Below are 72089 nucleotides of genomic sequence, written 5' to 3'. Positions count from 1 at the left end.
ACCTGATTTACCCAAGTTTTTGTGACCACTAGTACATGCACATTTTGTGATTTCTTTGTGGACTTGAGCAGAGAGCACATCAAATTTGGTGTCAAACTTGGCCAATCAACAACAGACCCTTGAAATGCTTCTGAAAATGTATGATGATCACACAATAAGCCAGGTGAGGTGTTTTGAGTGGTATTTGCATTTTAAAAGGGCCAGAAAGTTACTGTCTAACACCGAAGTAGGGTTGTCTGCAATTAGGTGGGTTTTCTTTGCACCAGACCTACTCCCCCGGATTTGGCTCCCTGTGGCTTCTTTTTTGTTCCTTAAAACATTTTCACTTTCTGGTTGTAATTACTGTACAATGGAGAATTGCACAAAGTATACAATCACTGGCAGAAGTAACCTTTCTGTTTTTTTGTATATCACAATTTTCCACTCAGGACTAGAAGGCCCTTCTGTCTTTTCACATCTCATATGTTTATAGCGCAGTGTTTTGAGTACCAGTAGGAGGCCAAGGCATGTATTTAGGCAAATTAGGATCCTACATATATCTTGAAAATGATGAGATGATCTAAAACACATTCACTCTGCAAACTCTGATTGGACTTCACTGGCTGGCTAATCAAGTTGCCTTGCATAAACTACCAACAATTACCTGCAGAAGATCTTTGCGTTTATATTTACAAACAGGTTGAAATACTATATTGTATGTTTTACTGTTCAAGTCAAGCTTTTCCTTTTTTAACCTACTTTTAGTCACGTAAACTTACTTAAATGCTGCAGATTTCATTTCTGGAGCCATTGATTGATATCAGTGTCAAACTCTAAAATTAACACAATGAGTGATGACGGTTTTGCCCTTCAACTTCACAGTGCCATTTGTCATTTTGTGAGTGGCTCTACCTGGCACCATGTCAGCATGTCCACATGCTGTAACACTCACAACACAGTGTCATTGAGAAAACATGGCACGAGACCTCGTTTTTTTGTCCACATCCATCCATCACAACTCCTTCGGCACTGATTAAGTCAGCAGTGCAGCCTCTGCACAGACTGCTGGTTGCTTGTAGAATAAAGACTGCATTCACCTCAGTTGACCACGAACAAAGTGCACTGTCATCAAAATAATGATCCCAACACACACACACACACACACACACACACACTCATTTCCCTTCACTGTCGACAAGATGTTAATGTAAGTTCCAATTTCCAGTTTGTGTTTGGCATAAAATTGCAACATGAGGCAATTGATGAATGAAGGGTTTATGCGGGCAGTGGCCTACTTGAATGTTAGCGTGTGACTGATGGCTGCATCCATCACTTCAATGTCATTATTCAAAAGACATCAAGTAACTATCGAGAAAAGTGGGTCAAAAGACAGAGAAGTTGGTGAGTGGACTGCTTCGACATCAGGGCGGGTTGCATCAGGGCATTTGAAGTTTAGATGTTGCTCTCCGCCCCGTGACAAATCACAGCAGCACTGGAGTTAATGTCAATGCAGTAACTAAATTAACATTATATAGGCGAACCCACGAGCAGAGACAGCAAAGGTGCAATTTACCGCAGGGTCCAGAAAGTTAACACATAATCCTGAATCGGAGGAATACCTGATGAGGACATGTTAATATGTATGAGGGTTGCTGCCACTTTTTATATCCCCATGAAATGGTGCAGCAGATGGTAATAAAATTCACACGCCTACATGTTAATGTTTCGTGCTGTGTGTGTGTGTTCATGGGTGTGTGTGTTCATGCGTGTGTGAGAGAAGCCAACACTGTTGTGAAAATGAGGAAATGTCTTGACAACAGTGGCAAACAAGCAAATACAGTAATGACCTGAAAAATGGTTTTACTTTTTATAATCCTTTTGTGGCTGATTTGAAATTATACCGCAGTTGGCTGAGGTGCAACAACAGCTACACAAAGATCTTAGCTATGCAAACTAACTCTGGAGTTAATGACTACATTTACATGCACACAATAAACCATGTTACTGGGAGAAATCAGGTTAAGGCAAGAAATCAGAAAATTCATTTACATGCGCTGCAGTAACCTCAGTCCCATCAAGCTTCCCATCCCTGAACCTTTTTTTTTTTTAAAACTGGGATTGGAATATTTTGAGTGAATTTGTGAAATATGACTCTGCAGCCTGAGTATTTTTGGTTTGAGTGTTTATCCTGACAACACACTGAAAGGACTGACTCTGTAGAGAGAGCACACAGAGAAACTGTACTTGAATTGTACAAAAAGCTTTGTTGATTTCAGTTTTAGTTGGACTTAATAATTGTGAATGACAGACGACTGTAATAGGCATGGTTTATCTTTTCAGCCTGCCTCTATAATTGCTGTCATAGCAAAACTTTCCCTGTTAGAAATCAACATTAATCAGATGTGTCTTTGTGTAAACTCTGTTTACAAATCTGCCTAATTTTAAATGTCGACATGGAAAGTAAAGTCAATATTTTTAACAGTTAAATACTTTGTTTTGTTTTGTTGATCATACAAAATTGGTGACTACATTTGTTCACTTGATTTTGAGAATTTCTGATTAAAATTTGTTATATAAGTAAAAACGTCAATATATTATTTCAAAATGAAAATATTTAATTGTTTGCCTCGCCTGTCTTTGCTTGATCTGACAGCAATCCCCCAACCACATCCCTCGTGCTGTATCCTACATCGAAATGCTTCAAGATGAGATTGTTGGTGAAAATGAAGATGATTTGCATCCACATTGTAATATTATATCATATTGCAAAAACATATTTATGTACTTCTCATTTAATTTGCATCAATAAGGGGGATAAACACATGAACTAAAACAAAATTTAAAGTGCTCTGATATTTCTGAGTGTGCCAACTATTTTATACCTGCGGTGTTCCTAGTTGCTACAGTGCTGAAGTCAAATCCATAGTTTTGGTGGGTAAAGTCATAAAAGCCACACATTCACCTTTGAAATAAAACCAAATACAGCAAAACATTTATATTTGTCCAGCCTAAGTGAGCACCTGCACCAGAATTAAAATTACATTTTAATATGTTGAGTTGTTAACTTCATGGGCTGATTACAGTGACAAAGATGCCATCAGAAAATAGTCAAGGCACCATAGTGACATACAGACAATGGCTTTTTCAAAAAAGAAACTAGACTATAGCCACCATGATTGCTACCAACATGTAGAATGTGACAAAGTGCTGTAAAATATAGATATAGATGTTTCTTACTCCTCATGGCTAATATGGATGTCCGTGCGAAGGGATGGAAGCCACGGAAACACAGGAAAAGCAGGTTAGAATCACACAGACATAACATTGCAGCCCTGACGTCCGTGCTGCTGAGAGTGGGCAAATTTAAAAGTTACTGCAGTATTATCAAAAGTTTGGCAAAAGGCAATGAGAAGGAGACCAAAGCCATAAAGCAGGGAAGAGAAAAGCATTTGATAAGAAAAGAACAGGGAAGATTCAAGGAGAGAGAGATGCAGAGACTTAACAGGGCAGCGGGGAAGGGAACAGTGATTGGACGTGCTCTTACAAGGCAAGAGAGCCTCCACAAATACAGTGAATGTGCTGTTATAAGGCAGAAAGCAGTGTGTGTACTTTTATTATTCACCGTTTGGGGACATAAATCTGTTTACACTGTCACACTGTGAGGCTGTCCTTCCTTCTGGGGGAAAAAAGTAAGTCCCTGTAACCTAAATCAATAAACTTTAGGGTGAAGACTTGGTATAAGGTAAAAGTGAGGTTGGGTTGAGTTAAGGTTAGAGTTAGGCAAGTAGGGATTATGAATATAGTTAGAGTCTCCACAAAATAAATGTCAGTCACTGTAAAAAAAAAAAAGAAAGAAAGAAAAGATGACTATGTGAGTGTGTGTTTGTTTTTGTGTCCTAGTGGGGACATTAACATTAATGCACACTGACCCAAGGGGACTCGTGTCATTGAGAGGACAAAAATTGAGATCTCCACATATGGAGTCTGCTTTTTGAGGGTTAAAACTTGGTTTACAGTGCATTAGAGAAATATGACTCTGCACCTTAAAGACTTTGGTTTAGGTAAGGGTTAGTGTAAAGGGTTATGAAGTTGTGATTGTTAAGGATTGGTTAATGCATTATCTCAATGAGTGTCCCCACAAGGATAATGAAAAACGTTTTTTTGTGTGTGCAGAGAATAAATATATTTGTTTAATTGACAACCTGCTCCCTCAAAGTGGACAATTCAATTTAGTGGGTGTAGCTTCTGTTGGGCAGCTTTCAAGCAGACTTCTGTCCGCACAGTTTTACTGAAGGTAAACCGAAAAACAAGATCAAGTGTGAGTGAGACCGTATTCATCAGCAGAGATTGCTTTCTCTGGTCTGGGCTGCACTTTGATCATGGTTACAGGAGTGAATATGTATATAGTGAATATTAATATGAATATTTACACATATAAGTTTTTGAATTTTTGGAGTGTTAGTTTTGTGCTGGTTAATTGGAGATAATTACACCGAACAGAGAAGGTCTTAATTTTTAATACTATCTCCATTCATGCACATCTTTGTCTTTTCCTACAGAGCACGATTCCAACCTGATTCACCTTAACATCGGCCGTGTCTGTTCTTCATGAACATGTCTGTGATTTTGTAGCACTTAGCAGCACTATCCTCCAGGGCTTCTCTCCCTTTAATGTACTCCATTTTGGCTCCAGCTTTCGTCTTTCTCTCATTGTCTCTCTCACCCGCACGGTCCATTTTTGGTTCTCCACACCAATCATCCATGCTCATTTCAGACACTGACCGAATGTGTGACTAATCGCGTGTGATGGCAGGCAGAGATCATATCATCAGGTTAAACAAAGGTGGGAGCTGGGTGGTGAAGGTCTGCAGATTTGGGTGACTGTAGCTGCTCCATGTCATTTTGCATTCTCAACGCTAGCCCAAAACTCCTGAGCAAGTCAGGCACGGGGAATTCTCCAGACACAGCACTTTAAACCGCACATGTAATGCTACAAATGTGTTTAGTTCAAACTGCATGTTATTGAACACTATTAATAGTATAAAAGTCAATATTTTTGCAACATTGTTTTCATGAAATTGAACTGTCATCCTTTGTGGTTTGATCAAGTTGGTAGTTTTTCAACTTTTAATCCATTATTTTTAGGTAACTCTCCTAAATATATCTATTGCTTTTAAGTGATGTTATTAAATTCTTCCTAAAATTATTATTTTTTGTAAATAATATCAGCTACTTCACAACCTTTCATTGTACTCCCTGGCAATTACACAAGTATAATTTCACCTGGTTCAAATACTGACTCATTTAGGTGATATTCCATATATTACTGTGAACTATAATTTTCTTTTCTTAGCCTGGTCAATTTTATGTTTCTTTAGCAAAAACAACAACAACAGTGCAAGGTGAAACTATTTATTGTGAATACTTTTAATAAGTCAAAATGTTTTTTTTTTTTTTTTTTTTTTTTTTTTTAAATTTCTAGTGTGGTTCTTATGGTTTAAGGAAAGAAACATGGTCTCCTCCTTGCTGATGAATCCTCTATTTATCTTAAGAGAGAGAGAGAGGCAGCGCTACAGGTGGGTTGACATCAAACAATAACCAATTATTGTGAAAGAATAACATGCACCTCTGTTCACTGCTCGAGTACCAACTACTTTTTTACTTTCTCTTGCAGATTTACCCACACGTCCTCATAAAAAAATTAAAAAATAGGTCCATTTCTACTGACTCACAAAACGACATGTATGAATGTTTTGACTGCCCTCAATGGGACTAACACGTCCTCACTAAATAAGAATAGGTAATTTGCCAAAATGAGACGTCAGGCCAACTGGACTTTCATCGCTATGGTAACAATAATAAACACATGGTTAATGACGTTGTGACACGCTCGTAGTTTGGTCGCACCAAAACTACTTGGTTAGGTTTTAGGAAAGATCATGGGTTGGATTAAAATAAGTACGTTAGTTATGTAAATTACATTACAAGTTAACCTTTAAACGTAAGTTAAAGAAAGTCAATGTTGACTTTTATCTCCTGCGGGTGAAAGTCTGATGTTCGATCTATCCAACCAAGCCCGACCTCCTTCCTGCGAACTTTGTCATGCTTTACACTCTGCGGCCACTTGAGAGGTCGCAATAAATGTAAATATGGGTCGTTTTAAGTTACTTCTGTAGACAATTTATAACATCATGCTTTTGGGGAGCATAGTCTAAGATTTACAGAGGACTTTCGTAGCCTTTAAGGAAAATTACAGGCCCATATCAGATCTGATATGGAGCGCTATAGTTTTCACGACAGAATCACTAAAACAATACTATACAGGTACCAGTACAGGTCCGGTAATGTTAGCAGATCAAAATAAGATTTAGTTCAAATAATCCGTGGAATTAAAATAATGAAGAATAATATCATTAAAAGCTATCCCTTCCAAAAACATTCAACAATTTTATATGATCACCATCAAGGGCTGAATGTGCTTAATTCACCAGCGAAATAAAGACAAAACTGAGATATGGTTTGGTGCAAGAGGCTGAAATGGACTCAGCTTGAGTTTTTATCTTTGGGAGCTAAAAATCAAGTTGGAAGTCCTGCAGATACATTCAATTTAAAATTTAGTAACTGCAACATCCAATCAATAACCAATTCTGCTTAGCAGAAAACAGCAGAAATCAGGGGATTCATGTTCTGCCTTAACTCGAAAAATACTTGTATTTCCAGGGCGCACAATAAGAGAGTTTTTCAGGACATCCTGTACACTTTATAAGACTATCTATTAAGAATTTTTGAGAAAAAGTTGGAAAAAAGTTTTACACTGCCTTTAACTGAATTATAGCTTCTCACTATCATCCCCTTTGGACTTTGCCTTGTTTTTGTGCTATAAATAATTTTTCCATACTTAAGACTGGGTTTAAATTTTTGATGTCAGTGTTAAAGTTCAATTTTAAAAAAACATTGAGTTATTGCATTGTTTTTGTTTGCTATAAATCACACATTCGCTACAATAATGCGAACCACTTTTAAATTATACTGTGCAGTTTGTTTCCATTGTTAGAGGAGACCATTGTTGTCAGCATAATAACATTATGTATGTGTGGTAGTGTAGTTATTTGTCTTAAGTAAAGCAAATTGCCCTTCTTCTCTACATGCTTCCTTTTGATATAATCCATTTCAATAAACATGAAGACTTAAATCAGCCTCAAGCTTTCTTTTCAGTTATTATTGCTTTGCATTTATCATTCTCATACACTGCACTGCAGGTGTGTTTACTGTCAGTCCAGCAGCCAGTGCATGAGCTGGAGGCCTCTTCTTGGTAAAGAAGGTCTTCAAGAGGATTATCACTTTACAATTTTACATTTCTCACATGTATTTTGTCGACGTCAAACATTAGTACAAGTTATTTAATCCAAACTGATCGCCAGGAGCCACGAACAATGTAGGCAGTACTAAACTAGCTATAACTCTAAGTAAGACTTCTTCCCTTTACATACAATACATTTTACGAATGGAAATGTTTACAGTAACTACTGCCAACTCTTAGATTCAATTAAACAAATAGGAACGCTATTATCAATAGTTTTATAATAAAAATGGCTCACATGACTTCCTATGAAAGGTGAAATAAGTCCTCCGACCCACACAACCATATATATCATTATAGAACATCCAATGCAACCCACAGGAGTGTTTCCTGAAATAACTGGTTAAATTCGGACACGCAAAACCACTAGAGGTCGCTTAATAAGCTGCGTGCAAAAAAGAGCTATAGGGCCTTGTTTTTTAGATAACAGTCTGAACAGATCACCCTCCTACAGACAAGCCTGCTGAGAAATATCACCCGTTATTACCACAACTCCTCAGTTTATTTTGGCTGTAAGCATCTTTTTAACATTTTGTCTGATTATTGTTTTGGTGTCAGAGCCCACAACTGCACTGTTTTGGTTCACCCACATCGCTATAATGAAGTTTTTTTTGCCACAGCAGGCAGTCAATGAAAAGGCTGTAAAATCCCACTTTTCACTTCCCACTTAGCACCTTCTCAGCAGTTAGCTGTTATAAAATCACATATTTTCTTGTGGGGTAGGCAGAGGCAAAAGAAAGTAGACAGTGTTCATCAGCTGGACACAAACATGACTCTAAATGAATGCTAATCCTACTTTGTATCTTCTGTCACTGTCAACAAGGTCGCTGTATCAACTTAAAAGGAGTTTCATGGCTAAACTTCATCTATTGCAGGTTTAGAATGAAAGATGGCATTAGATACGGAAGGTCCCTCATTTGGGAGTTTTTGACTAGCCATAAAAAAAAAAAAAATCAAATAGTTAATGAGACTTGTCTCGTCCTATTGACCTTGATTTTATAGATGTCTGGTAGTAATGCATTACTACCTCCAGCAGGTGGGAGTAATGCACCTACAAGCTGTTTGCCAACCACCGTTAAACAAGAAAAAGAAAGGGAAGAAGAACATGTTATTGCCAAGCGTTGGTAAAACATGTGTGGCACTGTGGGATTAGATGCTACAGTACAACCTCAAGAAACATGCAAAGACGACAAACAGACGTCAACAAGTTCGGTGGAACTCCTGCAAAAAAATAAACTAACATGTGGTACAGTGGGAACTGCCAAGTACAGCAAGCATAGTGTCCTCAGGTTCTTAGTCAAATCGAGTCAGATCCACCACTTGCTCCTCCCCAGCTCTCCAAATATAGTCACCTTTGGCTCCAAAAAAAACTAAGATGCATGGAGAGGGCCGAAAAGCCAGACTGGAGGCTTCAAAACGGCAGTTCACAAACCAGTGAGTGACGTCACAGTCGGCTGCCACTCAGTTTGATTTTATATGTGAAGAGCAAACAACAGTCCTCATCTCAAGACATGCTTCTCAACAGCTTTGTCAAAGGGTTTTAAAGTTTAATGGCATTTGTTGAGTCAGAGTTTACATTGTGAGTGAGTGTCCTCAAATAATAGTCCAATACTTCCCAGCAAATATCGAACAGAATTTTATCTCGAAATACCGCTGCCTACTAGATAACACACAAAGCAACACAAATACCAACGTTATTCAGTTGGCAGGTTGACTCTGCTCTGGTAGCACAAAGACAATCTATTTTCCTTTAGACTACACACGAGCTAGCAGTGACCCTGCATCTCTGAGCAATTGTGTACTTTTCAGTTTTATTGTCAATGGCTTTGTGACCTCCAAGTAATCACTCTGAAAAACAATCGCTCGTTCTGTCAGTCAAAGGAGAAAAATAAATTTTGTGGTGATGCTCCGACCGCTGATCAAACCAGGGACTCAGGAGGACTCTACTGTATTATTTCCAAGGCACTTCAACCATTTACATTATACCAATCATTCCAGGTTATTGCACACTCAGAGACATAAAGTCATCATGAGATTTCATTCGCCAGCGCTGTATGGACTATGGCGTTGCCGAGCCAGTGAGCCTTCAAAATCACAATACATTAATTAGTGGTGAGAGTTTGACATCAATCACATTAAAAGCGTGCTCCTCCCTTCCCACAGAACACAAGTCACATGAAGAGCTGACTTCTGCAGTCATTATAATTGTACGGTAGCTGCATTTATGATCTGTTTATACATAACAGATGCAAATTGCAAGACTCAAACATAATTGTATGCTTTAGCATTCTTTATCCTAAAAGTCACTTTTAGACAAAATGCACTTTGTATCCCCAACATTTGATGAGGCTTCAAAGTGCATTATGAAAAATATAGTGCTTAACAACATGAGGGACTGTAATGGCCAATTTAATTTAATCTGTACAAACTACACAGAGAATCGTTCGACATTGATCTGTGGAGAAGATTCTGCATTATTTTTCTGGTCTGTGCTATAGCGCAGCTCCTTTGTCTCCTCCTTTGCTGCACATGGTTTATAATCACTGCCATCAGGTTGTTATCTCTGCCTTTGTTGCTAGCTGTGAGCCAGAACAGAGATGGGATTTTATTTTAGTTTAAATGAATTATTTGCAGCTATTTATTTCCTATCCCTGCAGGCTATTGTTTCATAATAAATTGAAAAGGACAGTCTTGATATCTATTTGCCTGGCAAATAAATATTCATTCAAGACACCAGAAAGAAACAAGATGTTGTTCAACGTGAAAAGAGCTTTTTGTGGCCTTTAGGCAACCAAGACATGAACAATTTTTACACTGGATATTAATCATGTGTACCTTTGTATTCAGCTTTCAGAACACAGAACTAATGTATGAGTGACATCTGTTGCGGTTTAATTAGGTAAAATGCACAACGGCAAATTATATTTCTTTGAAAGGGCCAAAAACGAAAAGAAGTACAGGTTCTTTTTCTGAATCCCATTCAATTACAATAAAAATTTAAACAAGGCCTATTCTTTGAATCACAATTACTGAAGGTAAGAAACCAGACAAATCTGGACCAATGGGACTGAGAGACAAGATAATCTGAAACGAGTCTCTATTTCTGCCGATGCACCTACCTGCAGGCACCAACGGTCACAAGAAACAAAGCTGTTGTAGCTGGTAAGAGATGGTTTATACCCCAAAAAGAACAACAGATCACACAACCCAGTGTAATGTCAAAGCGTGTAATACACCTGTCAGTCCACTAGAGGGTACCGTGTCAGTCACATTTTGCCTCGCCTAGGCATGAACAAAAACCCTGTGTGTTTAAGAAAAAAAAAAAATCATTGTTCAGGTTGAGAAAAGTAATTTTATGTAAGTAACATTATTTACGTCACATAAGTTACTTAGTGTATGTTGCTCAAGTTGTTACGCTATAAGTAACTTAAGTTACTTGAGAGAAGTCCTAATCCACTTTTACTTTTTCACAGACTCGATGACCGGTCTTCCAGTCCAATGTTTGTTCCATCCAACCACACGGCCTCCTTGCAATGTGGACATTATAAGTCTTTGTTCCCCTGGGAATAAGAAAGGGTCGGTCATACATGCGTATACTTTTCACGCCAAGGCAAGGCAAAATGTGATGCTGACACAGTATCCTCTAGTGGACTGACAGGTGCATATTACATACTTTGACATGAAACCGGGCTGGACCACAAGATAAATTCAATGGCTCATGAGGTGATTATTGAGGCAAAAAAACAAAAAGCAAAAAAATAACTTCTAAACACAACTATCTATTTTGTACTTTCTCTTTCATTTTTTGCTGTTTCCAACCGCTTCAACCCCCTTACGCCCCCAAAACAGTTTTTCAAATTAAACCAAAGTCAGGGTCTTGGGGGAAATCACTGTGTGGGGGAGCTGCTTACATTTTCCAATCAGTACATCTGAAACACGACAAGAGGTGACAAAACCTCAAGATCTGTAAACACAGGTGCCAAATCAGCACTTCCCCCTTAATGGGAAATCTGTTGACTGTCAGTAAAGTAGAAGTATGAAGTAACTGGAAATACTCAGCACAAGAACCTCAAAATAGCACTTATGTACAGCTGTTGAGCAAATGTATTCAAATATTTCCACCACTGCAGTCAGATGTGTTGCTCTAAAGTGTCTTTTGGTCAATGGACTACATAATTAAAAAAAAAGATCAAAACTTGCAAGATATGAAACCCAAATGATAACAGCTCTGATCGGCTCTGTGATGTGAGATTCAGATACCTTCCATACCAAAACTGAAGCTGTCAATAGAGCTGCATTTATTTTTTTTAATTTTTTTTTTAATCCTCCTTGAGTTGCGCTCTTTTTCGTATTTTCACAAACTTTTACACTCCACCACTTCTGATATTGATCGTCCACGGCTATAAGAAATATTTGGATGCTTTCTCTTTTTAATCTGCAGATACAACGTGAGCTTATGTTTGTGTTTGTCTGTGTGTGTGTGTGTGTGTGTGTGTGTGTGTGTGTGTGTGCGTGTGTATGTGTGCGTGTGCGTGTGTGTGCGTGTGCGTGTGTGTGTGTATACACAAAACATTTCTTTAATTTAGCTTAGTGAAGCATGGGGACTCGCGTTTTGTGCCGGTGTTCATTTCATACTCCCATTTGTACTGCACATTTGGAATGTAGATGAGCTCCACTGCTGTTATTTTAGCCGGAGCTGTTTGGCTTTGTCCTAATGAGGGATCAGTAAATGGGTTTCTATTATAGGAGATATGCTGCTCAGAGGCAAGACAGAAAAATGGTGACAAAGACCAGGATGGTAACCTTAATGAGCTCAAGCTGGAGATTTTTCAATTTCGATATGCAGCTACAAAATCTTGTCATTAGGTGCGATAACGTGCAGAGTCCTGTGATAAGTGGGCTGTTTAGTTTTCCTTCAAGGCAGCAGTTTTGCTGTAATATCCAACCACTGCCTCACAGTTCTTAGACTTACACACAAAAATCGGTGCTGAGCTGCCGAGTGTCATTTTCCTCCGTGCAAATATTTGTTCTAACGCCCAGCAGGAATTTCACTCTATTTTGAGACGCTGCAAAGTGAGGCTGCATCCACCTCCTTCTCGTGATACTCACTCTCTCTCACACACACACACACACACACACACACACACACACACACACACACACACACACACACACACACACACAGGCACACAGGCACACATGGGTTATGGTGGACGCACGCATACACACATGCAGCGCTGCTCTCAGATGTCCTCACTCCAGAGCTTCCGGGGATGCAGTTGAGAGGGATCGATGACGGTGTCTGCACCTCCTGACCTGCGCTCTGTACCTCTGCCGTCCACTCCCCCGCCCCCCGCCCCTCCTCATCCTCCTCCAGTCTCAAACAGCCAAGAGGCAAAAACACACACACACACACACACACACACACACACACACCGCTATGAAACGAGATACGCCGCTCTGAAGAATATCTGCGGCTCCCTGCACTCCATGCCATGAAAGGTCCTTGAAATGTGCTTATATGTTTCCGAGAGTACATTCTTTAAACAAAAGGGTTGAGAGTGAGGTGGAGGTTTAGCTGTAAGTGCTGCTGAACTTTGTCGGGTTTCTGGCTACGTGGGATATGCGGGGTGCGCTGTCATGTCAGTGCAGCTCAAGAGTGCTTTGTCAAGGTTAACAAGTTGAGTTAATTTTATTGCATAGAAGCAAAGTCGCAAGACAAACCCAATTAAAACACAGTGGCAAAAAAAAACAAAAACAAAAAAACACTCACGCACACACAAAGGGGGAAACAGAGTGAAAATTGTGCAGGTGACATTAAAAACCCAAAGAGCTCATGAAAGTATCTCACTTCAAAACAAAGAACCCCCCCAAAAACAATACTAAATGACACTTTGATCCTCTTCTATTTATATCCACACTTAAATTCAACAGTTTAATGGGAAGTTTGTTCATCTTAATGATTAAAGCTGTGAAATTAGGCTCCTTTTGATCAGAGAGTTACTGTAAACAGGCCATCCTATGCTGTTGTTATGATTAAAAAAAAAAATCTTTTCATGTGAAATTCTGGACTTAATCTCTCAAATCCTTAATTCAGTTGAGCTTCCAGTATTCAGCTCAAGAACAGAAAGAGCCCTCATATGTAATTCTATGGTTTAAAATGACATTCTTAATCCCTGATGATAGTTGATCGTGGTTTCTCATTTAATTTCTGCGAATGCCACATCGGCAGTCTCACACCGCCTCCAGGCTGGCTCTGATCTGTGGGCTGGTCACTAGTAAATAAACATCAGCAGCCATAAGTGACAGCTGGCAGTCAAAGAGGCCTTCTGTGAGGCCGATTTAACGCCTAGACGCTTTAATTTCAGACTGAAAATTGTTCCTTTAGAAGTATAAAGATGAGTTAGTGTGTGCCCTTGAGGAATCAGTGATCTCAGGTCAGTCATTAACAACACTGATACAGAAGTAGATGTTTTTCATTTTTTAATAAAAGGTGACTGAGAACCAGAACTTCGTGCGGGAACATTGACCTTGGCTCACCAGCTGCTTTAAACGCACTCATCAGCATGCAACATAATTCAGATCAGTATGTAGACGCTTTGTATTTATGCATTTGGATGTTAATTCATGCGCTGATGCGTGTTAAACGCTGCCCTGCGGTGAACTTGGCGATTAAAGTTCTGCCAGTGCAGAGCGGGTACAGTGAAGCTGATGCGGATCCAGGCTCTGTTGCTCAGACTATCATGACTCACACACTCTCGTCTACTACAAAATATCTTTATGTGCTACTAATCTGATTTGTTTGCAGCCTGAGTCGTCCAGTTTAGGGAACTTAAACTCTTGGCTGAAGTTAACATGACTGAGTTGAGGAGTTGAGGTCAATTCTCGACCTCACCTGTCACGTCTGTTTTGCTTACTTCTGTGGTTTTGTACTGCTAAATATATAAATAAAATGATTCATAAAGAATTTTTATTTTAATGGTTAATGAATATCTATAAAAGTTGTTATTCAGCTAGCATTTTGTTTAAACATTTCTTTAACACTAATGTTTTAATTTGGTTGTCGAAGTGGTGCAAAGGCCTTATTATATTTATTATCTTAGAATTGCATGCGCTTGCAGTACACTCAGGACTATGTATTCTTTGTCATTGTAAAGTGTATTGGGACCAACACAAATGACAGAATAAAAATCTAGGTTAAAATAGAAAATACAAAAATTTAAAAATTAACAGTATATACAAATAAAATAGAATAAAATAAAACAACAACAGTGCAATGGTCGGCAGTTTAGTGCAAATAACTATTTTGTAGGGAAAATTTGGCCAGAGGTGAACTAAGTCTTATTGCAGTGGCCAGGAACAATCGCCTGTATCGGTCCTCGTGACAGCGGAGCTGGATGAGTCTATTGGAGAAAGTGCTCCGCTGTCCCTGCAGCAGGTGGTGGAGAGGGTGGTCAGGATTATCCAATATGGATAAGGGTTTGTTCAGCGTCCTCCTCTCCACCACCTTTTCCAGACTGTCCAGTTTGCAGCCAATTATGGAGCCGGACTTCTTTACCAGTTTGTTAAGTCTGTTGGTGTAACCGGCTCCAATGCTGCTCCCCGAGCAAACTACAGCGAAGTACAGTGCACTGGCCACAACAGACTGTATGTATGTACTGTATGTATGTACTGTATGTTTAACTATATATTGAAAGTTGAAACCACGAATGCTGCAAAAAAAAAGTCAATAATTTGATGAGATTTATCCTTCTATGAAATTGTACAAATTTAACTAAATCCCAGTCACTGCAGTTGGGAATATCTACCGATTTATAAATTATCTCCATGAGCAGGTGTTTTTAAATGTGACATCTGTTTGACTTTATTCTTGCCTGCTCTCACCCTGCGCAAAAAAAACTAATTTTAAAATTAATCCCAAATCCTAATCCTCAACTACCAACTCAGCTGGGTGAAGTGAGGACCAGCCGAAATGACCCCACTCCCCCCCAAAAAAGTCCAACCAAGCTCAAAATGACACTCGCAAGCAAAACAAGACTGGTCCACAAACACACTCTCTCTTTCCTGATCTCCTTTCCAGGCGGGGGATTGGACACACTTCATCCACTGGACAGCATAATCTCACACCCGCTGTCTCCAGTGCTCTAAAAAGTTGGTACATGACAGAGTGTGTGGTGCAAGAGTTGTCATGATAAACACACAGTTGCATCATGAGACTAACGAGGACCTCCAGCACCTACGCAGGTAACAGTGACAGAGAGGGTGGGATTTTTCATATAATGAGTGGTGTGTTGCAGACAAGAGGAAAAATACTGCACAGATTTTTGCAGACTTTTTAACTAACCTCTGGAAAATGAAGCAGGAGTGTTTTCCACACATTCGCTTCCTCCTCAACCAAATTTTCAAGAGGCTTGAGGGTGAGGCGCCGAGGCTCAGATTAACAGATAAATAGACAGACAGATAGGCTCAGAGACGGAGAATACAGAGAAGAAGAGCACATGAAAAGAGCGAGGACTTGAAATTCAAGTAAGAGGCTTAGTTTTAGTCAAAGGACTCTTTTTAGTGTCCTTCGGTTCTTTATGAAAGCTGACAGGCCAGATTATCCCGACAGCATGCGGGTCAGAGTGAATGTCATGTCACGTCTGTCTTTGAGCACAAAAAACAAACAATTCCTCACATCAATAACATGCTTCGCTGAGGTAGAAGTCACTGCCAGAGAGAAAATGCTACATGACGTCGTGGTGAAAAGGTGTCATGCCTTGTGCTCTGAGACAAGGAGTGTGTATTGTGGAGGAAAAACAGGTGCTTTGTCAGAATGAAACCCAAACTAAAAGTGTTCACGGCTTGTTAATGTCTCTGCGAGGTTGTACACAGGCACACCAATGCTTTGAGCTAAATGCTAATGTCGATGATGATATGATAATCCGTAACATATTCATGTTTTGCATGTTTAATTTTTTGCGGATCGTATCTGGAATGACTAAAACCATTAGAAAAAAAGAAAGAAAAAAAAACACGTGCCTATTTCAATGTATACCGTTCTCTCTGTATCCATAACATCTCTATTGTAGATAGCGAAACATATTTTTTTTAAATGCTAAATGCCAGGATGGAAATGTAAATATCAACATTCCAACATATTAGTTTAGATCACTGGAAGCTGACCTTTGCATTGCTGCTGCGTGTGATTCTCCCATCAAATACCTTCAACACAACATAACAAATAGCACTGCAACATCAGGCCAACAATAAACCAGGACAGGAATACATACACAGCATCTTCTCAAATATGCTGTACTGTACAACTCAGCAGTCATACAGACAACATATTCTGTATATTTTACCACCGCAGGTTCTTTTCGTAGAGTAACGTACATGCAAAACACAGTCTTACTAACACATATTAAGAGCAGCTCTAATGGTGTTTTACTCTGAGGGTACCGAGAGGATGACCTCACGGTTAGCAGGAGAAAAAAAAAATGCAAAAAGTTGTAAATGCAAACATTGTCCTTCAAGCAAGTGCACACTTTCACATAGCTTTGGGGGAGTGGGGGGGCTGGAGGGGGGGGGGCAATATCACCCTCTACGCCTATACAGGAAAAAATCTGCATAAATTATCTATGCTGGGAAAAAAGTACATTGGTTGTGTTGTTTTCTTATATGATTGTGGCTCTTAAATAAGTTGCATACTGCGATGAAGAAATTTGTTTTGTCTATGAAAGGTATAAAATAATAATCATGTGAGAAAACACACACTAAGAATAGACTTCACACAAACACACTGCCAGCAGCCCTGCTTCATAGAAAAGCCAGATCTACACAATAAACGCTGATGATAAAACTGCAACCACTGACACTGTTATTCAATCACAAAGCAGGTGATGATCTGATAGCAAGCGAACACAAAGTAAACACAAACATGATACAGCACCAGCTCTGCACTGGCTGTTCTGAAAGCCAGATTTACAAAATATCTTGACGATAAGAGCATCGAGAGTTAGTACTTTAGAGTTAGAGGCAAAGCAACAACACTTGCATCATATACATACTTTACTTTCTTATGTCTGTATTCTACTCATTTCATTTGTCTTTACACAACCTTTGGATTCTAAGATCTGCTATTAGCCACTTTCTGAAACCAAAAGATGATCAGAATGTGGAATTAAGCAACAACAACAACAACAACAAAAAACCTTCTCATTTTTTTATTTGTATTTATTGTTACGGACATGCAGATCCTTTACCGTCTACCAGGGGGTGCTGCAGTACTCTGTGCACGCTACTTCCCACCACACAAACAGAAAAGTTATGATGAAAGATGACACCCGAAAATACACCCTTCCCTCACATCATGTACATAATGACCGGGAGAGGGGAGCCTCCTATCTGAAAATACAACTGAACAGCTACATGCTCTCCCTTACTGTACTACTGATGTTAAGGTGACATTATAAATATAAAACGTAGTAAAACATAACGACACTAAAATGTATTCTATATCAGACAAATAAAAAGTTACTTCAAGTCTTTTTTGGGTCTACTTTAGCATTGATCTCATTATTTCATGTGGCACATTAGCACGCTGAGATTTGCTAATCAGTAGCAAACGTACAAAGTAGAAGTGAAGTTAAAGGGACCATGATTGGTTGTTTTGATACTTTCTTGTCAAGCACTGAGCAAATTTAAATTTGGCACTACATGAAAAGTTATACAAATCATCATGAGGGGAATGTGAAAGTGTTTATCATATTTCATGGCAATCCACTGAATAGTTGTCGAGACATTTCACCAAAAAACAAATATGGATCACTGCATTCATTAGGATTTATCCTCGGGGGATAGTGAATGTGTGTACAAAATGTGCGAGACGCAGCACATCTCTGGGTGTGAGCTGGCCGGCCTGAAGGAGCGGTGCACCCAGCGGTGCCCCGGGACGTCCCTGAGGGCCATCACGATCCGTCACACCCACACAGCAGCCTGCTCTCCCTGCTGCCCTCAGGGAGGAGGTACAGAGTCTCAAGGCAAGCAGCAGCCCACTGAGGAACAGTTTTTCTCCCCCAGGCCATAAAACTACTAAATAAATAACACACACACACACACACACACACACACACACTCAGACATGAACCAACTCTCTCTCGTACACACACACACACACAAGTTCAATCCCATCCCTCTGGCCTTGAATGCATATGTTTTTTGTTTTTAAGTTCTTTATATATATCTATTTACTTTTTCGTTTGGCAGTGGAGCATCACAGCCAAATCATTTCACACGGTTGTACTTGAATAACAGAGTGACAATAAATATCTTAAATCTTGAAAGTTTGTGTCAATCTTTGTAGTGGGATGTTTTCAATATTCAGATAAGATCATCTTGACCTGCTGGTGACACGAGATGAAAAGTCAGGGGAGACATGAAATCAATATCATACGATGGAGATCACAGTTGTCTGCACCGAATCTCACTGCAATCCATAAAAGCTGTCAGAATATGTGACTCAAAGCAAAACAAGTCAATCTCATGGTGGCTCTCGAAAGAAAGTCAGCGGGGAGTCAGAGGGCTTCATCCTGCAGGCAGCATGAACGTCTGTGCAAAATTTTAGGACAAACGTTGTACAACTGTGCCTTTGAAATGTGTTTTGCTTTGTTCTGTAACTCTAACTACTTTATTTTAATAATTGTCTTTTCTCTGTTTTATGCAGTTTTATTTCTATTTGAATTTTTGTTATTTTCCAAATGTTTTTATATTACTTTGAATTCATTTTTATGTGAAGCACTGCATGTAATTTTCTTGCTGTAAAGCACTTCTTGCATTTCTTGTATGAAAGGTGCTCCATAAACAGAATTCTCCAAAAAGCCTCCGGCTCCATCGAGTACCACTCAATTAATCTCAAAACATTTTTCCATGAGTTATTTCAGTTTTTTTAGCAAATAAAGTCACTCCATTTTATTAGTTTTCTGGCTGTCCATGTGAAAATAATCCAGTCATTAGGTAGAAAATAAGCTTAAAAAAACTGTGTTTTTGGGGGCGTGTCTGTTTGATTGACAGCCATGTGGAAGAGTCAGGTTACGGCTATCAATGGGTGGGATGTAGTATTGCCGGCTTTCCAATCAGATTGAGTGAGATGCACAGCTCCCTCCCTCCCTCCCTCCCTCCCAGCTCGTCCAAATATGGTCCCTACTGGCTTCAAACTGCTCGTAACTAGCTAGGTGGCGTCAGCAAAAATCCGAACTTGAGGTTTCACAACGGCCGGGACGTCACTGTTGGTTGCTGCTTGTATACAAATGAGAGTTTATTATTTGTATTATTATAATCAAAGAGTTTCTGTGATATTTCAGTCTGGAATATCTCAGTCAGTCCATGGAGCCGAAGGCTTTTTGGAGCATTCTGTTTATGAAGCACCTTTCATACAGGAAATGCAGCTCAGAGTGCGTTACAGTAAGAAAATTACATGCAGTGCTTCACATAAAAATTAATTCAAAGTAACCAACACTGCCATAGAGACATGCTGCTATCATGCCGACACAACACTCACTCCCCTCTGCTAACAACTTCATCACAAGAGCATCAAAGCATTATCAAAATCATTCAAGGACAAGTAATGACACTGAGAGGAGAAAGTGGTTTATCTGTCTTTTCTGACCAAAGGAATCAAGATAAGTCTGACCTTGTAGCTACAAAACATCATAAATTGTTTTGGCGTAATGTGAGGGTCTCCTGCAGAGGAACGTTTGGCAATTGAATTTCCCATCTGAAGCAAGTTAATAACGAGGCCTGGTCTGATGGGAGCTGAAGGTCACGCTGTGTTTCACAAAACTGCCACCTGCACAATTTGAAAAAGTTTGGAGGTGCTCCGGAGAGCCGGCAAACAGGTTTTATTTAGAGACAGTGCAACAGGTTTCTGAGTGTGTACACAGCTTTGCCCACAGCGAGGGATGGATATATAGGCAATTGTTTGGATTAGACACGATGTGATGTATTCAAATAGCACCACTCAGGCAAAATCCTCATGATGTTTTCTTTTCACGTGTTAATGCGCCACTGACCGAGGAATCATTACAGATTCACTAAAGCTCTGCAAAGTGATGCCCGTCCACAAAAATAAATTATGAGCCATTATGATGCACGAGGAGCATCGAGGGGCCGTCGGACTGAGCACTAGTAACATTCATCCCATGTAATAATAATCACATGAGGACTCTGTTCTTCCACATGACGAAGGTGACTTGAATTGTCCATCCAATAATTCCTCTGAGCCTCTTTCTGTGTCTCGGGGCGGTCGTCTGTCTCAGCCCTGCTTCTGAGAGCCCACTGTGTCGATCAATAATGCAGCCCAGCATGGGAAGTGCAAGTTCATTAGTGTTTCACAGTTGTAGCTGCGAAAAGTAATGATTCAAAAACGATTCAAAGCAAAAAAAGATCAGCACATTTTTATGAACTGTGACAAGGAGCTGGCTAAACAGTTACACATAACACATGTTTTAGAAAATATATTAAAGGACTATTAAAGTGTTTTTTAATCTTATTTACAAAGCCAACCAATTTTCAAGCAGTTGAACTCGATGTATTTGTGCTTTTATCTCCCTCAAGACAGCCACTCGATTCTATTCTTTTCACCTGGGTATAAAAATCAACTCACAGAGACTTGTAACTTGCTTCAGATCGATAATCCATCACAGTGAGCGTCATATAGTGTGTGCTTTTGTTTTGTCCAGGTTAAGTCAGCGCTGAGTGCTTATATAGTGCCTACTGCTTTATTGCAAAATAAAAAGCACACATGATGTTCACGGTCACAGATTATTGATCTCAGTTAAGACTCAGGTGGATCTTCAAGTAGAAAACAAAAACAGTAAAATGAAAACATCCTAATTATAACTTAAGAAATGATCTATATGAATGAGATAATTCTCTAAAAAAAAAAAACTCAAATCTATAAGCCCTAGACTTTAATCACTCAAAATTTGAATTGTTAGCTGAACTTTCTCCCAGTATGATATTAAAAATCGGCAGAAAAGACTAATAATAATTGACTAATGATAATATAAATAACAATAGGGCTTTCGCATCATTTGGTGCTCGGGCCCCAATAACACGGCAGTCTGTGGGATAAATTTCAACTTCAATATGAGTTAAACCTTAGCCGGGTTACCGTGAGATATGAGAGGCTTTAGATTTAAATTCTTTCACTGCTCTTAACAACAACAACAACAACAACAACAACAATAACAACAACAACAACAAAACCCACTATACCTGCCCAGACAAACAGTGAGTCTGTAGCTAGTAAATATAGGGGAGCTTTGGCAAAACAGTATGACAGGATTAGTGCCCAGAATCATGACAAATTAATGTTAATGTTGTTTTCCAACTGCTATATGCATAAATATTCAGCTTTTTCAAGTTTGCCATCTCAACATAAAAGGGTGATAATGCGCTAGTGTTCACAGCTTGTTCCTGCTGGCTTCCAAGAGCCAAAAGAAATCTGTTAAATAGAGATATTCTTTTTCAGTGTATTGTTAGACTATAGGAAAAAAAACATATCTTTCCACTGTATATTTCACTTGAAGCTATAGTGTGGGACTTTTACATGTAAATGATCGTCCATTACATTCAAGCCATTGCTAAACGAGTTCACACGATGCTGATTAAGTCTATCACCACCAGATAAGTCTCTCAGTATTTCACAGTATAGAGTTATAAATCTGGTGTCTGGTGAGACATTCCCACACAGAACAGATGAATGCTTACAGGGCAGCAGAGTCGGCTGACTTCTTGTTTAGCCATTTACGTACTTGAGTGAATATAAAAACATTATAAAATGGGGCTCCTTTAGAAATGTTATTGGACAGAATGGATCAAATTCAAATGGTGAAACAAATCATTTTGCACAAGATGTGACATTCAAAACAATTTATCCACCATTTTAAACCTGCAACAGTGACACATCGACAGGGTTTTTGTAATTTGTAACTGTCTGTCACTAGAAATAGGGGGCACAAAGGTTCAGCACTGCAGACTTAACCTTCTGTAAAAATTTTCCTTAAAACGCCTAACCAGGGCATACCGTCAGTCAATTGAAAGCAGTCCTAGAACCATTTGTCGTACATGCATGAGTTTGATCTCTGTTGAAAGGTAACAATGTGCTACTGGCATTGAGTTGGTTTCCAAGCGGTCTGACAGAAGTATTGCTTGTACCTACCGTATCCTGAAATGGTTTACATCAATCAAATCACAAGAATAAACACAAAAAAAAAACCAATGAAAAAAAATAAAAAATATAAATAAAGTGACATATCATAAAGTTAACCATCAATGAACATTATAATATCTTCACTAAAATTTAAAAAAGAGTTGATTTAGTCTCAAAGGATGTATACAATTTGGTTTGAGGTTGTATGAAAATTTATGTTGACAATGGCTGACTAAAAATGCAAGAAAAACACAGATTAAAAGATGCTAAAACTATTGAGCTCAAAATCGCACATTTATCAGCTAAAAGTAGCAAAAGCAGTCCTTTAAAGTGAGTGTTTTAAAGCAAGTGTGTCTGCAGTGAAGGACAGATCTTCGCACCTGACTGCAGCGACGGACAATTATTATTACTTTGCACTTTTTGACTCTTTTATCTCGACCGAGCCAGGAGCTCAAGAAGCTGGGAGTGAAAGGAACAGAATTTGTGTTAACTGATTAACATCATCAATTGCTGCCTCCCTTCAGTGCTCTGGTGTCAAAAAGGAATGATCTCAGCCCGAGGAGAAACAGATGAACGGCTACTTCTTGCTTTTTCACTCAAGACGACTGCTGAATTTCTATTGTAAAGGAAACAATACAGCAATCAAGTTTACATTTAAGTTGACTGCTTGATTTTCTAGTGAGGCAAGAGCTTTAATTTATTCTTTCTTGTGCTGTTTCAAGACACTACAGACACAAAATAAAATAAGCCAATAGGTGGCACACAAGATTCTGTCTGTTTTGTGTGTAATTACGGCAAAATGTGAAATATTTCAAAACTCTTTCACCATAAATGCCATTCCTATTAACTAGTGCAAGGCAACATGCAGAGACTTTGCGGAAGATGTAGCAAACTCATAAATTACTTTACATTCATTTGATGTAAAAAAAAAAGTTTCAGTTATGTAACAGAAACAAAAAAAGAGGAATTAAATGGCTTTACTAGAACTTAATTATTCTTCAAGTGCAGTAAAATTACCAACCAACTTCTGATTACAAGGAACAGAAAACTTTGGCGAACACAAAAGTGGCTAAAAGTTGCTAAAACATCCTCTTTAGTGAACATCTGAGACCTTCATTTACATAATGTCAGCTAACACAGTTCAGATTTTTTATTTTTTTTCCCATCAAACTTCCCCATGCTTTGACAGCATTGAATTCTATCTTTCCGTAACTCTTTCAAGAACTTAATTACCCAAAGTGGATTTGAAAAGCATGTTTTCCAATAAATTAAAACTCAAAATGGTATCGCTGCACAAATAATGTAAATTACTTTAAAAAAAAAAAAAAAGTAAACCAGAAGCCAAAAAATGAAATGTTCAAAAAGACTTTAAAGAAATATTTTTGGAAATACACCTATTTGATGTTTTGCAGAGATACAGATCAGTAGAACAAAACTAGAGCAGCAGCTCGTTATCTTAGCTTAGCATAAAAACTGGAAACAGGAGAAACAGCTTGACAATGACTGTCTGCAAAATCGAGTTTGTTTACTCTGAGCAAAAACTGAAGTGTAAAAACGTCTATCTTAAACTTCTACTTTTCTTCTACTCTTGATCAATGGCACAGGGACTGCGCTTCCCAGGGACCACTGCAGCGTGGTAACGAGGCAGAACCAGGTGTTTGTTGTTGGAGGACTTCTCGACAACGAAAAGAAAACAAAGATGAATCATCTTTGTGCTTTTATGGGGCTTTACTGTAGGCTACATGTCACAGTGTTAAAATTAAGGCAAGACTTAAGGAAGTGACTGCGCTTTGCCAAGAAATAGTTCGGCACATCACCCCTAGGAAAACCACAAACTGTCTTTTTATATTTCAGGTTTTGTATGGATGAAGAAAAAGTGATTCAGCATGCAAAGCCGGTCCTGACCTCCTTGAGGTCCTCAGCAAAAATTCTGCTAACGGGCCCTTCTTCCTGACCAGTGAGCCATACTTTCATACCTGACACCTCAGTGCTCCCACTAACAAAACAAATGTTCCAGTAAGCCCAACAAGTCAACAATTCAAATTCTATATTTAATCAATGGCCATTATCAATTTGTTGCTTTCCATCTTGAATTAGTCCCGAGTTGTAGCTTGAGTGAAAAACTAGATAATCATTGTTTTAATATCATGAATGCTATCACACTATACGCTTTGGACTGCTCCCTGCAGAGATTGCTGCTGGAAAGTGCAAGTTTTGTTTTGTTTTGTGCACAAACATTTGAACACAGGTTCATGTACGACATGGTTCTCTTTTCTGGGGTGAGCTTCAATTACATAAACCGTGGCCTGCTGGTGTCCATCAAATCCAATAAATAGTTGTATTTCACACTTTAGTCAGAAACAAAGTCACAGAACACAACCGTGGAAGTGGCTGGGAAGCCAGCAAGAAACAGACCAAAATAAGCACTGCCCACGTAGTTTAGAGACAGACAGACAACAAAGAGATGCACTGCAAGTTACCATGTCAACTTCACTTTATGACAATAATCAAATTTGGAAAGAACACAAGTTTAATTGATCTTTGGGAGCTGCTACGGGTCAGATGGTAAGACTGGCAGTTCAATTCCCAGGTGCCTCTGTTCACATGCTCCTTGGGCAAGAATTTGAACCCCGAGTGGCTCCTGATGAGCAGCGAGCACCTTGCATGGCAGCTCTGTCACCAGAGGTGTTTGAATGGGTGACTTGAAGGATAATTGTAAAGCCCTTTGAGAACGCTATGTTGAAAGGGACCTATATAAGAGCAGACCGTTTACCATTGACATAAAGGGCATCTGGTCATTTGCAGGAACCTATGCAACTTTCACAATGAGCATATAGGGACACCTAATTCTGACAGACAGTTGAGCTTTAGAGGTAGACTGTAGATGTATTTTGTTACCTTTTTGACAGCGCTCTTTATACTAAGCTAAGCTAAACCAACCAGCAGTTGGCAGTAGCTTCAAATGCTCTCTTTGAATCAGCAAGAAAGCTAGATTCCACACCCGTTAATATAATTACCCCCATGAAAAATTAACCTTTCATACAAAAAATACAAACATGCCAAAAGTGATCCAAAAATAAGGATATTCATCATTAGCATGATTATGTAAAACGTGTTGCTTCTAAAGTAAATTGAATTTCATATACACCTTCGTGGATTTGTTTTTCATCAGAAAAACATCTGTCGAAAAATAATCTTAAGGGTGCGTGAAAAATGCCACCACTTTATTATAGCCCTCATAAGCAATAGATATAACTCTAGCACTCAATAATTATCCAGCAAGGCTATGAAGTGCATTTTTGCATATATGTGCCATGTTCAAAGGCACCAATCACCTTCAAGTGCATTCATTAGTGCGACCATAATGAGGTTATTTAATGGACAGAGCAGCACTTTTGTTCCCTGAGCAGTGTTACTGTTTAGTTACCTTTTCTGAGCGCAAATGCTCGTGTCCTGTTGTGTGACAGCCTTTCAGTATTCTAGGTCAACCCTCCAATGCTCCAGTGTGACTCAAGAATGAAAGGGCATGGATGGGGAAGGAGCAAAAATAGCAGCCGGGCCAAAGAAGCCAAAGCTTTGACAAAGCCTCGAACATGTGTGTTTCCTGACCTGAATAACCAAGAGAGCCGCAGAGCGCTGGAGCAGGTGGACACCGGACATGTAGGGACGATGGCACCTGCGTCTCTTTCTCATCCATCGCATCATTTGGTTGTGTAAGGCCTTAATTTACAGTAAAAGAAAAACACACAACCGGAAGACTATTCTGCTAAAAGTAAAAAGGCTGCACAGGAAAGCTAATCAAACCTGAATTCCTTTATTTTAATAAATCTCAGCGTTGAGATCGTGTTTAATGTACTGAGACGATTGCTAATGTGCCTCAGCCCCCTCACACTCCCGTAGAAGCGTGTGGGGGAATTTGCTGTTTGGTTCCCAGACATCTTCTTTTTTTTTTTTTTTTTTCCTGCAATGCCTGTCCAATTACTCACACAAGAGACGTTTTTCTCCAATCGGCGTCTTCGCTCCCGAGTTAAATGGAATTAGCAAAGCCGAGACCTCATCGTCCTCCCTTCCATTTCGTTCGCGCTTTCAAATTCGCCACCTGCCAAGTCACCTCGCCATTATATTTTTTTGGAGAGACTTTCAAAGAACAATGAGCGCACAACACGCAGCGCGAGACCATGATCTGCTTTACCCCGTGCTTTATCAACTACAATTAATTCTTTCACAATAAAAGGGGCAGACGAAGTAATTACTCAGTTAAACACTTTTGTAGTCAGGCGGGAGGCTACGGGCGCGTTATCTGTTGAAACGCAGAGAGAAAGTGCGCAGGACTCTTTGGGGTACGCCAGGACTGTTGAGTAAAATTAGTCATTTCAACAGAGATGATGCAGAGCTTCACATGCACACAGACACACAGCGCCGCTTTATGCCACAGCCTTCACGTCATGTAAGGTGGAGCTGAATCTTTTTTTTTTTTTTCCCCCTCACTTCCTAATGCGGGAAGGAAATCGCAATGTCACTCTTGAGTTGCGATTACTTTGGCACGTCACATGCCAGCAGGCCATGGGGCATTTGTTTTCAGGCACGTTACCACCGCCGTCACGTCAAGCCCTTTCACATCATCTTCCTGGACAATTCTGACTTTCTCCGCCCTTTTATCCTCCGCTGGAAGAGGTTGATTCAGCGGATGGTTCGGGTGCGAAATGATCAAAATAAGGCTACAATCGTCCTAAAGCTCAGCGGGCGGCCGAGGAGGCGAGAGGGAGGGGAGGGGGGGGGGGATGAGTCAAACGAGAGATGACAGAGAATTCAGACAGAGAAGAGAAAGCAAAGAGGCTGAAAGAGAAAAAGAGAAGGAGGGGGTGGGGGTGGAAGGGAAGTTTGGTATGTCGGACTGAGAAACTAGGATAGAGAGAGGAAAAGCAAAAAGAGTGTGGAAGGAAGAGAGAAACAGGGAGGGGGGGGGGGGCTGGAACTTTTCAATTACAGCACACACAGACAACAAAGACCCAGATTTCAAGAGACTATAACAGTCTGTAGCCCGGAGGGAAAAGCTCATTTAGCCTCCTTCATTCCTCCTATCCTTTCTCCACACAAATTACAAGATGAAATGTTTAATGCATTTCTTTTGTTGCACCAGCGAACGCAGGCTTCGTTATCATTACAGTTGTCCCGAATGCCAAGATCAGCTACCTGGGGAGACGAATCCTCCTCTTGGCTGATAACAAGAAGGAAAACTAAAAAAAACGACCTCCTGCTTTCAATTTCAAAGAGGTGCAGTTGAGTGAGACGGTCCAGACGTCTGTCAGCAGCACTGATGGCGACTAAGCCTAGTATTTAGGTCTTGAAGATGTGACCTCTCATTACTGAATCGACAAGTTTTCTTAATTTGAGCTTTAAGAGAAAGGAAACAAAAAAACAAAACAAAAAAAACACATGCTGTGACATCCTGAGGGGTGCTTGCCAAATTACAATAAAGCAAAAGGGAATCGATGGAAGCGGAATATCGATTCAACTCCATCATGGATAACAGACACTCTCCTCGCAGCCCATTTAACACGGGGAGAGCTTTGTCAATCAGGGTTTCAGCGTGAATGACAAACATAACGACAAGATGAGACAGAGGTCTTTCCTGGCAAACATGAAGTAAAATACTGTCAAGACTTCTGGGTCTGCGACTTTTCATCATTGTCGCCCCTGAAGAGCAGACACGCGGGTCTAGTAGAGATTCTCCTAATGTCCCCTAACACACAGAACTATGTCTCCTCCACCGGAGTTCGAAGGTTTTACGGCACCTTTCCTTTCCCACCATCCAGCTTTCACGCGCGTGAAAGATTGGTCGACAGCACACCTAGTAGTGATGTCGCCGCAAGGACGGGTCGGTGGGGAGGGGGGGCGGGCATCTGTCCCGCCACCTGTCTCACGTCATCGTCTGAAAAGAAATGTCGTTTTTAATGATAATTCACTCCAGAATGGTTTCGAGTGTTCAAAGTATAGTAGTTAAAAGTTTCAGGTTAGAGGTTTCTCTTGCATTATTTGGAGTTTGAGCATCTTTTTAGATGGGGAAACTTTATATTTGTGCAAATTATGATGCTTGTGCGTCAGACTGACTGCACTCTTGTCCTGACTGACATAACCCAAGAAACCCGTTCACTGATAATGGCCTGTAATTATTCTTCCTGGTAAATCCATCAGGAGGGAGGCTGGTGCGGGCCGTTTAGTCATGCAAGCTGCAGGTACGAGCACAAGACAATAAAAGGCAAAAAAAAAACCCAAAAAAACACTGGGGAGATGATTAGCCCACTTCGTTTAGCAGATTTAATGTGCAACAGTCACACTGGGAGGAACACGCTGTGATGGCAAATAATGAGGAGGAATTATCTTAAGGTAATAGTGACTGATAAAAGCATTGCCGATGCACCATCATCATCATCATCATCACCCCGACGTCCTCAAAACTTGAGTACACTCAGTGATCACACTCACTATATATATTACCCTCATCATGATGCACTTGCTCGCCCTCTTGCTATCTCACTTGGAAAAAAAAAAAAAAAAAAAAAAAAAAAAAAAAACCGGGGAAGAAAACCACTCTTTGTTGAAGCAGGCGCTCATTCATCCACCAGCTCACGCAGCCAAGGGGACGAAATAAGAGCCCGCGCGCATCATTTATCTTTCCTATCATTTTTGTTAAGGCGGCCACTTTAAGGATCAAACAGTGAAGGGATTCCACGCGGGATGGAGAGATGCACCTTATACATTCACCCTCTGGAAATATGTCCGAGCGCACGTACGTCCTCAGGATGAACTCCTCTGTGTCGGTGCCGTCACCGCCGCAACTTCTGACCGAGGCGCGGACGGATGCGCGAATGCTGGAGGATCGTCTCCCAAAATAAAGTTGGGCGAGAGGAGAAATCAAGTTGGAGTAGCGGTCCCAGAGAAAGGACCCATTACGAATTAATTCATTTTGTCGGATCACTGAATTTGGAGAGGTTTTATTCGCAGCCCTCGCACGATCGGAAGAGTTCATCCATTCAAGAGCGCATCATTTGATTCTTTTTGCAAAATCAGGTAAGTGTCCTCTCAGTATAACACTTGATCACACTTGACCGTGGCGATTGGCACATTCATTCTCAAATAGGCTACTGCTGAGGTTTGACATGAATTTTGGCCAAACCTCCAAATTGGCGCGACGCGCTACTTTTTCATTCCTTATATTTGTCCTTCTCCCAGTCCGGAGAGAATGAGGTATCGCTGGGTGAAGCATGAGCTGTCAGGGAATCAGTCATAAGCGGCTGTCTCTGTTATGGGAGGGGGCGGCTCTGAGCCTCTGGCTCTGCTGCTGCTGCTGCTGGACTTCCAGGGCCGCCGCCGGAGCCGCAGCCGCGGGACAAGGCGACGGCGCCCCCGGGTCCCTGGGCTGGCTGCTCTCGGATAAAGGGCCCTTCCACCAGTCCCTGGAGTTTACGGAGGCTGCAGAGAGGTACCAGCAGGGCTTCAGCACCAGATACAAGATCTATAGGTGAGATATGCACTGTGTGTGTGCTTCTCTGTGCGTGTATGACTCAGTTTCAGGTTTGGGCTGTGAGTGCTGTTTTTCATTTCATTCAAAGGTGATGCAGGATAATTTTACTGATGAGCACTTTCAGCTAAAGAGCAACTTATCAGTGAGAGCAGCTGCTGTAGTGTTTTGGAATGAAAAACCTGCCCACTCTCAGGATTGCTCTCACAGGTATCACACCTGCACCAAATTAGTTGCAAGCCAATGAGCAGATCTGAAGCACTTGATGCAAAATGTGCCCTTTGCTTCTTGTCTTTATGCAGACTGAAAACTGAGAAGTAATCTGAATACCAGCAAGCATTGCAGTAGGAGTTAATCCCCTGAGAGTGTGCGGACAGTTACATCCTTTCACAGTTACTTCCTGCAGCATCCCGAAACTGCTCTTTGCAGCTGCTGTAGCCTTTGTCTTAATATTCCACTCTTGATTGTGATTATATCTGAAAGCTGATGTGTCGATGCTTTCTTTTGTAGCTTGGAGGAAAAAGTTTATTTTCTGTGGGTCCCACTGCCAAAGGTTTAACAAAGTGAAAAAAGTGTGCATTGAAATCAATTGCTCCATTATGTTCTCTCGGGAACCTTCTAGGCTGTGGTGTTTATCTCTAAGTGACACACTGACTTTTTTTTCAATGGACCTGCAGCATCAATGTCCCAGGAGTCCCTAGACTTGAGGCTTTTTTGTTTGCCATAATTAGTGAAAATCATTGAAAGCGTCAAAGAAGCTGGCAGTTCGGACTGCAGGAGGTGGCCATGCGTCCGTATTGGCTGGCTGACATCTCACCTCTCGAGGGTCTTTTACCCCCGCAGCAGTCACTCCTGTATCCTGTAAACTGCCTTGCTCACATTTTTTTTTTAACCCAAAGGCTGGTTGGAGGATTAGGGATTAAGGATTTTAAAGGATGACTCCCAAATGAGACCCCACTGAGGTAAATACCTGCTGTAACAAGATGATAACTGGCAGGAAAAGTCTATCTGAAAAAGTTTTTTTTGCTCCCCTGCCTGATGTCACTTATTATTCAAGATAATATCACGGAAAGATGTAGGAAACGCTGGAGGCAATTATTCTCGGAAATATGTCTTAACTACATTTTATACAGTGCAGAGTTGTAGCTTCTCAATATTCAAGTCCTCTTGAATAGCCCCTGGCCTTAAAGTGTTATTCTGACCTGTGTAATAGCGCTAACGCCACAGTGAGCATACGTGGCTGACAGTCATGTGGCAGCATGTGATTAAGCTGTCCATTTGCTCCCAAAGGCAGCTCCCTTTTTTTTAGCCCCCCTCCCCTCCTCCTCCATTTAAGACAATGTTTTCATCACATTTGATTGCTTTCTGTACATACAGTAAACCTCCATGTTAAAATATGCGAACTCACAGCTGACACATCCATTTGTCACATGTGCATGCTGATGGAAAACGCTGCAGGTCAAACCCTGGGCTGGATCTACGGCACCCATCTGTCATCCAGAGATGGACACTCGGCCTGTCCCCTCGTTACGATGATTGGCCGTAATGACATGCTCCGCACTGTCCCGCTTCCCCAATTATTTCTGTGCCAATCAGTTTTCTCATGGCAGTGATTTGATGGCCTCCCAGAAGTGGGGGGGGGGAGGTATGCAGAGCGTCACTGCGGGAGAGGTAGGCATTAACAAGTGCTACAAAGGGAGGGATAAGCAGAGTTTGTGAGTACTTAGAGGTTCAGCGAGACTTGTGTCCAAAGGGCATGAGATAAAAAAGATGATAGCAGCTGATGATGTGGGACTTTATTTAGTTTTTTGCCTCTTTTTCTGATGCTGTGGGAGTTACCGCTGTGCATCCCAATGAGCTTTGTTTTATCCATGAAGGAGCTATTTAAAGCTGCACAACAGTAAACAGTGATGGGAGAGGGGGGGACTTTAAAAAGAATATAAATAAATAAACAACAATTTGGTGAAATAAATCAAAAGACTTGTTTTAGGAGGAAAATAGAGACCCAAATAGGATCACAATTCAGTATTGTTGCTGATGCTTTCAACCAGCTTGAACACCTGAAGGAGCCGCAGCAGATTCTAGAAATACTGAGTTTGTAATGTGAAGTTACTTAACCCTTTTCTATGGTGCTTTCTTTTAGTTTTATTTAATGGTCTTTAAGAGGTGTGCTGGTAGTTTGATGAGATCAATACCACATTTTGTGATCCAACCAGGTGCTAGTGACAGCCTCAGGTTTCAGGTTGCTATGAAACAAAACTAAAATCCCTGCCTGCGATTTAGAGTGCCCGACAACAGCAGAGTGAGTTGAAATGAAGTGGTTTAAATGCTGAATGGCTAAACATTTAATCTAATTTCTGCTCATCCAAGTGTTTTTTAGTACAAAGGCAAATTTGACTGATGAAAAAGAAAAAAAAGATCAAGCCTAAAAATCCTGCATGAAAAATATTGTTGGAAGTATCCACTTTTATATTATTAACACGGCTGAATCAAATGAGAGTATCTCACGCAAAAAGGAAACCACTGCCCTGTGAAATATAAAAATGTAATTCCCAGAGGATTTGTAAATGAAAACTAATAAAAAATAAATAACGGACCACAACCTGATTTATAGTCGCTTAATTACAAAAATACAACAAGATAGTTAGGATAGTTTTGTTGTACATCAGAGATTACAGCTTCATCTATGTCAACCAATATATGTGACATACATGCACCTATTCCTTTGCTCCCACTGCAGCTTGTTAAACAGCAGCCCGGGGCTTTATACGCAATTGAAGAGCGCCTGTGTGTGTTTGCGTGTGTGCTGTGTTTTTCTTTCCCAGGGAGTTTGGTCGATGGAAGGTCAACAGCCTGGCGGTGGAGAAGCGGGACAGCTTTGGGGGCAGCGGTGGTTTGGCTCTGCCCCTCGACCCCGACTTCATGCACACCATCCGCCAGCTGGGGAGGAGGCCAACACTCCAGACGATTACAGAGACCCTAATCAAGAAATATGGCACCCACCTACTCCTCTCTGCCACTCTGGGAGGTACAGTAGAGTACGCTGAGCTTCAAAGCAAGCCTGAGTCACACTGCTTCTAATGTGATTTTGTCCTTTTTTTTTTTTTTTTTTTTTTCTTCAGCATATGGGGAACCGATTTTACCGTCTGTTGCCTTCTATGTAACAAAGCATATAATAATTTTTCTGGATCAGTGTTCTTTGGCTCACAAAAAACGTCCAATTGCTCCAGTTTAGTGTACAACAATCAAATAGGAGAGGCGGCAAAAGACAGATTTAATATTGTTGTGTTGCTGTCAAAACAGCATGATTCCACAAACAGAATTTCATCACTGCTATACAACGCTATTATTTATATGCAATTGGCTTATCTTTTTTTTCTTTAAGAAATCATTATCACAAAGTGTAGCGTATTAGGAGAGTTGAAAGTGTGGGTTTGAAAAGATTTGAGGGTACTATCTAAATGCTAATTTGGTTTAAAACAATTATTGGTGATCTGCTTTGCAACTCAGGATTATTTTGAAGTTTGGATTGCTTTCATCTTATTCCCACAAATACAACAGCTGACCAACAACCAGGAGTAAACATACACTTTGGGTGTCAGTGTCCCAGAAATCTTTCACAGTAAACATAAAGATAAAACTTGTCAATTGACAGGGGACTCAGCAGAGACCACAATGCAACACTAACAGTGAAACTTTTACAGCTTACCTGAAGTTGAACTCAAGGTTCAAGTTGAACTCAACTTAAGGGCGGCACGGTGGTGCAGTGGTTAGCATTGTCGCCTCACAGCAAAAAGGTTCCGGGTTCGAATCCGGTCCTGGGCCTTTCTGTGTGGAGTTTGCATGTTCTCCCTGTGCTTGCGTGGGTTCTCTCAGGGTTCTCCGGCTTCCTCCCATCATCCAAAAACATGCACGTCAGGTTACCTGGCGCCGCGCTAGTGGCAGCCTGCTGCAGCAGCTCCCCCCTGAGAGCCCCCCTGCTGTAGTGAAGAAATTTCCCCTCGGGGATTAATAAAGTGTATAAAATCAAAAACTCAGGAAGTCCTATTAGGGACGAGGTCACTGGTGGTCGGATGGACTCAGGACTTTCACTCAAGATGCTGCTCTGTGTGTCCTGTGTGAAAACATAAGTCAACGTTAACTTACTTTAAGTTACGTATATAATTTAGCTTGCACAATGTATTTAACTTATGTAACACATAACATTAACGTACATTAAGTAACGTACTCATCTTAACCCAAAGCAGGATCTTTTAAACATAACCCAACTGCAACCGTGCCACAATTAAGAGGCCACCAACTATGATGTCACCAATTTGCTGTCGCCATCTTTCCATTTTGGGGCGACAAGTGACCATATTTGGACAAGCTGGGGAGAAGCTAGCAATGGATCTGACTTGATCTCTGAGGACACAATGCCCTGCGCACCTACAGCAGAAAACCTGACTGCACCACAGGCCTGTCAATCGGACAGACACGCCTACAAGCATATCACTTTTTGAGGCCTAATATTCAATTAATGATAGGATTATTTTCATATGGGCCCCCAGAAAATTAATAAGAAGGAGTGACTTTCTTGAACGACACCATAATAACTCGTGGAAAAAAAAAAAAAATCGACTGCCTATGTATTTCATGAGAGACGCTGAATAGGAATGTATGGAGCCAGTCTTTTTGGAGCCAACCCCTATTGGCCATCAGTGGTATTGCACTTTACAGCCCAAATATTTGGGACTGATGTGTGATGATAACTGCTTATTCAACAGTCTGATAACAGAGAAATCAGCTGCACATTCAGTCTTTGAGCAGTGTAGATGATTGTAGCTATAGGTTGTATAACTAACTGAGTGAAAAAGATGGTTTTAATGTGATTTTAGAGGACTCAGTATTACCGTTTGAGGACAACATTTACATAAATGCCCTGATATGATCTATTAAGCTGACAAGGACCTCCAGCAGCCATGGGAATTATGACCTCTTTCAGACAAAGGCAGAAGTTGTGTGACTTTGGTATACACTCACAAAACTTCATAGGAAGGGGTCATAGTGGATAGATAGAGCAACAAAACTTTGACAATGTTGTTTTTTTGTTTCATTTTTATAACCATCACATGTTACCATTTTGGAAAGCACTGACAAGCAGTGTCATGCTGCCAACAGGGATGTCAGGTCAGAATGATTGTTTTCTTATGAGTTTTACAGAAGGTCTTTCCCAACCACAACAGTATCAGATCAGGCAAACACTCTGATCATATGTAGTCACTTGCAAAAAAAAGTGTTCTTGTTACCACATCAATCGTTGTTGTTGTGAAAGCAATGACAAATGTCAGGACTTGTATTTATAATGTCACAACTTCACAGGGTAATGCAGTGATTTATTAGCGATCAGAAAAAAGCAGAAACAGAATTTGATGGAGTGAATAGGTGATACTGGGAGGCCTTGGCACATCTGAGGTATATAAAAAAAAAAAAATCACACCTGCCGGGAAATAAGAAAGAATAACCACCTCGCTTATTATAACAAAAGATTTCAGGTACCGGTTCTTGTTTGAATGGAGCGTGTCTGGAGGTGGGTATGTTTACTCGTGTATTTATACACAGGCTGTATTCCTCTCCTCAGCACAGTACAGAGGTTCAGCTGCAGTGCCAAATGTCACCCTATATGGAGTGATGCTCTATGAGTGAGGGAGCAGTCAATAAGATGTGTATTAACAGACCGGTCTTGACATGCTATTAAAGGTGCAGGTGGATTTAAGGCACCTGCTGAGAACACACTCGTCGAAATACGCTCATCCCTCCTCAGACGGAAACCTGTGACAATTGTGTTGTTATCGTTGTCCTCTACAGTGCGAAAATCAACACTATCTGATAGTGCTCTGCTACCGGTAGCATAGATTCTTCTCACTCTCCCTGCATTCAAGTGTTCACACTACCAAATCATTTAGTACGCCAGAAAAAGATTTTGCATATTCCAATGCATAGTATGTTAAATACAGTAAGCCAAAAGTACCAGGATGTCCTAATACATCCAGTCACATTTTGCAATATGCAGGCCAGCAAGCTTACTCGTTCCAAATCACATCCTTTTTCTTTTTACTGCAAATGTAGATGGTCAAAGTTCAAGGTGCACTTTTTTATGATGAAGTAGTCTGCCCTAATTATATAGATACTAGATGCAAAAGTACATACTTTTTAAGGGTAGCTGCAGTACATAAAGATATTACAAAAATTTTGATATGCGATTCAGAATGCAGGGTTTATTTCTGCTTCTGTCCGTGGAGTCTTTTTCTATCGTTGTCCTCCAGCGCAAATATCAACACTTTCTGGTGGCACTCTGATAGCAGTAGCATAGATTGTTGTCAATCTGTCTCTATGAAAATAACATTGTCACAGTGTGTCGCGTTGCGAGTGATGCAAGAAATCTGACCTGAGCCAGCAGTGTCCCAACTAAGACGCATCTGTAGAAGTCCGATTGGAAACGTATTTCAAACCACCTCTAAAAGACGTTAGGATCCGGATTGCAAAAATCTTTTTATTTTTTGCCGTTCAGAATATCAAAAGTCAATTCGGATACAATGCATACTTCAAACAAAATCTGAACAATCACAAAAGACTTAATGAAACTAGTAGATTTTCCTGGCTGACAGTGATATCAGTGTAATATAGAATCTGTTGGTCTTTAAGAGAAGCTGTGCTGACCTGAGGTCTGCTTTGTTTTGATGTATTTTTGGGTCGTTGTCATTAAGATAATTGAAATTATTACAGGAACTTAAAACAATGATCTTGAATAAGCTCTCTTTATTCATGAAGAGTTCAGTAAATGCAGAGACCTTATCTTTGCCTTTTCCTCCATTCATCCAAACCATCAGTTCCCCTCATAGCACTAAATCACTATTGCGCCCTTTTACCCGAGCTCAAAAGATACTAATGCAAGGTGATTAGTGCTGTTCAGTCAGAGCTAATGAACGTCTCGCTGCCTCTCCCTGACTGTCACCAGGGGAGGAGTCTTTGACGATATTTGTGGACAAAAGGAAGCTCAGCCAGGAGTCTTCGCCCTCAGGGCCCGAGAGCAGTCGTAGCAGCCACAGATACTCAAATACTACAGGGACGGTGACCCTGGAAGCCCTCCACCAGTTGGCTGCGTCCTACTTCACAGACAGAGAGAGCACGCTGCGCAGGCTGCACCATCTCCAGATTGCATCCACCGCCATACGGGTATGTGAAAATAAGAAGATGGTAAATACTGAAACACAACATACTCACTGCCTGAAGGTGGCTGTGCTGCTGTCCCACTCAGTGGTTGATTAGCCTCAAGCATTTCCACATGAGGAAAGCATGATATAAAGCATCGGCTGGCTTGATTTTCTGTTCCCTTGATCTTACTGAACATTCATGAATGAATATTTAGGAAAGGAAAATGACTTCAGACTTGATCGATAAATAAATACTCAAATCACTTGGGTTAATTTGACCAAGTGTGGGTCAATATGGCACCAAATCCCAGTGTTAGCCACTCTTTTCAATTTACTTTAAACTAAGTTAACCCTTTATTGCAGTGTTGTTAATTTGGCCCAATGATTTTTTTTTTTTTTTTTTTTTATCATATGCTGACATATAAATATACCTTTAGAGATATGCTGCTATGTTATGTACATGTATTATTTTTTACTGTGAGACTGAGATCAGTAGAAGTTTTCAGAATATTTACTTGACCTATTTAATACCAAATCTTTTACTCCTTAGACCTCTCAATGTACAAACATCATGTCAATTCTGATTTTATACTGGTTAGTTTGTGAAATATTGGGATTTTCTAAAAAGTCATAATTAATTTATACTTCTTATGTATGTATGCAGGAGAATGATTCTCAAAATATATCAGCAGTAGACCTTTTAAAGATTATATATAAAAGTATGACAACTCTAGCTGTTAATTATGGTGTTTTAATCACTTCCTTTTGCAAGTTTGAGGCAGACGTCTTCCTCCAGAGCAGGAAATGATCTGTGACCTTCCTCACTAGCCATATAGCATTGATGAATTTTTATCAAGACAATCAATTGTTTCATTTAAAAGTTGAAAGCTTCCAGAAACACACAGTCACCATTTTAACCAGTGAATGTTATAAAAGTGTTAGCCAGAAAATATACTTCAAAACAACAAAACTATTTATCACCAGCTAAACTCTCTTTTTGCTGACTTTTAGTGGTTAAATGTTTTGGTTACAGATGCAGACTTCAGCCACAGGACAATAAAAACAATGTGATGTGACGGTACTCTTGTATCTGACGTAAAATTATTATGCAGAATCACCCCTATCAGCATTATATCATTAGCAATGCAGCTTCAGCAGATCATATTTATTGTATTTGGCAACAGATTTAAAACAAATGTAGTGGGGTAAAATTTCAAATATATATAGTGCAGAGGTATGAACTAGAATAAAATGGAAATACTTAAGTAAAGTGAACAATTGCAACTTTTACTTTCCACTACTGACATTGTAGAGCAAAGTTTTAATTCAGGACACTTAGGTAACTTAATTTCTTGATAACTTACACATATTAATCTTTTAATACCAGCTCAGGGACTTTCTTGCCATAACTTCTTTAATCAGGTGGGATTAAGAACAAATGCTTGTTTACAGATTTGGCCTGACACCGGCAGATTCACCTGTTGTGACTGCAGGGGAACAGCAACACTATCAAATCTGATTTCCTCTGGTGTATAGTTTATTATCCCAGGAAGCTGTTATGATGCAGAAAGAAGTAGGGAAAAGCATTTCATTTGACTTGTATCAAAATCTGATGAATAAAGCCTGCATTTTTATAGCTCACCACCTACAACACACTAATTAAACAGACTGTTTTCAAGCAGCAGAAAAACTGCAGGACACAAGGTTTCTACGACGTTGCCTCCTCGGTAGAGAGCTTAAAAAAAAAGAAGAGGAGAGCGAAGAAGCGGAACAGAGCAGCAGTTGTGCGTCCTGTAGTATAAAACACCAATCATCCATTTTATCATCTGAAGTGGCTATTAGAGTGTGCGCATTAATCAGCCCGAGGGGCAAAAGTAGATGCTAAAGTGAGTAGCCACTGATGAAGACAAGTGCCCCCCCCCCAAAATGAGCCCGTGTTCCTCCGGTTATGCATCAGTTTGATGGATTAAAGATATCATTCCATTAATTTCCAGCCATGCCGACTACCATTCATTTGCCATTTTGCATCGAGTGTGGAGTTCAGGCAGATTGAAAATCAGAGCGAGAGAAAGTGAGGCGGGATAAGGGAGATGAACACGATATTTTATGAGGGATGTAAAGCAGCACCTGACATACATTAAAGTCACCTATGGTATTCGGGATTCAGCGGGAAATAGGAAGGACTCAGAGCAAAAGCCTATGCTAATGCAGAGTAAGTCATGTGTTTATGAATTTGTCATTTTTGACGTCAGGATTAATTACAGTTAGAAATGATGGGAGAAGAGAAGGGAGTGGGTTTAAAGTTTTTCAGTCGGCGGGAAGTTGATTCCTTCTCTCACTTCAGAACAAATTATTCTGTCTGAGGAGGAAAAGCTTTCTAATTGATGACCTTTTTGGTGTTACTTCACAGTGACTCCATGTTCTTTTGAGGCAAAAGACGCCTTTGATTAGGCTTTTTACATTATTTTGCCCTTCCCCTTCTTCTTTTTTGACTTTGTATAAACATACTCAAGTAAAATGAGTCAATGCAAAATGACTGATGAAGCTGAGATTGTCTGCTGTTTTCTATGTATTAACAGGGGCAGGCGGGCATGCTGTGTCATGACTAAATCGTCTGTCCGCTAAACTTGAAAATGAAATGACAATGACAGAACTGAAGCTTTCATAGGACTCTGTTCTCTCGATATGGTTGCAGGTGACTGAAACCAGGACTGGGCCACTCGGGTGCAGCAACTATGACAATCTGGACACAGTCAGCTCTGTCCTGGTTCACAGTCCAGAAAACAAGGTTCAACTACAAGGTAACTCGAAACAGTTGCGTGTGACTGTGTTCTTGTGGTCTCCTTTTGTCCCTAGAAAAAGTTTGTCATTTTGGAAAATTGACTTATTTGTTTTCTTGCAGTGTTAGATGAAAGTAAATACCAGTTACCACAAGAAATTAAAGAAACTTTGTCTATATTCCAAAGCTATTACTCCAAAGGATACATTTTATGCTATACTATCTTTTCTTATTGTTAAAAAAAAATAAAAAAATCACATGAAAAGACCAAATCCAACAGTATGTCCATCTCTCAATTCCAACTCACTCTGCCCCTACAGCAGCTAAGGCTGAGGACCACACTTCAATGGTAACAACCGAAATTGTTTTGGTACTATGTATTGTCAAAAAATACCCTGTAACTCGATATCACTCAGTTTCAATTTAGGTGAGAGAGTATGGGCAACCAACTATGACGTCATCCATTGGTTTGTGAACTTCCATTTTGAAGCTTTGAGTTTGGCATTTCAGCCATTGCTGACAGCACTCTGCCAGATGTTTTCTTTGGAGCTAAAATTGACCATATTTGGAGGCGCTGGAGAGGAGTGACAGGTGGATCTGACATGGAAACCTGAGGACATTATACCTGCAGACATATGGCAAAAGTCTCACTGCACCACACGACTGTCAATCAAACCAGACATGCCCCCAAATATACCGCTGTCTAGGTATGCATGTATTTTTCAGAAGGACGACCAGAACACAGATCATATGGAGCGAATTAAAACATTTGCTGGCTTTGAAGTTTGTGCTGTAGTTTATGGAGCCAAAAGCTTTTTGGAGCCAACACCTAGCAGCCCTAAGTGGTATTGCAGTTTAAGGTACTTCTGCATTGGGCTCCCTTTTCAAACTGTTTACTTTTACATACAGTGTATGAGAGGAACGCCTTATTTCACTCTTTTCAAGTCATTTTTAGCTGCACAACTGTCTGAGTTGCATGAGCTATAAACTAACCAAACTCCTGTCCGTGCAAAGCTGGCTTGCTAGCATCTACTGATAGCTTGTGAAGCGTTTAGGGAACATCTGCTATTCAGAATGCAGGGCAATTAGGAGGCATCTGTTATTAGCTACAGAAAATAAATTATATTATACTCCCCTCCCTAAACTGCATAAAAATGCACTGTAATGTGTGACGTAATTAAATTCTTCTTAAAATGGATTTTATCAAATCGGTTTTGTTCAGGAATCGATATTATAGTCAAGTTATTGGTAATGATATTGACAAAATTTTAACGATACCCAGCCCTAACAGTCCTTTAATACTAAAGACATAAATCTTTGAAAACAGGTCCCAAATGTATAGTTTTATTTATTTTTTAAAAGGTCAGTAATTTGCTAACAGCAAACAGCTGCCTCAAACAGGAGTAAATTCTGTGGCACTATTTTCAACAGCAGATCAATACACATTTGGTTCTCTTGTGAATAATTACAGCTGGATGATGTACGTGATATTAAGGGCTTTTAGACAACAGTGGAAGACACAGCAATAAGATGTATCAGGCTTTTGCTACACAAATGAAACTTGATTTGGTCTTTTCATGGGGAACACAGAATATCACAGGCTTTCTACTGCCATATGTTTGTTATTATACATTTTTTTTCTCTTTCTATATATATATTTATGCTGTTTTTGGCACTCCTCAGGGCTGCAGGTCATCCTACCACGCTATTTACAGAGTCGCTTCATTCAGGCAGCTCTCAACTACCTTGGCTGCAAATCTGAGGGCCAGTTTGTTTGCCAGAGCAGCGACTGCTGGTGTGAGTGCAGCGTGGACTTTCCCCAGTGTAACTGTCCTCACTCAGACCTGGACACTCTGGAAAACAGTCTGCTGCGCATCAGAGATGTCTGGAGGCAAAACAACCAGGAGTTTGAGGAATCTGGTGAGTCAGAATTTAATTCACTCTCACCCTCCAAAATAGGACTTGAAAATGTCATCTTGAATAGTGCTTTCAAGAAAATAAAAAAAACAACACAGGTGAACATTGGCCTTTAAATTCTCCCTCAGAAATCTGGACTTAAGGAGAGAGGTAATTTTTCCTCAAAAGCAAATAAGACTTAAACCTGAATTTTAGAGCCAAAGAGACATTTTGTTTTTGCTCTGAATCCATTCTTGGCAGTCAAACACTGCCGACTGCCAGACACCAAGAGACCCATCAGTCATTGTGTCAAATCAAATGGTTGGTCTGATGCTCTCATGATTCTTAACGCTGCTCTTAGTTTTTAAAAAGTTCATTGGTTATCACCAAAGGTTTTATGAAAAATCAAAGAAAAAGATTTACAGGAAATCTCAACTGTGTTTGTTCAAGTCAAACAAAAAAAAAATGAAAAAAATAGTCTGTAACCCAAAACCTAGATATCTGTAGTTTATTACTTAACTTTAGAGGTCCTGGTTGACATATTTTCTCACCTTTGGACACAGCTAGGCTAGCTATTCTCTTTGTGTCCAGTGTTTCTGCTCAACTAAGCCAACTGATAGTTTTTGCTGTAGGATCAGATTTATCATTCAGATAAGAATCGTATCAGTTCTCTCAAACTAGGACTTTAAAGTTATGGCAGTAATTTGAAGTAACACAAATTTAAACCTCTCAAAACAGGAAAATGCTACCTCTGCAAACATTTTGTCCCGACAAAAATACAAAATAACAAACAAAAACTGAACCAGAATTACCGCCTCATGGTTGTATACGTCCTCCAACCAGTCAAAGCTAATTTACATCCACGTCTGTCCAGACTCATAATACGTTTCATCAAAACTTTGAAGGAATTATGTGGTCACATGTTTGGCCAATGAAACTGGTTAACTAGTAGACAATGCTTCAAAAATGGATGTTGCTGCAAAAAAAAAGCGTGGACGCTTCATACACATCTTCACCCTAACGGCACAGAAGAAGATCTATACAATGAACACAGATTTAAGGTGGACACCAACAATTATTGTTACCAACTCAGGGTCTGACCAAATGTAAAACATGCTCACGATCTCCCCTTCTGGCCCTAAGACATAAGAATAACGTCCAGAAAGGTGTTTTTTGCCAGAACATTACAATCTCACAGTGAAGTTGACCTTTGACCTTTTGGATATAAAATGTCATCATTTTATCCGATTAGACATTTGTGAATTTTTTTTTTTTCACAATTGGCATACAAATTTCAGGAAATTCTTTCAAGGTGTTTGCAAAATGGCATTCGCATGAAGGACACGGACACACAACTCAAGAAGAAAGGTCTCTGGTCACGGCTGTGTCTTGTGTACAGGCATAATAAGAAAAGTAGAAGGATGTAAAATCAAAATGCCGAGATGTGGACATGGTGAGTGTAATGAATCAGTTTAAAACTCCTACACTGACTGTCTGGCTGAAAGGAACATGCTGCTGTCATGGCCCTTCAGCTCTACATAAATTTTTTTTTTTTAAAAAGACTCAACACAAATAAATTAACCAGCTATTACATAAAACCTGGCCTGTGAGGAAGCCTGTAATAATGTACTGTTGCATTATTTTTGAGAAGACTGCGCTATGATTAACCTAAAAACACATTACCATCGTGGAGAAGATTGGTAGCCCCGACAGGCATTTACTCACAGTTTGCACAGATATTTGCCACAAATATAATGGCACAAATCAAGATGATAAACTGGCTGTTAGGGAAACACAAAGTCAATGTTACACTATGTTATTATGCTGCTACACACCAAAGTACTGCAGCATGTAGTGATGTTTAAATGAAGCTGGTATTGCAGCTTTGACACAGACTTATGTGCGGTTAACACTGAGAGCTTCAAGTGCGTGTCTCTTCGGAGTATTTTAAATAAAGCCAGTCTCTAAATTAAAACAAAAAAAAAAAAGAACATGAAGAGAGTGAGAGAGTGAGAGAGTGCACTGTCGACACGTGTGGCTCCATATGGAAATAATATGCGCTGCAGAGATGTGACACGATTGTTAAAGTTTCCCGAAGTGTCGAGAAACTTCTCTGAAACGCGTCACTTTTTGTTGTTGAGTTTGACGCGAGTGATTGCTGTTACCGTGGAAACCTGTCTCACTTGCACATGGTTAACGGCAAAGACAAGCAATTTCCCTTTCGGTGTCACTCATGTCTAATTAGAGACGGGTGGCTTTGAAGGTGGCGTGTGCAGCGCTGTGGGCTGACAACAGGTGGGTCTAATGCATGTGTTGTTGTTTTCTATAGAAAGTAAATATGAAAGGAGCTTGTTTTCTGACATAAAGATGAGATCAGCAAACATCCCTGCAAAGGAAATCAAAATAACAAAACATATTTCTTGGCACATCGCAAGCTGTTATTTCTCGTCTTGAGCTGTTTGATTTTCTGAGACAAACAATGAGGAAGACACTGTTTTTTTTTTTTTATTTTGGGGTAGGGATGGGGGCAGTGTTACCCGGCGGCTTATAGCCACAGGCAGACTTTACTTATTCATGCTCTTCCTTCCCACCAGAGGAGTTCCAAAGCTTTGTTGGGAAGCTGCCAACCCATTACGCTGTAAACACATCTGTCGTGGAGCAGTGGTGGCGGTCGGACGGCGGCCTGCTCCAGCGCTACAGGCAGCTGGAGGCCAGCAGCGACCAGCTCTTCGCCAAAGCTCGCCGCGCCACTAACAAGCTCTTCAGCCTCAGCAAGAGGTGCCGGAAGCAGCCGAAAATAATCCCACTGAGGCCGAGGTGAGAGGCACTACGGGAACAAGAGGGATGGATATTTATACCGCAGCCTGTTAACCCAAGGTGCTCCCCAAAAACTTATAATTATGAGGATGATTTATGCGGCAGGCGGCGAGAGGAAGCAGCAGAGCAAGACAGTACTTATTAGAAGGCACTTGAAGAGAAGTCGTCGTGGAGCGAGGTGGGAAGTGCTGACAGGAGCAAAGCTGTTTCTCTGTTCCAGCCGGTGAAAGACAAACGGGATTGTGTTTGGCCAAACCGACACGTCTCACTGTCTGCGGGTTTAAACTGCATTACAATCAATCCGGCCTCTTAAAACTTCTCATCTAATATTTCATTTATTTTTATTTTTTTATCAGTAGCCAACATCCAGAAGCTGCTGTGGCCGCTAAACACTCTTTGTTTATATCTATTCCTGTGTTTTAACTGTTACAGCTGCTGTTTCAGCAGCAGCTCCCACCTGGACACTCTTATTTCAGCAGCCTATCAGAGACCACCATGGTCATAACTTCAGCCAGATTTATGCGTCTCTCATGAACACTCGATGTTGATAGCTATTTCTGGCAGGGAAATTAACGAAATGACACAATCCATCAGCGTACTGCTCAAACGCAGGCACAGCCTCCTCACTCCACAATCCAATTACACTCCTTTATCACACCCTTTCTGCTTGTAAAAAAAAGTAATTCAATAGTGGTTTAGGGCAACTGGCTAAGTCAGGGATTTTTCCTGATTTTAGTGACTTTGTGAAGTGAAATACTTGTATTCTTGTTATTAATTTTTGTTTTTATTTTCCCCTAAACAAATGTAATTATATTTCAAACACATTTATCTTTCTATATTTCTAAAAGTTGTAAAAACTTGAGAAAACGTACAAGACATTAAGATGGTTATAAATCTGTATGAGCATGCATGAGTCTGTGCACCATCTATGCCACAGTCGGGGAATTCAGCAGATTAAAATACTCATTTTGATCTGCTTTTGCTTCTGTGACTCCAGCTGAGTCTGAGTCTTGAGTTTAACTCAAATTGTTTTTTTTGCTGCATGTCAGAACAGCAAAAAAACAGATTAATCTTCTAGTGCAAAACATTTCTTTCATTGTATAATCACGAAAACAAGAAAAAGATACAAAGAGACGAGTACAAATTAGGTATTATGTAATGCAGCAGCCTGTAAACCTGATGTGTGCTGAAACACCTGTTGTCTCTCCCTCAGGCCTCTGCACTTCTGGTTGAGCTACGCGCTCTCCGTCTTGTACTGCAGCGAGAACAATCAGGTTGGCGTTTACAGCGACGAGAGCCGCAGCTGCTCCTGCCCGTACAACCACCCACCCTGCCAGGGCCTCGTCCCGTGCTCTGTGGGTGACGGCCCCCGCTGTGCCTCCTGCTCCACGGAGAACCGGACTCGCTGCTCCAACTGTAACCCCGGCTTCACCCTGACCCAGGGAGCCTGCCGGCCCGCCGTGCCCGACCCTACCGACCCCTATCTGGGCTTGGAGAGCGACAGAGATCTGCAGGACCTGGAGCTGCGTTACCTGCTGCAGCGGAGCGACCCGCGCATCGCCCTGCACGCCGTGTTTGTGAGCAATGACGTGCGTGTGAACACCTGGTTCGATCCCTCCTGGAGGAAAAGGATGCTGCTCACCCTCAAGAGCAACCGAGTCAAGTCCAACCGCGTTCACATGCTCCTCGGAGTCACCGTGCAGTTTTGCCTCACTAGAAACAGCACTCTGGAGCCGGCACTGTCGCTCTTTGTGAATCCCTTCGGGGGCAGCCACTCAGAGAGCTGGACCATGCCGATCGGTCAACACGGATACCCTGACTGGGAGCGGACCAAGCTGGATATCCCCTTGGACTGCTACAACTGGACGTTGACCCTCAGGAACAGGTGGAAGAGCTTTTTTGAGACGGTTCATTTCTACCTGAGGAGTAACGTCAAGGACCCCGTGGGAGTGACGGCAGGAAACAAAAACGTGACGCTGTACTACGAGCCTACGGAGGGGACGGAGCCGTCCAACAACATCGGCTACATGAAAGTGAACAGCATGCAGCTGTTCGGATACAGCGTGCACTTTGACCCCGAGGCTATCCAGGACCTAATTCTGCAGATAGACTACCCGTACACTCAAGGATCACAGGACTCGGCCCTGCTGCAGCTGGTGGAGCTGCGCTACAGGGTTAACCGCCTCTCGCCTCCAGGGGCCCCGCACGTGGATCTGTTCGCCTGTCTGCTCCGCCACAGACTCAAACTGTCCACTGCAGACGTGACCAGGATACTCACTGCCCTGCAAGCTTTCAGTGCCAGACAACCAAACTACACGGAGTACGAGGCAAATAAACTGTGCAGTTAATGGCCACTATTCTATGTTGTTTTTTTTGTTTTTTTACTATTTCCTTGCCACAGACAGCCCTGTGTCCTTTGTCAGCTGGAGCAATTTGTGTCAAGTGTGTGGTTTGTTGTTCAAGACTGTGCTGTGCATACACAATGTGCAATTAAATGTGATGTTTTTTTTATAACTTCCGTGTAGTTTTATGGATTAAAGCCGCAGAAAAATGTTTCCTGAGAAAAATCTATTTAAAGTTAAACACATTTTTTTTTTTTGTGATTACTTATTAATAAGTTAAAATTGAAAAAACTCATATCAGGACAGAGTCTTTAACATTATTTTCAGGCTGCATTTGAGTCATTTTTCCAGCAAAATTATCTTCATAGTCTTCCGAGTTTGTCTTCCACTTTTACCCTGTATCTCACTTGAGAGTCCTAGTGGTTTGTGTGCCGTGTTGTTTTTGCCCATCTGGAGCCTTAGAACACAAGGTCTCCATTCTCTATTCAGGGAACAGCGTTGGCACAGATTACTAAGTATATAAGTGAGAGAAGGGAGGGTCAGGAGTAGCCTTCTTCTGTTCCTCCGCTGTCCCCGTCCGCCATTCACAGTTACTGTGATAGATGAGCTGGGGAGCCGCAGAGACATGCCCAGCATCAAACGACAGTAAGCAAGGTATCGGTGACGAGGATGGTACTCTCACCCAGAGCCAGAGCAAGTTGGACCCTCACAAGAGCGGCTCTGGCCAAAAGGGAAATCAGCCTTAATCCCCCAAGGGCTGTCGACAGTGGAGCCACGGGCTAGCAGCATGCAGCAGCTTTGATTGGACTCGCATCCAAAGAGCTCGCAGCAAAGACGGAGCTTCATCAAGATTCACAAGACATGTTTCTCCTGAGATTAAAGCCAGACACAATTTGCTCTGATGCTGTCATTCAGAATGAATGTGAACGAGTCTGCTGATGCAGTTTTGATTGTGAGATGAGGAGCTGAGCACGCTACAACTACCGCCACCCTACTGTCATTCTCACCACTCTACAATGGATCATACTGCAATGTGACAAAAATAAACAGTTTAATCAGTCTATGTGGGGCAGAATTGAAGCCTAAAAGTATGTTCAAGGCATTGGATGCCTCTGACTGTAATCATTGATTTTGCAATATTATTGGCCAATTTGAAAACACAGCCTGGTTGTCTCCAGGCTGTAAGTCTTTTACTGAGCTATCAGACATTACAGGGCTCGAGTATTGACAAGCCCAGTCATATCATGTTTAAATCACCCTTTAAAATTCCCTTTTTACAAGCCAGCCTCTTCCTCTTTTTTTTTTCTCATGCTCTCATTTGAAAAAAGTTAAAAGCAGTTTATGGGCTGGAAGTAGTTGTTGCAGTAATATATAACATGCCAAAGTCTACCAACTTACACTGTGTGTCTTTAATTTGGCTGCAGGCAAAACACTGTGTGAGAGGAAGATACTGAATCTGGACCACTTCCCAGTAAAGGGTTAATTCCTTAGGTTAAGTAGTGAGCATCTGCTGTGATTTGAAAATCGTTTTAACAGGCAAATATTCTGCATCTGGGTGTGAAAATGTGGCAGAGCGCCATTGGAAGCAGTCCAGTGTGTACCTGTGAGGGTTGAGCCTGACAGAGAAAATACAAGGAAGACAGAGTTTGTTGTTACGAGCAGTTTAGACTTGGAAGGACAGGTTTTGGCTTGAGGAAATACACCTGGTCTCTGCTTATTTTTGGTTCAGTTGGATTCAGAAAGTGTCATCATTTCTGTCAGAGTTTGAAGGTCTAAGACAGTCTGTCTATTTCATTGGTTTCGATAAAAATGGACACTCCATTAGCATTTTCAAATAGGAAGCATTTACATAGAAAAACAAAAGGGTACATTAACCTGCAGCCCCATGGCTTCGAAACAAACCTTTGTTTGTTTGTTTGACCTTTATTTTAACCAGGAAGTCCCATTGAGATGAAAAATCTCTTTTACAAGTGCGACCTGGACAACATAGCAGCCGTACAAATTTACAACATATTAGAATATATACACAACTTAATATACAAAATAAATCCACAATAAAACAGCAAAACAGAGATTCAAACACAGCGACCTCTAATAATAATAGTAATTTTAGATCCTTTTGCAAAGTATTCCACCCCCAAGATGTATAGAAAATGGTGTTTTCCCCTGATCTGTCAGAAGCTGGGGTACAAACCTTTAAAGAGCTTCAGAAAAACCTCAAGGATTATGAACAAAGAAAGAAGACATCTCAACCAGGGATACAGAGTAGACTTTATACACTTATTAAAGGAGTAGTACAAACTACAAGAATCAACCCTTTTGGAGATGCACTTAGTCACTCTCATCCCGAGTTACAAGAAAAGATTGATGCCACTTTGAATTGTTAGTACAATAAATATAAAACTTAAAAGCTTAAGCAGCTAAACAATTTAAAATGTGTTAACTATTATATCTTGTTGAGCTATGCAGTGGTTAAATACCACTGGATGGAGCCAGGCTGGCCTTTTGCCCGTGTTTCCAGTGTCGGTGCTGATCTAAGCTAACTGACTGTCGGTTGAAGCTTAGTATTTAGCAAACTGATATAAGAGTAGGGATGGGATATGATTTTCAAATAATTGAAAAGTTGTTAAAATTTTTAAAAGAAATCAGTAGTAATTGCGACTATCGTTCTTCCTTAATTTCCCAGTTGTTAACAGTGCATAATGCGTTCCTCCCATCAGAAGGGTAATACACCTAAAAGCTGTCTGCCGGATGCAGACAACAAAATAGGAAAAAGAAGAACACGTTTCTACCAGGCTGCCAAGATTTGCAGATCAAACTGTGTGAAGCTGTACAATTAAATGTCACGGCGCAAACAGCTGAAATATGAAAAGACGACTACAGCCATCAAAAAGTTTCTGTGTGGAACTCCTTTAAAACATAAATGAAGATTAGATGCAGGGCAAACTCTGAGGTAGATAGTCGATTAATAATTGAAGAGTTCCAAACGAATTTCAAATAGTATTTGTGCTTGAAATGCCCATTGCTACGTGAGAGTGGTTCATTTTCTCATCTAACTCTCTTCTACGCCTTTAAAACGTGTGAAATGGATGTCATGTGGATGGCATGTTTGTTTCACTGACCTCACGTATCTGTGGTATGGAGGCCTGCTAAATTTGAACCTCTCTCCTTTTGACTAAGTAGTACTTAATTTTGAGTTCTCATATTTTAGCTTCATCAACTCACTTTATCTGTGACCTGTAAACTTCCTATTTTACAATTTTTTTTAAATAAGTGTGATAAACGTGCTTTTCTCTTCGTTAAATCGGGGAAATGGAGCTAAGAAAAGAAAATAAATGCAAAATATCAAGTTTGAAGGCGTAGTGACCAGCCACCAAACCACAAGAGCTAATTTTTAAATATTGACCAGCATGTGGATGTTGAACTGAAACCATAATGAGGAAATCATAAGGGTCAATTACCCAAAATTTGATTGAAGCAATAAGGGGTTTGATCTGTGTATTGTTTTCCTAATAGTTGAGTAATGGTCTGTTTTTGGTGTTCACCGGGAGCGTGCTCTTCATGCTCAGGCACTGACTTGATGTTTCTATAGTTGAGAGAAACTGGAAGCTGCGCTGCACTGACCTGCACAGTGTTGCTTGGCTTACCCCAGCAGTACGTTTTTCTATCTGATACTTTCACATAGTTTTGATGTGCTTGACCCCAGCACTTTTGTATTTTGCGGATGCACTGACGCTACTGACTTTAAAGTTCTCTTGACCTGAGATTTATACATCAAAACTGGCATTTCTCTCGGAGTGGATGAATTTGAAAATATCAATAATGAGAAAAACCACAGATCAGAATATTTTTTTCTTTACTTGACTCATTCTTCATCGGGATATGTTCTTATTCAAGTGGAGAATTTGCATATGTCCTCGTCTACTAATGGATTCTGGGTCAACTCTCCTAACCAAACACGCGGAGCGATTAAGGGGCAGGGTGCTGAAGAAAACGCACACACTAACTTAGAGAGATTTTATCTGAGGGCAGGGCAGGAGTATAAATGTTCGCGAGCAGCTATGCACACAGAGGGGCCGAGGCTGAGTGATAAGCAGGAGCTTTGGGTTGGCAGGCTCGTGGGCCTCGGAGGAAACATGAGTTAGACTAATGTGTGTGTCTGTTTAACAAGCATGCTGGTGATGGGAGGCAGGGGCTCAGTGAAGGGAGAGGAGTTTATGGAGAGGACGACCCCATGGGAGGCATCAGGAATAATAGCTGATGATATGTCAAGAACAACCCAGACAGACCCCTTTAAAAGCCAAGAGAGAGCCCTTCCTTGGGAACTAACTGTCGAGCATCAATTCATTTTTAGCCCTTTTTATGGCAAACAGATCACAGAGGAGCAGGAAACAGGTTATTGATTATCATATTTCAAATTGGGGTCATGTTTCTCATTTGTATTGGCTTTATATCTACAAACTGGCTCCTTAGTGGCCAAGTTTGTTTGCTTTGTGTCCTAATCGGATGTCCAGAGGTGCTATCAGTGTTGAGTAAGAAAGCCTTTTGTCTCGAGAAGATGTGGGTGGGCAGTGGGGGAATTTATGTAGCTTTTCTCCCTTCCACTCTAAATGCTGTCTACAGAGAGCTATTAAAACCCCATTCAATTAGCATAAGGACGTGTTAATTTCGAAAATTAAGGGCAGGGCTATGTTCTGCCAGCAGTAATAAGGGCCCTAATGTAGACTGGAATAATGATAAGACATCAAATAATGTGACGCCAATCCGGCAACATAGTGTGACACTTGCAAATCAAATGAGATCCGACACACTGCTGTTTGAATACTGTGCCGTGGCACATGAAGATATTCAATACAGCCTCTCCAAACTGAACCTTAAGATCAGCTTTGTTTCAGAGTTTGACTGATGGCTTTTTAATGCAAAGCTGACATTTTCTTTTTAACAAAATGACATTGTCAATAATGCATCTGTAAAATGTGCCTATTTTTGTGTGAAAAGTAGCAAATATTATAAGTGCACCTCAGGATCTTACTTTTGACAGTGGAAAATCCTCTCAATCAGCATGGAGTGCAGACCATCTTTTGACACAAAAAATAACACTAAATAGGCAAAACTGATGGAATGATGAAATTCTGTCAGTGAGGTTGGCAAAGAAACTTTGAGACATATATTGTGCCTAAGTGAGAAATAATAATACAAAAATAAAAAATCATGAGTGACATTACCAAAAAAAAAATAGGCAAGATAATAACATGTCAATTCAGATTTGAGCAAACTGCTAATTCAGCCAAGGAGGAAACATCATAAAAGCAGTAAAAGACACAACAACAATCACTGTAATATATTTGGAAATGGGAAGTATTCAACGTATATATCTGCAAACCAATATATTTGTTTGTTTTGCTACTCCAGGAGATTGTCCATTGTGCGATAAAGCAAAATAGAGTTACTCATTAGATGCTTCAGAATATTTCAGGCGGTCTATTTGCTTCCCACTGTCAGCCGTAATCAACATCATCTTATTTTGAGAGCTGTGAGCTGCACAATAAAATGTTGAGGATCGCTTCCTTACCAAGATTAACAACAACAGAGACTTTTGGATTTACATAGAGTCTTTTTTATAATGAGTAGTGCTGGAGCGCCTCTTCTCCACACACACACACACACACACACACACACACACACACACACACACACACACACACACACACGCGCGGTACAAAGCAGTGCAACTTAGAAGGTTGCAATTCTTCACCCCAATCTCTCATTACTGCTGCAGCACTAATGACGCAGTGAGGATCAAGGTGCTCTACGGAGATGAAAGAGGAGATGCAAAGGATTTACAATGCTTCCCAGATCACTGATAAAGCACAGCATAAACAAAACTTTGCCTGGGGTTCGCACCACCAGGGAGTTGGGATTTAGTCTCCTGATTCTGCGTCATCCTTTTTAAACTGGCAGCATTAGAGAGGCACAGAGCAGCGATCCTGATGAGGCCCAGCAGAGCTCCAAACTGCAACATTTCAACACAACCGCTCGGTGTGGATTTCCAGTGCTCTTACACAACCGCTGCATGGTCTCATTATACCGCCGCCTGTGGAAACCCCGATGTTTCCTTTAAGTGGCTCGAGAGCAGAACATACTGTATAATAGTCCCCTAATCAGTAGCTCGGGAATACGTGTCAGCTTGGAACTTGAGGATGCTTGAAGTGCAATCATGCTTAATCATCAAGGCCACTTTAACTCGCATCCCTATAGCCATGTAACTATCATCACGATATCGTTCCTCTTTGTTTTTGTTTTTCAGTGTGAATGACAAACAGCAATCTGAAGCAGATTTGCAATGTGCAGCAAGCTGTTTGGGATATTTCATCATCTCATTAACAGAAGGGAGCATCTTCGCTGAAATCTCGAGCACTTTCCCCTTCAAATGTTTACCCCCCAAAACTTCTTAAAACATTATGCAAGATACTTTGTTATTTATTATTTAATTATAAATAGGCACACTTTCTATTTCTTAGGGGAATAATATAAGTACAAAGTCCAACTAATATGGTACCAACATTCATGAAATGAGTGATGTCCTAATGCCGGAGCAGCCGACTCTCTCTGTTAATGGTTATATGAAACTACACCAGCCACAGTGCATATTTGTCCAAAAAAGTGACTTGCACTGACTGCCTCATATTTTCAGTGTTATTAATATTTCAAATCATAAACAAACAATTAGTTCTGTTCATTTATTTAGCAGTGTTGGGTGACACCTCTGAGCCTGGCAGCACTTTCAGCTCTCCCAGATCACATTAATCAAACTGGGGCTGACTCGCACAAAAATGGGCATCTGGAGACCGTTATTTGCAATGAAGAGAGAATAAGTTCTCTTCGAAAAACGCTCGGAATCAGCACTTTCGGCCTGCGGGGGGACTGCTGGGGAGCAGAAGCTGCCATAACCGAACAAACAGCAATCTCACAGCCGGGGAATCCTGCGGCCAATTATTGGGAGGGAACTGGCATATTCACCGATGACTCCGAAAACCTCAGCTGGATGTAGTAATTATGTCTCGAGATCACGAGCCATTCATCCCCCCCGAATGCAATCCACCAGCAGAATAAATAAGCAGATCAAGACGCAGACTGTCGATTGCTAAGATTAGATTTATATGTCTGCCATTGTAGTAATGAGTGCGGTAGTAATTCCAGTCCGAGTCTCGGTGCTGTCGGAGGGTAACAGGGTGAAGTCACATTACTGATGACTAAGCCAATGACTAAGCTAACCTCAAGTGAAAATACACCACCTACCTAAATGCCCTTTGAAAGTTGTGTCTTCCCTCACTAAGCTGTCTCTTCAATTAGGAAGGAATTTAGGAAAGCAAAGCCAGGTTGTCTGTGCAGCAGCAGCCGACAAGTCAGCTTAACTGGGTCACAGTAAATCCAGTCGGATGGTCCGGGCACTTCGTGTCTTTCTCTTGTACACTGAGTAAGGCCACTGAGCTTTAATTCAGTGGCATACACTGACTCACAAACGACACATTCCCCCGCGCACACACACACGTGCGCACACACACACACACACACACACACACACACACACACACACATATACACACACACACACACACACACACACACACACACACACACACACAGTGACAAACCAGGTTACGATCACCTGAGGACAGCCTCGGTTCTCTTTTCACATTGTGCCTTTGCACTCAATTAAAATTTACAAAAACAGGACGGAGGTTTAACAATACTTTGCAGTTGTGTGAGCCTGTGAGCTTACCAGCTTTGAGCTAAATGCTCAAGTTTCTGTTTAAGGTCATGCAGAACGCGAGGCTAATTTTAGACACGATGCAATTAAATACTGTATGGAAATGGAAAGACACCAATTGGCAGAAATAATGGTTTTCTAAAGTTGAAAATGTTTCTCAACTTGACATATATGACCTTTATCAATGTGTTCATAAACATACAGAGACAAAGGCTAAATTAAAGAGACTAAAGAAAAAATATTGAAAAGACCTGGAGTTATGGTGAGTTCTGAGATCAAAACATTGGTTGATAAGAATATTGCTAGCTGTACAGTTGGTACAATTGACTGTTTGAGGAAGCTGCACCTGCCTATTGCTCAGAGCTTCAGTGACAGACAGACAGACAGACAGACAGACTATTAATCCCCAAGGGGAAATTTGTTCGCCACAGCAGCATTTATAGATACAGGAAAGCAATAAAATAACAGTAAAAAAAATATTAAATGTAAAAATGCACAGTATATACAATAAATATAATAAAATAAAATAGAATAATTAAATTAAATTAAAACTAACTAAACACTAGTGCAAAGTTGTTGTTTTTTTTTATTATTTTTTTATTTAAACAAACAAGAAAAACAGACAACGGTGTTGATGGATTTTGCCAGAGGTGAGTTATTGTACAGTCTTATTGCAGTGGGCAGGAATGATCTCCTGTATAGTCTGGAAACCCTGTTCACATGAAGGTTTGCTCAGCCTAAGTCTGCAATGGTCATTTGGTGTTTCACTTTGTTCACATTGCAGGGCGGTCTCTGTTGTTCTCAGCTTTGAGAGTTCTGTTGCACAACAGAAATTAAATGGTGGTCAGTGCAGGTTGATTTAAAGGCTGCTCCAGTAGTTTTAATATTAACCGAGGTCTATGCCCCATTAGGATACAATGACTGGAAACAATCCCCAATGGAAATGTGGCCAGAGACATACGTATATATTCACACAGTGAATTTGGGTCTCGTAATAACAGGCTAAACACAAATGGTCCCGCAAGTGGAAATTTGCTTTGATTTTGATTTGCTTTGCTAATTAGCCCTGAACTCAAAGTACGACTGAGGCTGATGGCATTGTCTCAATTATGTGTGAATTTGGCTTCAAAAAGAGGTATCAAAAAATGTAAAGTTTGGTTAATGTCCAATTTCATAGCATATCAAAACTATACATGACAGTCTCAATAGAGGAAACCGAAGTCAGAAGGTTGCAATCAAATCCATCGAGGAGAAGCAACGACTTTACTGGATAGGTAAAGATTTTGACCTTGTGGCGCTTTATGAAAATCACCAAAGTTAGTAGGATTCAGTCTTTAGGGTTAGGGTCATAAATGTTCAAACAGCTTTATAGCAAATCCATCCTATAGTTGCTGAGCCATTTCACATAAAAATTGAAATGTAAACCTCACTGATGCACTCAGACAATCACCAAAATAAGCAGGATTCCCCCCCTGGAGACTCTGGGGAATCCATCTAATACCTCCACTGAGTAAGTTAGGTTTTAGGTGCAATGTGATTGCTTGCTAGGCAACAGGATTACAGCAAAATTACCTGCCTGATTTTTATTAAACTTGGTGGAAGGGTAAAGAATGGGCCAAAGAAGAACACATTAATTTGGATCCAACTCATGGGGAGGATTCACAAATTATTCTCCACTTTCATTAACATTGCAAGGTGGGACATTTGGCCAATTAAATGTCATACATTTTAAAATTCACTAGATTGCAGTAAAGTTCAATAATGAAAAAGCATAGGCCATTCTAAAAAAAACAATGACTCAGTCCGTATTGCAAGCCGCATTCACGAGTATCAGCAATCCTCTGAAATACACATGTACTTACTCAAAATATTACAGAAAACAGTCACAATGGAGCACTCAGGGACAGTAGTTTTATGGAGCGTAAACACAACCGGTAAAATTGTAACATCGGCATAGTTGTGGCATATCATAAAGGAGTGGGCTATCGGCTTTGGCAGAGGTCTGTGCTCTCCAAGTGCCCTTCCTATTGTATATATTTCAGCTCCGACCAAAGTGGCGCACCATCAGAGTCATGTCCCAAGAGCCTCACTGCTAGCATGGCTAATAAAAATACAACTGACTTAATGTAACTTGACTGTAACAACAGACCAAAAGAAATCAGAAGAATAAAACAGGCCTTCCTCTCAAATATGTCCAGCTTTCATAACATACAAGAAGTTGTGGCTCCTCACGTTGCTTCCTGTCACCCTGATGAGGGAGTCCTCAAACACTCCCATGCCCTTGTTGTGCTTCATTGTGAGCCTGTCATTCTGAGCTTTCACTCTTAATTTCCACACACATTCATCAGGCACAATAACAAGGCTAATTTCAGAGTAAATAATTGTCACCTGCCCGTGTTCCTCACGCTAGTCGTGTTTCGTGTCTTTAATGACTCTTCACGCTGCTTCCAAACACAGCAGGACCTGAAAAGCAATACCAAAAAAAAAGAGGAAAGGAGGCGAGTATTCTTTGAAAGTGAAACGTGTCTTTCCTCCCTGCAGGTAATTTGCGTCTGTGCTATTAGCATGCACATTTTTCAGAAGAGAATGATGAAAGAGCAGTTCAAGTCTGCCCGAAGATGAAAGAGATGTCTTTGCTCCTCTCCGGATTCATTACTCTCAATTCAGGTGTCTTTTATTCACCCCACTCCTCCACTATATACCTTCCTTCCACCTTTCCATTCTCAGCCCTCCCATCGCAACGCAACCCTCCACCTCCCCCCCCCACTCAGCTGTCAGAGCCCCGTCTCCTAGCCCAATGAAGTCATCTTCTCTCAGAGACGTCTACTAATGGAATCACAATGATGCCCAAAGGAGTTTCATGGGCAAATTGAGACAAATCGGCTGAATTTCAAAGGTTATTGTATTGTACAGCCCTGCGCTAACTGATTTCTTCAGAGCAAATCTCATTCTCAACGTTCAAGAGTTTGAGGTAAATGAGCGCTTTGCAAAATGATTGTTAACACTCCCACATGCGAATAAACTGAAGGTCATGTTTTTGAATGCTCATATTTTGGTGTATTTCACACCCGTAGGATAAACAAAATGCAATTTGTCAGGCATTTTATTGTTTCAGATGAATTAGCAAAGGTTAAGACGGGCCAGTTTTTATGTTGTTCTTTTTCCTTGTGTTGTTGTTTTTTTTTTTTTTTAGCCTGAACTCCATCATTATATCTTCTGTCTGACTCTTCATCAGATCTAGGTTGGACTGTCTCTGCAGATTTCTTGCAGAGAGGCTTTTTTGATGAAGGCTGTGCTGTATAAATAAATCTGGCTTCCAACAAACATCAAAACTAGCTGAACGCCTGCTTTTCAGCTGATATACTTTGTAAGTTTGTTACAGTATTTAATTTGGCATGTCACGCTCGTCTTGTGTAGAGAAACAGCCATCATAAAAACATGCGTTTTCAAAAGAAAGTATGGAGTGTTTACTTCACTATCTGTCTGTAATGCCTGTTGTTGCCACAGTGACAATATGACAGGGAAAACAAATTACAGGGAGCAAGGCTCAGGAATGAGAGCCTACCTGATGGTCTAACCTGACGTTGTAGCGCCGTTAGTCAATCTGATTGACTGTCTGACAAGGTTGATAACCTCATGTCTTCTATATATGTCACTGGCCATCCTCCTCATGTGGGCCACTCGTCTCCTGACAGAAAAAAGGGAAGGGAAGGGAAGGGAAGGGAGGGGAAGGGAAGGGAAGGGAGGGGAAGGGAAGGGAAGGGAAGGGAAGGGAAGGGAAGGGAATGGAAAACATCAACATCTGCAGGGTCTATTTCAGGGAAAACATCAACATCTGCAGGGTCTATTTCACAGATCATAAAGCATCAAAGACATGCAGGGTGACAGCGACAGGTCCGACCTGAGACATTGTCCTCATAAATCCTCCAGAAGAAGATGGAGTGATTAAGTTATAATACCCTAAATTCTGTGGCCTGGGTATGCCACTTGATGTATTTGAATGAGATGAATGAAAGTCAGGGGAATAATGTGTTTTGCGGGGTGATGGACTGTGAATACTGAGAATGAATCTCACAGAATGACTCACATTTGTAGAAATGTAAGGAAAATGCTAGAAAATACATAAACTGACACCTGGCATTGGTTAATCTGTGCTGGAATTTTGTTTTCCTCTCACTCTTTGATCCACATTTAAACAGTATAATTAAGATGAACACATCTGCACATGTACAACTACAGTCTTACAGTACTGTGACTACTGAACGGTGCCTTGAAAATTGGACTTGCATTTCATTTCACTTGGAAATGCAAATGAGGGAAGCAATCCCAGCAAACCAAATACCTTAAAGGAAAGAAACATTTCTTTTTTAGGCCACAAAAATGGACTGTGTAAAATGATTGTTACAATGCACTTGTTTTGGCAAGTGTTGTACGTATAGGTGCATCAGGTTAAAAGATGTAAGGACCTACTGACAATACACAAGGAGGCGGGATGTGTTGTGGCTAAATAATTTAGGCTGCCAACTTTTCCTGATGGGGGGCAGAGGAATAACAGAGGACTTCTGGGGATGAGGCTTAAATGAGGTACACGCGAAAAACACAGTAGCCGGGGCGCTATTGTGACACCCTACCATGGCCGTGACAAGTTTGAAGACAGAATATTTTGTCCCCCCCTTTCACCATAACTTGAAAATATGCAGCCTTTTAAGACAATCTAAAAAAACTGAACGACAAAGATGGAGAGTGGGCTGGCCGACCGGACTGCTGACCACATCAAGGAAAGCTCAGTTGCTCTGAAGCCAAAGCCGTTTACTCAGAGAAAAGACGGTGACACACGCCCCTTTCAGATGGCAGAGAGTAAACACATACAGGTAAGAGTAGGACACTGTCACGTTAAATACAACATGGATAGGGAGAGGCACTAGGTTACGAGCTGGTTAATCTTGGAATTTAACTTATTATGAGCCCCGATAGTCCCGGAACAGCAGTCATGAAACCCAAAACACAACGAACTGACCATAAACGTGCAATTGCAGATAGAAAAGCAACATTTCTTCCCAGTTGGAGTTGTATTTCTGTCCATGTGGCAAATATTAGTACTATATATACTCTCTTGTTGCTCTGTTTTGGCCTCCACCAACCCCTGAGGTAAATGTATGGGTTTTTAGCTGCTCAATGCTTAACTACAATATTTGCCCCAGGTAGTCGCAAGCTGTGTCTGCCTGCTTTTGGTGTCGTGCAGGTTGCATACATGGTGTTTATTAAGGCTTGGGAAAAACTGTTTTTAAAGGATGCTGATGAGAGTGATGAGAATAAACCAAAAGATTAAAGCTGTGGGACATTAAACCAAAACAATTAGCTGAAGAACTCTAAAACTCTTTGTAAAGCTGCGGGGAAATTTCAGGTGATGACTCAGTCACTGCTAAGCGTCTCTCTCCAGAATCTGAACATGTTAGTATTTGGAATACCTGATGACTCATGACAATTGAAACACTCTTCTCCTGAAAAACAAAAGAAAGGATTTTGTCAGTTTTTGTCTCAGCATGCTTGTTAAATCGTAAGTCTCCATCACACCCAATCTCCTGCATAAACCTCCATCAGCGCTCTGAGACATCCAAGTTATGTAAACTGCTCCCTGTAGACCTGCTTCTTTTTTTTTTTTTTCATTAAAAATGAAATGAGAACTAAACAAAGAAATAACCAACCCTGGGGTAAAATGATTACCTTGTTTACTGTATTAATTCACTCAGTTGTTCATTGCTGATTGCTTTTATTTCAAATGTTTTCAATCCTAAATTGGCTAAAAAAAAAACCTGGCCTCACTCTGTCCACAGTGATTGGTGTTTGTCTGGATGGTGGTTTGGTAGGTAGAATAAATAATTACATTATGTCACATGTTTAACAAACTGTCACATATTTCATACATGTACATGAGACAAAGCAAAATAGTGACCTATTGACTTTGACTGTAAAAAAAATCATCAAATACAATCAACATTAGATCCAGCTGACTAAACTGACTAAACAAATTATTACACTTTGATGAAGTAGCCATTAAATCATGTTTATTTATGTATGCATTGCACGCGATAATAATTTTATGTGGTACTAATGAACTGTCAAACAGAATGGCATCAGAAAGGAGATACTTTTGGTTGGAATTCTGCTGAGGCTGAAATCATAATCATCACTGTGAACTGTGTATTATATTATCAAAATAAATTGTTCAAACCATCATCACCAGTGTCATGGGATTTTGTTTCGACATGTTGGTGAGTTGACTGAATCCTTATTAGCCTTTTGAGGCCTCCAGACTCACTGTGTGTTCAAATCCATTAAGTATTAATCACAGTGAAAAGCAAATCATATGAAACTGCATCACTTCAACTCTCCAATCTCTCTAGTTTCATCTTTCTGTCTGAAGACTTGTTGGCAAGAAAAACAATTTAGAATTTACATCCAGTTACAATCTGCATACAGCATGTCATTCACTTGTTTTCTTCCCCCTCATTTCCCATCAATCTCCACTATCACTGTCAAATAAATACATAAAAAGACACAAAAGCCTGGATGACCTGACATTTTCTACTATTTAATGCAGATAAAACTGTGGTTATGGTATTTGGCCCTAAACATATCAGGAAGTCATTTTCTACCCATGTAGATGGCTGACATTGCCTTTGCCTCCAGTGCTACTGTGAAACCTTGAAGTTACTTTTGACGAGCATAAAGCAAGTCTCTAGAACTGCCTTCTTTTCTTCTGCCTGCACAATATTGTCAAAATTAGGAACATCCTGTCTCAGAGTAATACTGGCAAACTAGTCCTTGCATTTGTACTTCTACTGCAATTTGTTGTTGTCAGGGTGCACTGATAACTACTTAAAAAGCCTGCAGATGATCCAAAATGCTGCAGCGAGAGCACTCACAGGATTTAGCAAGAGAGATCCTATTTCTCCCACTTTAGCTTCTCTTTATTGGCTTCTCGTAAAATCAAGGCTAGAATTCAAAATTTTCCTCCCGATTTATAAAACTCTTCATAGCCAAGCTCCATCTTAGCTCAAAGATCCTATAGTACGACATTATTTTACTACAGCATATCACTCTCAGACTAAGGGTCACTCGTGGTTCCTGAAGTTTCCAGAAGCAAAATGGGAGGCAGAACCTTCAGAACCCTCTTCTGTGGAACCAGCTTCCATTTTTGGGTTCAGGAGGCAGACACCCTCTCTACTTTTAAGATAAGGCTTTAAAACGTTCATTTTTGATAAAGCTTAGAGTTCAGGCTGCCTCGTGTGACCTTGAGACATTCCTTAGTTATATGGCGAGGCTGCTGGGAGACCTCCCATGATGCCCTGAGCTCCTCTCGTCTGTTCGACTCTCCCTTTCATTCTCCATGCCTTTAAATGCCACCACCGCATTCCCTTAGGTTTGTGGAAGACTTAGGTGCAACTATTTCATGGGGATGTAGGGAATATGCAATATTTGAATATTATTATTACCATATCTGTGTAAATGATTTGGAAACGCAATAGCAGATAATCTACAACAACACCCAGAAACCTAAAGACAAAACTTGCTAAAAAAAAAAAAAAGGCAAAAACAATTGGGTTAATTTGATGCTCTCCACAATAATGTAGCTTGGGTGGTGAACCTAAGCCTTATAATGGTTGAGAAAATCTTGACTTGGTCAGTTGGAAATCATTTTCAGCCTGAGGATGATTAATGAATACAGTCCCAGCATGTACAAGTACAGTCTCACAAAACCAGAAGCACAGCTGTTGACTATTCATCTTGTTGAACGGGGAATTCTGATTTGCCACTCTTTGTGTATGATCATCAATTTCACTAGATAGAGAGAGTACTTGTTTCAGTTCATTCTCCACGTGACTGCACCTCCTTTACAGACAGGAACTAGGACTATATCATGAGATTCAGACGCATGATCACTTATGCATACCATTTTAATTAAATGACTAGCTACTATGATTAACCTGCACATCACCTCTACGCTCCACATCAGGAAACAGCTCTTGTATCATCGTCATGACAGGTATTTCCAAAATGACCCCGGTCTCTTAAGACATGTTATCCTCTATTAGCGAGACATTAGAGCCACAGAAGGCATTCACTAATGATTCTTAATTAAACACGATCAGTGCAGCCTAAGTCTTCATTTCTGTCTTGATAAGCTATAAGAGCTCTCAAGGGTAAAGTGAGCGCTAACATGCAGTGTGGGGAGATTACGATTAGGTTTAAGCTCTGCTTCGTTCCCGCTGCCCTTGTTCGTCCCCAGCAGTCTGTCTTTAGCAGGCTGAGACGCCCCAGTGAGTTGAAAGAACATGCAGTTATATCACCAATGTGGTCATTAAAACTCTCCGGCGTTTTCTTCTCACTTCAGCCTCAGAAACGGACATTTTAAGCTGTGTACCAATGAACTGGCTCCCGTTTGAGTTGGGCCTCCAGGAATATCCTTACCATATGCTAATTTGGCAACCAACGACTTGGCGAATTACTTAAGGGAGTGAACTATATCTAAGTTTTATTACTGCTATGGCAGATGGTTAATGACCCTCAACAATGATAAAGTATTTTATAATGATCAAACTAAGAACTCCAGGAAGGGGTGCTGCAAGATGGGTGGAAGAAGACAAATAATTTAACAGCCCTTTGTCTCTACAGAGCTCAGAAACATTTTAAATACATCAAGAAGACAAAATCACACAGGCTACGGGGGCCCTCGTGTCACATGTTTCACCACGGCCTGAAATTTCTGCCAGTGCTCCTGACTGATCCTGACACAGAGGGAATGTTTTGATATTAAAAGGAGTTGCCATGTTCCTTAAAATATTCAGTGTATCTAATTAAAATAGGTCTATTATGTATGCTGAAAAGATACAACGCTCACATCAAAATACATGGTTGGGAATATTACACCTCCTTCTGATTTGCATTTCTTTTGGGTGCAATGAAAGCTGAAAGCCTTTATTTGTCTCGCTCGTTTTCTTAACAAACTGATATATCTTTCATGAAAACATTGGGATCTATAATCCTATTATTATCTTCAGCACTGCACTTAAATTCATTAATTATTGCAACATAAATATGATAAGATTAGTGATACTCTGAGTGTCGCCAGCCGAAATAGACTTCTTTGTTATAGCTAATGTTCCTATAAGAGCACAGTGCTCCGAATAGCTCCCTCTTACTGAAAAGACTATCAAACTCTCTTTGGAACGAAGACAAATCACTTCAATGGCTTTCATCTCCATTTATGAAATTACCCTTTTAGCTTAAGTGCTCTGATAAATTTGCTCAAAACTGAACATATTGCAGATATATTTTTCCCTTTTGTTCCTCCCACCATATAACTGTGATTCTCTTTTAACATGTCCAGAAAATTGCTCGGATTTCTCCCTCGAATGGCAGTTTAAAAATATCAGACATCCCGGGCAGCACTAAGAGCATTATTGTAAACCTGGAGGTCAAACTCTGCAGAGAGATGGGTAGAGTAACGCTGCATGAACTTTGTCATCGAAGGCAGGACATGTATTTAAAGTTTACACTTTTATATGGTTAACACAATGGCACTTAACATTTTTCTGAATTACATGAGCCGTGCTTGTAGAACATGGAGGGCAGCTGGTTGATCAAGCACTAGTCCCTACTGAAATATAGACATTCATGTTCCAAGCACACGGCCGATTGAGCATGACCAGGTGGCTAATTTTACATTTTCTCTTGGTGTTGGTAAACACGAGTTCATGAGTTCCATTTGAATGCAGCATGTCTTTAGCGAACGACAGCGTAGTGTCATGGGAAAAAAAATGATTGACTTTGTATTTTATGAGAGGTTGAATGGGAGTCTATGGACCACAGCCTTTTTTTGAACCAACCCCCAGCGGCCTTTGGTGGTATTACACTTTAAAGCACTTCCGCACTGAGGGCATTTTCTTTGGCCTGGAAGCTACGTCCACTTCTACATACAGTCTTTGTTTCCCATACACTGGTTTATGACCAAATACTGACATTCCTGTTAGCCCCAAATGTACTTTGTGGTTTGAAAATCAGCCCTCTAAAATGCTAAACTAAGACAGTAAAAATGGTAAACATCTTCTAAGCATCAGCATTAATAATGTCATTGTGAGCATGCCATGATGCTGACATTAGCATTTATCACAAAGCACCACTGTGACAAAAATACTGAGCTGCCTGCTGGATCCTTAATCCCCAATCCAAACTGTGTGCATAGAGCACCAGGCTCAACAAAGGTTCATAAAGGACTGACAAAAAAGCCAACATTGATCATTTTTCACAGCAGAAATTGTATTGTAATGCATCAGAACTTTCTCTGTATTCTTTACTGGGTCAGAATCCCAATTGTCGGTAATGGTGGTGCCAAGATAATGCGATTCCAAAAGATTTATAACAATCAAACAGTGAAGCGGCCGAGGAGATTGAGCCATTTCACCGACCAGGGGCTAGACATCACTACTGCCTTAACTCCAGCCCCTATTTCCACTTCTCATTGCAAGAGAGAATACTGATTTGAGCCATCATCTTCAGACAGGTGCTCTTATAGCCATCATCCATTCCCATTAGGCTTTAGTTACACCCACTGATCAGTGGACAAAATAGGTCTTTGAGGAAGGCTATAGTAGAGGTGGATTAAACTTGCCTCACCAAAACATACAAGGAAATTGCTCCTGGTGGTGAACTGTAGTTTCCACTTTGTTTTGTATGTGTGTGCAAGTGCATTCAGTGAGAAGAGATATGGTTAAAATGATTGGCTTTCTTTGAAGTTAAATACTGGCATACATGATAAAATATGCTTACACATGCACATCTGCTCCCCGTGGATAACACATGAAAGCTTTATAAACATTTTCTCTCTTGTCTGCAGTGAAAATATGCAAGATAATGTGGCCCTTTGGGGGGAGATCCAAGACAAAAACAATACAGAGCATCCAGGGGTTTCTGCAGGGTAAGAATATTGATCAGGAAAACAAAAGCAGCATTTTCTGGCCAGCTTCTATTCATCTTTCCTATCTGCAGAGAATGGTGCATGTCTTAAAATAATGCACAACTTCCATTTACAGTGTTTAAGACACATTCAGTAGCTTGCAGGCATACACACTCACACAATCCTATTATACATGACACAAAGCACGCTGAGTGTGTCTAAGGCCTCCGGTTTAATGGTTTATTTGTGCTCAGTGCCCAATGTCACCACTATTTGTAGTTCAAAGCAATCCTCTATTTGGATTGCGTGTGATTTCGGCTAATTCTTAACATGTCAGTGACAACCATTAGGCCCAACCAGAGATTGGAACTTTTTTTTCTTTTCTCAAGCAGTGCCCCCTCTATTCACTCCTAAACCTTGAAAGGCTTTATGCAACAAACAGATTGAACTGAGTGGTGCATAAATGAGAGATTCTGCCGGGTTATTAGGTGACATTAATCACAGGGGACACAGAAGAGACGGGACTCTGCCTCCATCTGCTGGACAAATACTGAAAAATTGCACATGCTCGTGGTCAATACTACTTGATGGCTGAAAGTGATATTTTACACTTGACTTTTTCCTCTATTCATATGTTATAGAGAAAGGTGATTTTTCAGAAGCTAATAGGTTAGAAATAATATTTTAGTTTCCTCAAAAATAGATGTAATATTTATAATATTAGCAGGTCAACTCAAGTTGATTTCCTTCTTCAATTTGGTTTTTTTTAACCTCCTTTTTAGAAGTTTGAAATGTTGAAATGAAATTTTCACAAAAATCGGATTAATAGAGAAAAGAAAATCTGAAAACAAATTGCACAACTCAGTGTTAAAGAAATAGGGTTTTGATTCTCTCCCATCTCATTGTTTCAATGGACATATTTTGGAGTGATTGTATTTTAATGTTAGCCGAAGAAAAATGTATAATTCACATTTTGGGATTTCAACATTTCCTAGGATGTTAACACCCATAGATAGATGAAAAATAGACATTAAAAATCAAAACTCCAACATGAAGTCACTGGTAAAATACTTGAGTGGGGTCCCAAAGGAAATACAAGTGAGACCAGGAGAGGTGCGAGGGACATGGGGTTTATATATTATATACACACTCAATTATATTTTTCAAAATATATGGACTTGGTAGTCGTTCTGCGCTATTGACTTTCTGATAACAGCACCAGTGATGCCGCCTCCTGACAGTGGAAGGATGCCGAAGCCTCGAATGCTCAAGGACAAGTAAAGATGACCCTCACAAACATAACAGCTTCAAAAGCTGGTTAGCTCAGCTAAACTAGTGAATAGCTTTCCTGTGAATGTTAATTTAGCAATCTGATCCAAAATGTTTTAGAAATTTTGAGCTGTAAAACAGTTGAAACCAGGCTTATTCAACTAGCAACCTACAGAACGGATTCTGCCCTTTTGATTTTTCTATTCAGCCCTCAAGAAGCCGCCTGGCATGTGAGTGATATAATAAATAGAACTACAGTATAAATCTGTGCTATTTCAAGACATCTGAAAAAAATAGTCATATGGAGGACGTAAGCAACTAGGAGTGAGCATCTCGATTCATTTATGATATCTGTGGGTAACCCAAAGGGGAATTCCTGTGTATGCGTTACAGTATGCGGAGGTTGACTATAATTATATTGTACCTGCTAAAGAGGGACTTACGTAAGCGAAACTAACAACAAGCTTCAAAATGTCTCGCTAGAAGCTAAAGAGACGTGAAGTTGATTGTCAAAATCGTCAATTCCACAGCGAACCGACTGACAGGTATTTATTTGCTTTGGTGGCTGCAACAAGTAACACACCAGGGTTTTTGTTGTGCAACGGCCACACAGCTGTGATGAAAGAATATGACATAGATTAGATAGTTTTAGATAGATTTGACTTTATTGATCCAACAGTGGGGGAATTTACTCGTCACAGCAGCACAGAGAAAGACAAAAAGAAGGGCACAAATACTTATGAGATATAGGAAATAAGATAGATAAAAAAAAAAATTATTTTAGAAAAAAAAAAAAAAACGAGCAAAAACTAAAAAATACACACACACAGACTATATACACAAAAACAAATAAAATAAATATACAGTTTGGAATGAGTGACAGGTGCTGCGGAATAAGATGACCAGTGCAACATGATTTAATTGTGGTATTGAAAAGTCATGTCAAGTTGTCGTCAAGTCAAATCACAGCTTGTTTTCTGCCTGAGGGCTTGCAGTGACGGAGAAAGAAAGTGCAGAAAACCCCTGGGGCACACATAATGACCGTCATGACCGGCTTCCCATTGAGGTGCTGCAGATTGCTCGTGACCTGTTTTCCATTGAGACTGAGACTTGTGTGTAAAAGCAAAGAGATAATGTTGAAATAGTCAAATCAAGGACGTGTGATTCTTCTCAGACTCAAACAGGCTAAAAATGAAAGAAGTGTATTATGTATGATGGTTCTACAGCGACATATCACCTGACTAATACATCTAACGCTATATTTGTGACCAAAGACCAAAGAACTGTCTTATGAGAATTCAAATAGGCCAACTTGCTGTTAGTCTGGATACTGTTTTCACTTTTAAAAATATGAATACGGACCTCTTATAAACCCCTTATTGTTTTAATAGTGTCATAATGCCCATTTATTGTTGGTATGATGGATACTGTTTTACATGTTTTCTACATTTGTGGATATGGAGCTGTCAGTAAAATGTTTCATATCTCTTTGGTGTTGTAGATGCAACTTTATGCACTTCTCTATCAAGCTTTGTAACCATAGCTTCCCCATGTTTCTGTATGGACTGGCTGCTCTCTGGAATTAATCATATTTAACTGAAAGAAAAGGTATACTTATGACTAGATAATTCCTTGTGGTAGATATCCATTAACATTGTACTGGTAAGAGTTATCTGTAACCATTAATTGACAAAACATTCTGTGTTGCCCAGACCTCCCAGTGATTTTCATATTTGGCCCTATCGAAGCTGAATAGCCCTGGTCTAAACAGTTATGCATGTACTGGAACAAAACCATGTTATTTAGCTGCGTGTTTGTTATGTTCCTCTCTGCATACCGTTATTCAGTGCTTCTTTTCATTTAGTATCACTTGTATGAAGGTCAAGGTTGTTTTTGTTACATCTTTACTTTGTGATCAACAGCCTGATACAACAGCCTGAAAATCGTGCCCACTGTTGATCAGCTGGTTCTGTTTCCTGTTGTGCCACCTCATTTAAAAAACCTCGGATTGGCCCCACAGCACGGGTTTGACTTTACTGACCTCAAAATCTAGAAATCATCAAGATATTATTGAATTTACTTAACCAAGCCGTCTCGTGTTTGCAGGCACAGTCTTTGATGAGTTAGACCAAAAGATAGCAAAAGGACACTTGTTTGATGTGTCCTGCTGAGGATGCACGTGTGTTTGGAGCAGGGTGGTATTTGGGGGAATTGTGCCAACTTGTCCTATCTCACAAACTCAGTTAAAAAAAAAAAAAAGAAAGAAAAAGGTCAAGGTTGTTTTTGTTGCATCTTTACTTTGTGATCAATCTTGCTATAACAGGTGTATCTTTGGCTTTTGGTTCATTTCCTGTATTTTCTCAAAGAGCTCAGTCACAAGAAGCAATGTATTTTTGTACATGGAAATAAACACAGTGGTTTCAGGAGGCCTGCAGCCAAGAACGCTCTTTTCTCATGAGGGAAAACCAAAGTTCAGAGGTCACTGTTGATTAAGGCTGGATATGATTTTCACAATGCTCCAACTTAAAGAAAAAAAAAAAAAAATTTCACCCATGTGACGGACGATGTTTCATCGAGTGATGCATGGTATTCCTGCCGTGGAGAGCACAAAATTCCCACACATGACTGTGGTAGCTCAGTCAGACACCAGGGGAATCTGCTTCTCCAGAAATGTGGTGACATAGGAAGTTGTTTTTTCGCTGTCACATTGGCTCTCAGTTAAATGATGAAGAGCATCCAAACAGCAACACTGTCAGTGTCTAAAAGCTTTAATAGGTACAATAGCAAATTTATAATCTCCATAAAAGGGAAATAAATCTATACTCCACCCCATAACTGGTGTTTTGGAAAACTCAGAACAACATTAATCCTGTATTCCTGGAGTTTCTTGTTTGTTTCTTGGCACCAACAAAAAACACTGACCTTTTGTTTCCCACAGTTTTGAAATTAAAAGCCTCAAAAATCTTTTGTTCAATGATTATAAAAATGCATGTTTGTGAGTTTGTTTTCACTGAACATATTTTATTCTGTTATTATATACAGGAGAAATATCTACACCTTCAAAACTTTACAAATACTGTAAAACACTTCTTCTTTTTTTTTTAACATGAAATAACATTAGAAAATGAACAAAATATCATGATCGATGTGGAGGTCATTTGTGTCTTAGTTAAGCTGTTTAGTTATGCGCTATGGATTCTCATCTTACTGTGTTCAAACCATCACAGATTTGTGGCACAAGAGAACATGAATATTTCTTGCTCAATTAAGGCTGGAAACAAACTTTGGTTAAATCTCATCACTGTGCTTAAATTAAGTCTTTTTATTACGAGTATCACTTTCACCTTTAACTTGACCCTGATTAATGACGGTATTTTCAGACTGCATCTGAACTGTTGTAAAAATAACATTAACATTTAACGGGTTTACATCGAATTTATAATTCTGAGGACAGTTTAGAATCCACAATATTTATTGTCATCATTGTGCTCAGTGAGCCTTCTCAAATTGAAGGACATTAAAAAGACACTATTATATAACACCATAAAACAGCCACATGGCACACGAGAAAATCACCTAAACTGGTTTTGAAATTCCCAGTGCATCCTGGGGATTCTTTTTAACCCAAAATTAGTACAAAGTGCTTAAGATGATCATTCAGGTGCTGTCAAGCACAATTAACCCTCCAAAGGAAACTTCATTATCTTTAAATAGGTTATTTAATATTTCAAAATGTACTTAACAAAAGCATAAATTACTAGTTATTAGAGCCCAGCCTATCAGCCAGCCAATTTTAATCGATATTTGTCTATTATCGGTATTGACATATGTTAACAGAATATAATGCAAAGAAAAGATACTTGGGTAAAATAGAAATTGTTCTACTTGTATTGTTGTTGTTTTTTATAGTTATAATCATTGAATTACCGGTGTAGCTTACGGTTTCTGGGTACTGACGTCAGTGTGGACAATAAACTGTAAAATATCCTGCTTCCATCACATATCTTTTTCATGAGTGTCAAAACTGTTTGATAATGACATTTTAGGGGTCATTGCAACTGGCTTTATATATACTGTATATACAGTCATATATAAAGAATATTTGCCCATACAACAACATAATTTTGTTTTACTCCCATCACTATTGGCCCCAAAAATCCAGTATTGGTGAGGCCCTACTGGTTATACTACCTTGTGTAATGACTACATGCATATTTCACACACTAACTGCTTAGCTTGAATCCAGTCTTTATGTCTTAACATGCTTTCTTTATCTGGAATCTGTCCTTTTTCCTTTATTTATTTTTTTTATGCACAGAAAGGTTTAGCATTCTACCTTTGCTAATGACTCACTGCAGCTTCAGACAGTCAGCAGCGTTCAGCCTCTTTAAGCAGGCACAGCGTCGGCTGCCATGTGGGTGGATGTTTCAAGCTGGCATTCGATGGCCTTGAGCGGCTTTTAAAGCATTTAAACTGCTTGTTGTACAGTATTGCTTCCCACACTTCCAGTCAAAGATGGCGCACTGTGAAACTGTCATTATGCTCACTTAGTAATCTACCTCTGCTCCTAATGTGAAACACTTTGTCTTGTTTCAAAGACTTAGAGGAGCTTTTATGCAAACACAGTCATGAAAGGATTACATTACAGTTAAAGCGTCCAACATAAGTGGGAGGATTTTAGAGACGGTCCAAAAAGATGGAGGAGGATCAGATTCATTTATAATTTTAATTACTTGCATTTAAATTGAGAATCCATGATAATTAAAAGGAGCATGGAGTAATCCCTGACCTTTGTAACACACTCATCTACAAGACTATGATAGAGCCCCCTCTGCTTTGCCTACGTCTCTTCAATAAAGGGACAAGTAGAGGTCCAACAGAAAGGAGAGCTGAAGAAATTACATTAATATCAGTGCTGCTTTTATAGCTTTAGTCAAATCTGCAGAGCTCCATCATGGAAAAGATGAAAAATTCTGCACATATCATGGTTAAAAATGATTTTGTTTCATCC

At 40.2% G+C, this 72089-nt stretch overlaps 1 protein-coding gene across 1 annotated transcript; it reads left to right on the top strand.

Moving 5' to 3' along the window:
- Window positions 1–29120: 29120 nt before the first annotated feature.
- On the top strand, window positions 29121–47253 carry LOC138207243 (BMP/retinoic acid-inducible neural-specific protein 3-like). The gene is made up of 8 exons (XM_069164332.1): window positions 29121–29603; window positions 29766–30054; window positions 32880–33082; window positions 37052–37269; window positions 39943–40048; window positions 41710–41946; window positions 44517–44739; window positions 45953–47253. The coding sequence occupies exons 2-8, from the start codon at window positions 29798–29800 to the stop codon at window positions 47085–47087; spliced, it is 2379 nt and encodes a 792-aa protein (XP_069020433.1). The 5' UTR covers window positions 29121–29603; window positions 29766–29797; the 3' UTR covers window positions 47088–47253.
- Window positions 47254–72089: the final 24836 nt, after the last annotated feature.

Source organism: Embiotoca jacksoni, unplaced genomic scaffold (assembly GCF_022577435.1).
Source record: "Embiotoca jacksoni isolate LCO1_2020_lvr unplaced genomic scaffold, fEmbJac1.0.p SCAF_31, whole genome shotgun sequence".
In the NCBI taxonomy this organism is placed as follows: Eukaryota; Metazoa; Chordata; class Actinopteri; family Embiotocidae; genus Embiotoca; species Embiotoca jacksoni.
This window is presented reverse-complemented; position numbering and strand designations above follow the sequence as displayed.

Bases quoted from the DNA above. Each gene is read 5' to 3' on its own strand.
- LOC138207243 (XM_069164332.1), top strand. From the start codon at position 29,798: ATGAGCTGTCAGGGAATCAGTCATAAGCGGCTGTCTCTGTTATGGGAG. The intron at 37,270-39,942 runs GTATGTGAAAAT...ATATGGTTGCAG, and splicing joins TTGCATCCACCGCCATACGG to GTGACTGAAACCAGGACTGG. The intron at 41,947-44,516 runs GTGAGTCAGAAT...CCTTCCCACCAG, and splicing joins CCAGGAGTTTGAGGAATCTG to AGGAGTTCCAAAGCTTTGTT.